The sequence below is a fragment of the Solanum stenotomum genome, chromosome 11, assembly GCF_019186545.1.
Source record: "Solanum stenotomum isolate F172 chromosome 11, ASM1918654v1, whole genome shotgun sequence".
Taxonomy (NCBI): Eukaryota; Viridiplantae; Streptophyta; class Magnoliopsida; order Solanales; family Solanaceae; genus Solanum; species Solanum stenotomum.
Window position 1 is genome coordinate 3947485 of NC_064292.1, and position 67920 is coordinate 4015404.

A 67920-nucleotide genomic window follows, 5' to 3' on the forward strand; every position below is an offset into this window, starting at 1 on the left:
ACTAAACCAAACCAAACCCAAATAAAATCGGTTTTATTTTATCGGTTTGGTTTGGTTTTTCGGTTTGGATCGGTTTTTATCCAAACCGTGAAAACCCCTAGTCTTGAGCATCATAAAACCAAATCGTGACAATTCTCTAACTCTTGAGAAGTTTAATAATTTTGGAAAAAGATATTCAATAGCATATATCTACATCACAAGAGAAATTGTTAATAAAAACAAATAAATTTAGACTACATCATGTTAACTTCATATATTGGAACATTACATGCTAATGCATATATTAAGCAAAAACAAAAATTATTATATCATCAAAATTATTTTCCTCGAGTACTCGAGCTTATGGAATATACCCTCTTAGGATAGAACGATTTACTTCATCAGAATAGTGGTACCTCATATTCCGCTAAACTTCGAACTCACTCAATGACAATAAATCACACGAAATTTTTTAAAATGCAAGAAGAAGAAGAGTAGAAAGTTAAACAAATTGTGGTTGAAAAATGAGAGGAAGTCCCTCTATTTATAATCAACAATGAGTAGTATGAACAAGTGTTTTTTTGTGTCTTATCTGAAAAGTCATGACCTTTTCGAGAAGTCACAACCCTTTGAAAAAGTCACAATTTATTGAAAAAGCCACAACTCTTTGGAAAAGTCACAACTCATCGAAAAATCACAACCCTTTAAAAAAAGTCACAACTTATTGGAAAAGTTACAACTCATCGAAAAAGTCACAATCTAAGTTAGGGATATTATAGTAATTTAACATTCAAGTTAGGAGTACATGCTTTTAAGGTAACTAGACTTACCGCACGTGGTTGCTTCATCTTAAGATTGATACATGTATGATAATCTATTGGTACTATATTTGGCACAATCAGCTTCGGGGTTCGCCATAGGGCGTCAGCCCGAGATGTTGAGTTTTAGTCGCATGCTTTTAAGGTAAGATGGTTTTTTCTAAAGTTAAGGGATGCATGTGCACCCCCCACCTATACATGTGGGTTCGGCTCTACTTGAGACCTGATGGCTTTTCTCCAATAGGCCATGCCCTTGGGAGCTAGTAGCTATCCTTGCCTTCGAGTACCAAAGGCGAAAACTATGAAAATGTAAAACCTCTTTTGTAGCAAGCTCTTTACATTTCCTAGTAGATCTATTCGGCGTGAATTTGAATTGATTAGACCAGTAAATTTTGACTATGGAATGTCTAAATAGCTTGAGATTGCATAAGTGTATAAAACGATGGTTGATTTAATTTGAATCTTTCTTGATCACATGAGAAACTAGAATAGGAGTTCAAATTTATCAATCTTGCAAATGCATAGCAATTTTTTCTACACTTTTCTTTTCTTTGCACACTGGAAATTCACAAGAATTACCAAATACCATATATATAAAGCCATGCTGCTTACATTCTTCATAGAAAAAGGTTGCCTCGAAGCCTTCATAAAAATGCACTACTTGGAAGGATCAGACACACACCCAATGACAAATTTAAAGAGTCTGAACGATCTAGTCTAGCCTAGCACGTAAAAGAAGAGTTCAAAAGAGGCGGGCGATGGAAAAGAGACACCAAACTTGGCACATAAGGGATAAAACTTGCAGAGCCATACAGAATACGTGCACTCAACAGCATTCCAGTTGCTACATCAATAAAGATTTCACTCTCACTCATAATTTGAATCACCAACATGTCATCAGTAACAATTGAGACGAACCACGAGTTCATGATGCTTATATTGTAAGCCATATTAGGAACAGTCACATTGAACTCATTCTTCCAAGAATTGAAGCTACTCAAATCAGTACTAGTGTCCGCAATATATACCTTGATCAAGAGGGAGCAAATAGGACCATAACTTATGTTTACCAAACAAAGGTTTCTTCCCTTTTCTGCTATCCTAGATACATACCGACCTCCTTCTAGGCTATCGAGTTCAGCTGGAACCATAGTCGTAACAACTTCTTCTTTAGATACATCAAAACATATGAGGCTTTTAATGATCTTACTCCGACAACGTGGCAGAGTACAACTCTCCATGTACCAATATAATACCCCCTTCACATGTACACCCTTCTCATGTCTCGTATAAAATTTTGTATCAGGAATTGCTTTCAGAGACCTCCACGAACGGTCAGTTCCAACAGTAAAAACTAATGGTTTAATCTCAACAGATTCAAATCCTTCACCGTCTTCATGAAGAACAACCACCTTGTATTCATATGAAAGCTGGCAAAACCCGAAGCCAACTGCAGCAAGACAGAGTGGAACAAAACGATTTTCATATGTATATGGTGGAGTAGTGAAATACTCGTCAGTCAGAGGATTGCAGACATGGAGACGAGCATTGCAACTCCAGAAACAGACAAAACCATTCACAGAATTTACTGTTATCACTTGTGGTGGAAATTCCAATACATCATCTAATGTATACATGTATTTAGTCTCCCAAATGTCATCAGGAGGATAGTTTGGAAAACTACTGTGCCATTCCAATGCAGAAACTGTAACAGAACGTGTACCATTAATACTGACAATAACAACGGCTTCCAATTGTGAGAACGATGATGATGATTTTAATATTCTGCATTCAACGTGTGAGTAGGCAAAACTCCCACTATAGATAATCGAACACCACTGCATACATACTTTCTTTAAAGTTTCAAACAAATCTTTGCAAGGTACTCTTTGTAATATCTCAACAACAACTTCTTTGGGAATAGAAATGTTGACATGTTGCTTTTTCGTTGTGTTTGAGACCTGCATTCTTTCTTTCTATCCAAAGTGCCCCTACTAATCAAGGAAACAAAGTATTTTAACGAAATATTGAAATCAATATTCATAATAGTAGCCTACATAGAATGAATTTTGAAGATGTTTTCATGTTACATTTCTTTTGAGTTACACATTACCGGTGGATGCTATAGACGCTATCACTATGGCTGCAGAGTGGGAATGAAGGTCGAATGGGGGCGTGTGCAATAGTATTCTTACTTTCTCTCGATCACTTCAATGCCTATAGTTTGAGAGATAAGAGAAAAGCCCTCTCTCGTATTCGAATATGGGTGAGAAATGGTTCCATCTTGCCAATAAACTTTCCCTAGCCTTCGATTAACCTTATACTCATAAAGGGTCTTACGGTCGGGAGAACTACCTAAGTAAAGAAAAATAGTGTTCTTTCTAAGAGTCGGCAAGTGACTTTTACTTCTACTTTAAACTACTGTGTGGCTATTTGGAGCTTTTCACAGCCAAAGTCAAAGGTTTGTTGATGGCAAGATCGGCATGCCTTCTAGTCGGTGTTGACTTTAACCGCACCTGAACTACCCAGAAACAATCTCTCTATCACGCAAATATTACTTATTTTTTATAATAAAGAGACATATATGATCCTTGCCATCTTGCCTTAACGTTTCTTTTGAGTTGAGGATCTACCAGAAACAACCTCTCTACCGATTAGATACACCAGCACACAAAGGACATAATAACCACCAGCCCATCCGATTAATTTGGTATAGGATGATTCTACAATTTTTCTTTCTAATTGAAGATATGATATAATTAAAACATGTATCATAGTAAAAGGGTAGTATAAAATAACGAGACCACGACGACGACGACAACAACAACAACTTACATAGTGTAATTCCTGGGATCTGGGGATGGTGGTGTACTGTACGTAGCCTTACCCCTACCTTATGAAGGTAAAGAGATTGTTTCATAATAGACCCTCGATCGACTTAAATAAACATATAAAAAGATCAAGATGGCATGTAAAGAAAATACAAAAGAAAGAAGTTATGCTGTAAACAACTAAGAAGAGAGCTTGTAGCAACAACAACAAAATAATGTGAATTGAAGCAAAGAAAACAACGGATATTGATAAGTGAACTAGACAACATTCGGCTACCTACTAATTACCTTCTACCCTTGTCATCGACCTCCAAGGATATTGCAGTAAAGAAACAAGTGAGTGAGATCTTACTTTTAGTAGAGAAAATAAAGCTAGAATCTCTCAAATTTTGTTTTTTTTCAATTGACTAGTTCTTTTCATTTGATTTTTTCTGTTTTAATTGGGGTTTAATTAAAATATATACCCCACATTTCAAGTGTAATATTTGGAGAGAGGAGAAAATATCATCAAAATGGTTTAGTTACGGTATATTTAGCAAAATCGAAATAATCCCAAAAATATAGTAATATTTTTTTAGAGTACTGACATGTTTAAAATCACGAGATTAAAGAGCAATTTGATGTATTTAACATATTTTTACTTTTAAACCACAAGATTCAATTTTTTATTTTTTATTTTAAAAAAAATTGTGTCAAATCAAAACAGACCAAATAAATTAAAACTAATGAAGTAATGTATAAATGGGGCCCTCAAGCATGGGCTTCAGTGGCTTCACATTGAAGTCGGCCCTGCTAATAGCACTTTCTTTTGTAATAATTTTGATTGATTATTTCTAATATTTCTTCTTTAATTGAAAAACGATGTGTGTCGCATGTATGTCACATATCAACTTTTATAAATTTGTAGAACGATTTTTATGAAAGTATGTGCGTAATAAATACTAAAATGCAACAATTTCAAATAAATTTTTAAAAGTCTGACAACAAACACCAAATAAGAAGTGTATCTCATGTCTTAATTTAATTTTCTTTTAAACAATCAATTATAATTTTTAATTTTGGTTAATAGTTAGCAAATTTCCAATAAAGTCATAAATGACTAATTTGTACCCCAATAGAAGTACACAGTTACAACAATAAGTTAAATAAAAAGAATTAGTTGGCACCCGTATATTTGTATAGAAAAACATATATTAAAATTAGATATTTAGTCTTCAAGATTATATTTGAAATCCTTCTTTTCTTTTGGATGCAAAAGTAAGCTCTTTGTAAAAACAAATTAATCTATACGAGGTTTATCATTTTCAATAACAATCAACGGATAATGTAGCATTCGATTGATCACTAATGACTCAAACATGAGCACAAAGCTAAACTTAAAATAAAAATGTGAAATAGGACTCTAGCTGGATTCAGACCCTGGTCTCGTCGGTGGTTACTTTGGCTTGTACTAGCGGCGCACAAGGGCACTCATATGCTCCTAATGGGTGTACTATTAATTATATCATAGTTTCTGTCAGTTTCTTAAGATATACATATATACACATGATTTTTTCTAAAAGTTAATGGATGCACGTGCATCCCCACCTATACATGTGGCTCTTCCTTTGTATAGGGATCTGACTCCTCTCTGGAAAAGAGAATTTTTTTTATATAATATATTTATGGACAAGATGATATATTGCTATGATTATGACATTGCTAATCTTTTATGAAATATTAAATATCTAAATCATAGTTAGAATCTTATTCTAATCAATTAAATCTAACTATTAATATCTGCTTATTCCATTTGTCTCCGATCCAAATAAGAACTTGAGGAAAAAAGGAGAGAAGGGAAATGGAAAGGATCCGGATTCGGATTCGGATCCATTAAGTATTATTTCGATTAGGTGATATATGCAAAAATACCATTTTGATCATTTTCTCCCCTCTTCAAAAATACACTTAGAATAATGTGGGGTATATATTTTACTTAAACCCCAATTAAAACAGAAAACAGTACGAATTGAAATGAACTAGTCAATTAAATAAAAAACAAAATAAGAAAGAGTCTAGCTTAATTTTCTCTACTTAGATCTCATTCACTTGTTTGTTTCTTAACTTCCATCAGATCAGTTTCTTGATAATACTACACTTGATGATTACAAATCTTGGGGTATTGATGATGATTAAGGTGAGTTGCTTCCTTTACTGGAATCTCTTTGGAGGTCGAGGATTAGGGTAGAATGTAATTAGTAGGTAGTCGAACGTTGTCTAGTTCACTTATTATCATATTTGTTGTTTCGTTTGCTTCAATTCACATATTATTTTGTTGTTGTTGTTGCTACCTGATCTCCTATTAATTAGTTGTTTTCAGCATGGCTTCTTGCTTTTGTATTTTCTTTACATGCCAATTGCCATCTTGATCTTTTTATATGTTTACTTGAGCCGAGAGTCTATTGGAAACAGTCTCTCTACTTTCATAAAGGTAGGGGTAAGGCTACGTACACACCACCATCCTCAGATCCCACTGGTGAGATTACACTACGTATGTTATTGCTTTTTGACTTTGATGCATGTTTTAAACATAGCATATCTTCAATTAGAAAGAAAGAAAAATACTTTCTTCAATGTAATAGGAGAACATCTTCTTCAACATTTATTCTATGTAGGCTACTATTATGAATAATATTGATTTTAATATTTCGTTAAAATACTTCATTTTCTTGATTAGTAGGGGCATTTTATATAGATAGAAAGAAAGAATGCTGATCTCAAAGACAACGAAAAAGCAACATGTCAATATTTTTATACCCAAAGAAGTTGTTGTTGAGATATTACAAAGAGTACCTTGCAAAGATTTGTGTGAAACTTTAAAGAAAGTATGTATGCAGTGGTGTTCGATTATCTATAGTGGGAGTTTTGCCTACTCACACGTTGAATGCGGAATATTGAAATCATCATCGTTCTCACAATTGGAAGCCGTTGTTATTAAAATGACAAATGATGGACGTTCCATCACAGTTTCTGCCTTGGAATGGCACAGTAGTTCTGATGAAAATTGGGAGACTAAATTCATGTATACATTAGATGATGTATTCGACCACCCAAGAATTATGATAACGGTGAATTCTGTGAATGGTTTTGTTTGTTTTTGGAGTTGCAATGCTCGTCTCCATGTGTGCAATCCTCTGACTGAAGAGTATTTCACTACTCCATCATATACATATGAAAATAATATTTCTGTTCCACTCCGTCTTGTTGCAGTTGGCTTCGGGTTTTGCCAGCTTTCATATGAATACAAGGTGATTGTTCTTCATGAATATATTGATGCAGGGACTAAACCATTAGTTTTTACTGTTGGAACTGACCGTTCGTGGAGGTCTCTGAAAGCAATTCGTGATAGAAAATTTCATTCAAGACATGAGAAGGGTGCAAATGTGAAGGGGGTAATATATTGGTATATGGAAAGTCATACTCTGCCACTTTGTGGGAGTAAGAGCATTAAAAGCCTCCTATGTTTTGATGTATGTAAAGAAGAAGTTTTTACGACTATGGTTCCAGCTGAACTCGATAACCTAGAAGAAGGAGACCGGTATGTAACTAGGATAGTAGAAAAGGGAGGAAACCTTTGTTTGGTAAACATAAGTTATGGTCCCATTTTCTCCCTCTTGATCAAGGTATATATTGCGGACACTAGAAATGATTTGAGTAGCTTCAATTCTTGGAAGAACGAGCTCAATGTGACTGTTCCTAATATGGCTTACAATATAAATATGACAGAGTGGTTCATATCATATGTTACTGATGACATTTTGGTGATTCAAATTAGATGTGAGAGTGTAATCTTTATTGATGTACCAACTGGAATGCTGTTGAGTGTATTTTCTCTGTCTAGCTCTGTAATTGTTATCCCTTATGTACCAAGTTTGGTGTCTATTTTCCATCGTCCCCGCCACTTTTAAACTTTTCTTTTACGTGCTAGACTACTAGTCCTAGACTAGATTGTTCAGACTCTTCAAATTTGTCATTAGGTGTGTGTCTGATCCTTCCAAGTAGTGCATTTTTGAACGCTCCGAGGCAACCTTTTTTTGTTGATGAATGTAAGCAACATGGCTTTATATATTGTATTTGGCAATTCTTGTGAATTTCCTGTGCAAAGATAAGATTCAAATTATACACTTATGCTATCTACAAGCTTTTTAGTATGTAAAATTTGAAAAAAAAAATGGTATGCATCTCACTAAAGCAAAAAACAATATATATACTAATAAGTAATGAAAGCAATAATATTCAGATGACCAGTTTATTGACCTAGTTTCGGAAAGATGAGACTTTCCGTGTAAACAATACCATCCTTTGCATCATGATCTAGAGGCCATATTTGATTGTCTAATCCAAATGATCCAACAGATATGATCCTATATACGAATCTTGACCTTGTTGTCGAATCTAATTGAAAACAAAGTAACATTTGATAATCTGAAAACGTATATGTTGGTATGACTTTGTAAATTCCGTAGCTTGGTATAGTGAATAATTTCATCCAAAAAGAGCCATGCTTGTCTTCCATTACCCATAAATTAAAAAAATTGTCATCTTTATAATAAAGACCAAGCATTCCAGCCAACACTGTTAGGCCCACATCAACTTCAATTTTAACATCATACTCGAACCTAGATAGAGTGAGGTAACACACAATCTCTGGCAATGGTATGTCTCTGTACACCTCGAATGAAATATTAAATGAAACCGCACTCAACTTTGATGAGATACCAAGCCAATGAAATGCTCCATCTACAAATGGCAAAAATTCCCCACCAGAATACATAGAACAATCTGTCCAATCTAATGAAGACGTTTCTTCAATAATTCTCCATGAATTATTTTTCAATGCGAAAATTTCGTTTTTGTTTTGGCCATCTTTAGTCATGACCAACCTAAAGACTTTATAGTCATCACTAATAGAGTCATAACCCAATCCATAAGTAGATCGGAATTCATCACCGTCATCATCATCATTATTGAATTTGGAATGGGGAAGTACTATAGATTCTCTTGTAGACGGATTCCATATCATTAATAACGAAGGTTGTGCAACATGAGGTTCAGTCCATATTCCGATGAGAAACAAGCCATCACAACTACAATAGACTTCTGTACCTTCTGCATTTGAATTTGAAGGGCAATCAACTACGCGGATATCTTTAACAAGTTGAACCAAGGATAAAGAATATGAATAGAAGTGAAGACAATTATTATCATCTGCATTATTAAGGCAATCGAGAGAAAGTAATTTTTGGGATCTGGCGTGATTTTTGGCATGATTGAGATGTTTCTTCCTAAAATAAGGGTGAGAGATTAATATATTCCAAAATTTTGAGACGCAATTGAAACGAACAACTGACTTCACAGGTAGTCTGCTCAGAATGTTCACAAGTATTTCCTCCATGAAACAAGACAGATATGCCAAGAAACAAAGAGCAAATTAAGATGGAACAAAAAAGCTTATAATTAAAAAAAACATACATCAAGTGATTTTATTTATAACTACTGTATTAGAATCTCCTAGTTGAAACAAAATTTATTTCCTAATAGGATTGGACTATTTTTTTTTGGTTTTGTAGTTGTAAAACGATTTCTTTCAACATTCAATTTTTTTTAAATACAGTAAAACCTTTGTTTGGTAAACATAAGTTAGGGGTGTGAAAAACCGAACTGATCGATAAATCGAACCGAAAAAATGATATTGGGTTATTGGGTTATTGGGTTTTTAATGGGTTTATAAAAAAAAGTTATTGGGTTATTGGTACGGTATTGGTATTTACTATTAGGTTATTGGGAAAACTGATAACCCAATAAGACGGTAATAATTTACTATTTTACCCTTCCTAATTATTAAATATTAATAATTTAATATATATATATATAACTAGACACTATAACTATATCAAATTATTAGTACTCTACCCACTTCACACTAGGCCGCTTTACTAGTTTTTACTGTTTACTCAAAACCTAAAGATTAAAGTAATGGTTCGCAATTATTGTAGCTATTTGATTTTAATTTTAGTTTTAGTCTTGTTGGATTATTTGATTTTAGTTGTAATTGTAATCGTAGGTTGTAGCATTTGCAAGTTTGTAAATGTCCGTAATTTGATTAACATCAAAATTTTCATATTATGTTTTGGCGGTGACATATAATTATAGCCTTCGTACTATATTTTCTCTTATTGATGCAATTTCTCATTATCTTTCTTGTTTCACTATATCAAATTAAAGCATTTAGAGAAGTGAGAATCAGATAATATTTTACGGACATTTTCTTATTGGGCAAACCGATAACGATCAAAAACCAATAAACCAAACTGATAATACATAAAATCGAACCGAACCGACCGATTTACACCCTGAGTGGTTTCAATTCTTGGAAGAACGAGTTCAATGTGACAAGCGTATTTATACGTATGAACACAAAAAGTAGATTCTATCTGTACACTTGTACATATCCTAGAATTAGCCAATAAATCAAGTTATCACCTTGTACTTGTATTGATAAAGATAACAAGAATATAAGGTGAAAAAAAAAAGATGAGTGTAAGTTGATCTGACAATAAACAAAAAAGATAACGCAGGGATTAGTAACGGAGGAATTAGTAAAGCAGGGTTTTTTTTTATCAAGTGTTTGGTTCATTATTTCTCACCTCATCTTGTGTTTGGTTTAAAACTCTACAAAAGTCTTCTTTCCAATTATACCCTTGAATTATTAGGTAATTGGGTCAAGGTAGATAATTGTCGGACAAAATTATTTTTTATGGCCTTCTAACTAGCTATGAGAAGAACAATTTTGTTATCATGTTTGCTATTTGTTCACTTGAATTATTTGAGGATAAATAATTGTCATCTTAATAAATTGATCACTCACAAAATGCCATTTTTCAATTTAAAATAGATAAACCATCTACTTTTAAAATTGAATAAACTATCTACATTTACACATAAAAATTGTAAGTTGTAGTTTTAATATGTATGTATATTTTAAACTCTTCAAAATACGAATAATTAGAAAACCACACAAATAAATAAATATATATATATATATATATACACACATTCAATTAAGATCACAAACGTCATATACAAATAAACAACTCACATTTCAAATTTATATTGAATTTATTTAGTAACAAACAACTCTCTCTAAATAATTTGTAAGCTAATTTATTTAAATAAATTTACTAGTACAAATATAAATCATAAAATCAAAAAAATAAACAAAATAATTAAAATGATTTGAGGGATATTTTTGTCTTTACATAGGCTTATCACATGGTATTATATCCTAATGTATTACTAATACCTCCAAATGGAAGGTATTAATAATACATCCTATAATACCATGTAGGAGGTATAACTAATCCATGGATTAGTTATACATATGCCCAAATTTCTACCAAACATATAATAAATAATACCCTACCTAATACATGGACTATTTCTTCTAATGCGGTCTACCAAACGACCCTGACAATAACAAAGATATATGTGATAACATGTAACACCATATTATGATCAAGTGTCCATTAAATAGCATGAGTATCTCAGTCTTAGCACTTGCCATACTAGAAGATGTAGCAGAACTTTGATTATAATTTAATGCAATATATGACATAAGGTTCATGAACCTGGTTTTATTTTTCACTTGTGAATAGAGTAGAAGAAATGGAGAATTTGATCACCATATTTTAGGTTCCCAAAACAAGAAGAAAAATAAGGTCCGTCCAATTCGTGTCAGAAACTCTCATGTGAAAGTAAAATAAAAAGTTAATTTCATATTCAAAACTCAAAATCAAGTTATTTTAGTTAAAAATAAAAAAATATTTATTGTTTCACCACGACCCTTATCGATAAAGTAAATTGCATCATTTAATGTGTAGAAGGACTATGTCAGTAACAATGCAATCTTGATTTGATAGATATATGTAGGATAAATTGGTACATACCTTTGTCAAATTGACAAATTCAAAATCTTGTGAAATTATTTTGTTTCAGACTTTCAGTATGGTTACTAAATATTCGATTCGATTTTTATTGATTTAATTTCTTGATTTTCAATTGAGGTTCTTTGAACCAAAACAAATCAAAACTTTTTTTATGGGGTCAGATTTTGGCCGGTATAAACATATACAGCACATGGATTTTTGTAAAAACTATCGTCGAACACTATTTGTCCTGAAATTCAGAGGTTCATTCCATACCATCAGGGTCGTCTTAATCCCTAGGCCACTAAAGTCATCGCTTGGGCACCATATTTTTGGGGGACCCCATTTTTAAAAAAAATTGCTTTATATATGTTTTTTTTTTAAATAAAATAAAATTATATGAACTATGAATGCTATGATTTCTACTAAAGAAATTACATATGACATGAATATAAATATGATTTTCGTAAGAAACAATTTGATGAAAATATGGATAACGAATTGAAACAATTAGAGTTGATTACGTTATATATGTAGAGTAGACCAAACTATTTTTTCACTTTAAAATAGATTTGAACCAATTGAAGCATATAAAAATATTTTTGATTTCTTATTTAGTGGTAAAATATTGAGATTACTAGATGATGAAATTTTTTTAAAAATATTGTCTTAACCTTTGACTTTCTTTAACACATACTAGTTATTTTGAATTAAAAGTGTTAAAGATAATAATACAAGTAGAAGATAATGATGTAATGAAAATACTCAATCAAATAAAAATATTTGATTCTTTTCCAAATACACATATTGCTTATAAGATAATGTTAACAGTTCTTGTAATCGTTGCCTCAACCAAATTTTTTTTTGTTCGAAATTAAAATTGATTAAATCTTCTTTAAGATCAAAATGTCTCAAGATAGATTGAATGAGTTAGCTATATTTTCATTTGAAAAGAAATTATTAAAAAAAATTGATTATAAAACAGTACTTAATGACTTTGCATCTGAAATAGCTAGAAAAGTATATTTTAAATAAAAGTACATATGATGGAAAAAAAAAATTAGGGCTCCTCTCTTAAGTTTCGCTTTAGGAACCCAATGTTGTTGAGTCGGCCCTGCATACAATAACGACATTGTCGTGATTAAAATTGGTTTTTATTTTTATTTTTTCGTATTTTAATGTCCTAAAATGTGAATTCATGATTATAGGATTTCGATGTATATTAGCACATGAATTTTAATCTACACGTTATGTGAGGAAATAAAAGAGATTAATTGGGTGTATTCTCACAAAATAAGTTATATTTGCATTTTGTTATATTTTTAAAAAAAACATATTCATCTTTTTCATTGGACTTTAGGATCTTTTTTTTTTTGTTGTACTCTCAGAAATGTCGTATTTTTACTCCTGTTGTGTTAAATCTCTACTTTCCACCTTAATTTTCCTATGTAGCGCCTTTAATTAAAAGAAAAATTATCTAAATATACATCTTATTTTATCATAATTTCTAAAATTTTCTACCATTTATTTTTTTAAAAAAAAATTCCCTATACATCACTCCATCTTGCTGAAACATCTTTATCTTCCTCTCGGATACATCCCTCCCATACGTATCCAAATGTTTGTTGATGTATCCGAAAGTCTAGTGATGTACCTCCCCTCTCGAATACATCTCTCTTTTATGTATCCAGAAGTCCAGTGATGTATCCGAAATCCATAACCACTAATGATTTAAAACTCTCAAGTTTTATTATTTATGCATGATGGATAAAATTTCATCACTCAAATCTCGTCCAAATTAAAACCCAACTTGTTCCAACAATTTTTATTTATTACATTAATTTTCTAAATTGGGAAATTACAACCACCTAAATCTAAATCAAATAGTACCAAGTTGATCAAAAGTAAAACATTGATGAAATTAGAAACCAAAAAAATATAGAATATACTTTTTTTTTCCTCCCTAGGAGCTCCCACCCCTTTTGCTCCCTTGGTGACTCGAACTCGCAATCTTTAGGTTGAAAGTGAGGGGTGCTTACCATTCGAGCAACTCCCTCTCATAAAAAAAAATAAAAATAATAATAATAATTTAAAAAAAAATTAAAAAAAAATAAATATATATATATATACACCAAGTTGATCGAAAGTAGAAATTAATGAGGTCTACTAGAATCACCTAATTTAATTCTTCATGCATGGGGTCCCCCTCCTACCCAGCCCCCACCCCAAAAAAAATAAATTCCATTATAAATAAAAGTGTTATATTGTTTCTTGAATGAATTGGGAAAAAAAATATGGAAGGAAAAAAAAAGAAGAAGATGAAAAATGGAGAGGAAGTATTATATAGAGGTGTACGTATGAGAAATTGGGGAAAATGGGTATCCGAAATTCGCGAGCCTCGTAAAAAATCTCGTATTTGGCTTGGTACTTTTTCTTCGCCTGAAATGGCAGCTCGAGCTCATGATGTAGCGGCTTTATCCATCAAAGGTAATAACATCGTCTTTTTGTGTTTTAGTTTATGTGACGTTATTTTTTTAAGTATATATAGTCTGTTTAATTCATCTTAGGAATGGTATAATATGTTAAGATGAGACAATAATTAAGTTTCAAATTCAAATCGAGATTTTACTTTTGTCACATAGAATTAACAGAAATATTATAATTACCTTATTATTAAGGGAAAGTGTTATTTTTAGATTAACCTTGAGGATGATTTTAAATTATGGTCAAAAGTTCACTAATAAATTCAAAAAGTAAAATCTCAAAAGATTTAAGCATGTGTTATATATGTAGCGATTTCAAGCTTTGACCGTTGTTATAATGACAAGGAGAAACACACGATAATTTGCTAACAATAAAGATATGAAATTACGAGTGGACTAAAATATAACGAATATCAAAATAATATAGTGGAAAATTTGAACTTTCTCTTTACTTATTTATGTATTTTAATATGTCATCCACATTAAAGTTTGATTCTTTTTAATAAATCAAACACATGAAAATTATCTTTTTATAATGAATAGTCATGAATCTGAACTCGGAATATTTTGAAATGTATGATTATCTTATCTGAAAGCAGGTAATGCTGCAATCCTCAACTTTCCAAAACTTGCAAGTTATCTTCCAAGACCCGCTTCACTAAGCCCTCGCGATATTCAAGCAGCAGCAACAAAAGCAGCTTCTATGAAAAACTTCGATTCTTTATTATCATCGTCTTCTTCTTCTTCCTCTTCATTATCAGTAGCAACGACCAATTTGGGGACAACGTCAGAAGAATTGTCCCAAATCATCGAGCTACCACAACTTGAAACATGTATTGATGACTCGTTTGATCAACTAAAAAATGAGTTATTATATGTTGATGACTTGAATATGGGTGGATGGTTATATTCCGATAATAATGAAGAAATAATTTCAAGTTATTTTGAGCCGTTTAATTTATTGTAGAATTACTAAGTGGAAGTAATAAACATATGCAATATCATATAATATAATGTTAATAATTGTTATTATGGTTGTTGTTTGGTGTATCTTGTATGTACCGTACGTACATAAATTTTTAGTTTTTTTTCTTTGCAAATATAACCTTGTATTGTGTGTTGCGTAAGAATAGTCAAGATCTCGTCATTCTTAACAAAATGTAAGGTCTATTAAAAAGAAAAATGATCTCCTATTAGAATTTCTCAAGATGAACATCTTTTGGAGAGAGAGAAAGAACTTAGATGTAATACTTTTTTGTGATCGTGTTTGACTTATGATAAAATTTAAGAAAAACAAGACTTTTTTTATATAAATACTTGTCAAAAGCCCAAGTTATATGTATTTACCTGTCTAGTTTGAGAAGTTTGTTTGTTATATATATATATATATATATATATATATATATATGATATTTGTAGTTAGATTTGACAAAACCCTTTTAAACATACTGAATATCTGAAATTGTTATGAAAAAAGTAGACTATATTATACTATGTTTGTAGTTAGGTTTGACAAAACCCCTTCAAATATACTAAATATCTGAAATTGTTGCGAAAAAAAGTAAGCGTATAAAAAATAAGTAAAATTTAAATAGCCGTGTCCAAATAAAATACTCGTGAACATATTTATGAATATGGGCTTGTCAGACCCATATCAGTACAACTACAACATGACTTAAGGTAGAAGATCCTTGTGATATTTACTTTAATTTCTTTACCCAAATATTTGAATTTATTTTGCAGTTTTATATATATATATATATATGCGCACGCACATTCAATTTTCGATTTTAAAAAAGTGTGCACTGGTTTGATTCGATTTGATTTAATATTTCTAAAACGATTAGTCAAAAAGATTGGAAAATCAGTTTTTCGATTATTTGCTATCCAATAATAAAAAGAAGAAATACACAAATAATTATATAATTAGCACATAACCGATAAACACTAAGAAATCATAATTAAATTGAAAAAAAAAAAACTATAGTGCTCGAATTTTTCAAAAGTATCGCCTCACGATAGTTAGATCCTCCAAAAATGCATTACTTTTAGATAATTCAAATTTTCAACACATATCCTTAACGACATTTTTGAAAGGTCTGCATAACAAATAGAAAAAGATAAATCAATTTACAATCATTCTTGATTATATGCTTCTTCGAACTTCTGAACCCCTATATATTAATCTCTACAACGATGTTGATGATTTTCACCTATTTCATTTTCAACGTTACTAATAATATATGGCGATAAATTCAAATACTTATCTCCCTCTATTTCATTTCTCACATCTCTCCATCTTGCACGACAAAGCACACAACTAATTGATTTTCTTCTGCTATTACTTCTCTTCCATGCCATCAAACACTCTTCATGAATAGGGTTTCTACATGTAACACAAGCTGCTATTTTTTCTTCTTCATTCATCTCTTCCAAACACACCGGACACGTCGTCCCATTTTCGATCTGTCATAAAAAGGTTCGAGATGTGAAATTAGTTTTTTTTTAAAGAGATATATTGTCCGTATACATACAAAACATTTTAAGATACCGTGGAACAATATTTTTCTATAGTAACTTAATTATTTGTACACCATCTATATAAAATAAATTACATTACCAAGTCACAAATTAAGAATATTTATACATAAGCTTTCTTAAAATATGTGATTTGTAATCTTGTGTAAAGCCTAAAGGTGACATGATGATATACAAATTCTTTAAACTTTACGTAGAATTTAAGTTGAAGTCTTCAAATATATATAGTATATATTTAATTATATATAATCGTCATGGTATAAAAAACAAAATCAAACTAATCAAATGATCAAAATGATATATAATATATATATACATGCATGTTAGCCTCCACAAAAAAAATTGGATTCTCTTGAAAATAAGTCAGATTACCTATGTGTTACATCAACATGTAATTAAAAATAACTTATTACGTTGGTGCAAAATAAAATATTTATACCAACTGAATATATAACTTAAACCTCCACAAAACAAGATGACTATTATTAAAAATAAGTCAAGCGCTACGTACTCGATACAATCAGTAAAGATAATTTTATGATGTAAAAAAAAGTTATACCAATGATGTATATAACTCAAATTCTATATGTAATAATTCGATATTATTTATTTATAGTTAGAAACTATAGACTAACCTTTATTATTACAGGTGAACTCCTCTGCGGTTGTTGAGAAAACAATTGATGAAACATTTCACGTACTTTTGAAGTTGCTAATGCTTCTGTTGAAATTGGTAAATTAAGAAGACGTTGAAGATGACGTGGCCGTAGACTCCGTCGATAGAGACACGTGTCATCAATCGATACGCCCAATACCCTAAATAATTAAGCAATGTATCAACAACAACAAATTCGGTGTAACCACATTTATAAGATATACCCTAATAAATAAATCCACGTGTCATTAATCGATACGCCCAATACCTTAAATAATTAAGCACAAATAATATGTATAGGTATTAATCCTCTCTAAAAAAATTTCTTAATTATCGATATATATTCATGTTTAATTAACATACTATAAGAGATGGTGCGTTTCATTTTCATGTTAGTAATTATTGCGGGTTATTATCTTTTTAGGTTACCTGATATAGTTAAAATTCAATTTTTGAATTTTCATAAAAAAAAATTGGAAAATTTACCTAATGAGCACAAATAATATGTGTTTGCATGGGGTGGTACGATCAGGGCAACTGCATGAAGGGGTGGTGGAGATAGTCACAGTGTAGACGTTACACGTGGCACCTAACACGTAAAAAGTCGCATCGCGACGGTGGAGGAGGAGGAGGTGGTGGCTGAGTGCTCGGAATATTCGATCCGCAAGGGGTTGAGTTGGCGTTAAACGACGATGACGATGGTGATGATGGTTGGAAGAACTAGAGGGAAGGGATTCCATAATTTTTGGAAATTAGGATAAGGAAAGTATGATGACATATTGTTAATTATTATTATATATATGTATATGTATAGATAAAAAAAGAATGGAGGAGATACTTTGTAGAGTATGAAGGGATACGTGAGGGATAATTTAAGGTTTAACTAACATCAAATTAAAGGATACCTTTTAACTTGGTTTTTTCTTTGTATAATTAAAAAATAATACTAATTAGGTTAATTTAACCTTAAGGCACGTTATATGGAAGTCCAAAATTTGATTAATGGTCCCGTGGATAGAGTTGCTCCTTCCTTAATGAGAGATTATAGGTTTGAGTCTTAGGTGTGAAAAAATTCTTGATTTTTTTCGAATGGAGTTCCACGCAGCGGGATAATTGTGTGCTCCAATGTGGGTATCGGACACCAGATAAAAAACAAAAACAAAAGAAAGAAACAAATCCAAAATTTGACACAAAAAACATTTCTTTGTACCTAATTTCTTGCTAATTATATAAGGGAGGGATAAAGTCATGTAGGATTTAGGGGGTTCATACTAAACTTTCTTGGTGGAAAATACATTGTTTATATATTGTAGATGTTAAATCTCTATCGACTTTCGTGAGTTTATTTCTTCGTATTTGAATTCTCTTGATGAAAATTCTAACTCCACAACACACTCTTTTATTTCTTACACCCCTTATGGAGGATTTTCAAGACGGATCAACTATTTACCAAGAAACTTATTTTACAAGTACGACTTCATACCATATTCCTCTAATGTTTATTACTCGAGCCAAGAATTTTTCGAAAATAGGCTCTCTACCTTCTCAAGATAAGGCCTTCTATGCTCTTCACAACCCACATAGGATTAAACTGGATTTGTTGTTGTGGTTGTTAGCTTCATTTCATATTCCCTAATTGTCTTGCTGAATTACTTGCAAATCATATCGTGGCGAATCTTCGTGATTCAAAGATATACACCAAAAAAAGAGAAACAATACAAGTCGGTATGACTTCGTGATATAATCCAACTAGCTGCATTAGAATTTAGATGGAATAAAATTGTCATTCAGAGGTACCATTTTATTCAGAACACAAGTATTAACAAGAGAAATAATACAATTATTACACTTCATCAACCAATGGATACACAACACGTCACACAACGTTATCACTAATCAATAGTTGATCAACACATTCTCGTCTCAACTTATTATTTAACTATAGTAAATTAACGTAGTTTGGTGTAAACATCAAGTGCGTGTAAACATTTACCATCTCGACCACCATAGCTGCTGTATGGAGGAACTCCTTCCAATGGTGAAGCTCAAAGATGATCTTCATAGCAGTAGAAGATACTTTCCCAGAAGCTTTAGTTAACTTGGTACAATAATGAAAGCAACATAGCCACTAAAGTTTTATTTATATCGCGTGGAATATCAAGATTAATACTTTCAGTCTAAAGCGGAAACTTTAAGGTATTGATCTGCAAAAGGATATCTAACGAGGAAGTGGCGAGACACTGAGCTTTATGCTGAATATGGTATGCGCAACGCCATCCTCTGACACAGCCAAGGGCTTTGTTGATCAGGATCAATGAAGCCATGCATGATAAATTGTTCTGCTTCTTCATCCATCAATTCTCTGGCCCAGGTGACACGTTTTGACGGGCAGCTACCCGGTCCATGACATCTGAATAGTTTCAACAACAAGATAACTGCCTCAGAGATGATAGCTTAATGTTGGCTTCTTTTATAAATTGACTTACACACTTCTTATTGAGATTCGTCCCTAGGGAGGATTTAAGACAAATTGAAATTCCTACCTTAATCTATAGTATGCAGTATATGAGTAAAATGCTCTGTGAAATAGAAGTTAATATGATCATTTGAATCTTGTTGTAAATTAAGGGATTTCAGAAAACTAACCGATACTCATAGAAGCAAGCAGTTCTCTCATTTTCTGCTTTACCCCAGTTATTCCAGCCGACATGCTTAATACAGTGATCCATATAACAATAGGCAAAAACCACCCTCCCAAAAGGCCCCCATGGGCGTCCAAGATGTGTATATGAGGTTGCTCCGCTACCAGTGATCACACATCTGCATAGTCCCAGGAAAAATGTTTCAAAAGAATGACAAACTTTAACATGAAAAATGGAAATTGCAGAGAAAAAGGCTCTAAATATTAATCTGACATTGAATTCTTTAGTGAACCAGACACCAGTGTGAGGTACAAGTACAACCTCAATGTTCTGCAGCTGAGGTAAGCTCAATATCAGGCCTATCAACCAAGATGAAGCTCTATATTAAAAGTTTTATATTGATCTTTCACGATAAAGCTGATTGAAAGATGGGTTTAATTTAGACTGATCACTCACTAAGTGAAACTTCAACAAGATTGAGGATGTGGCGTCATCATCACCTAAAGTGAGTTTTTTTTTTTTTTTTGATGACAAGGGAAACCCGTAGCCGTTACCCTTTGGGTGCGCACAGGGTAAAACCCCCGCTCCTATGCAATAGCTCGCAAACCACATAGGAGAGGTAACCCGCACTAGGCAAGCCCGGTGCGACGAGCTCGACCCAGAAGGCAAATCCCTTGCTTTCGCTGGCAAGGGGTTTCAAACTTGAGACCTCCAACATGGAAGTCGCAAGCCCAAACCACTGGGCCACCCCGAAGGGTTAAAGTGAGTTTTTAATGGGAGAATTTCCAAGAATATTTACATTGAATGAACAATGGACAGAGATCTTAATGATGCTTTGACACAAGCACGAGTGATAAAATAAAGTTATATTTTCTATAACACCCCATACGGCCATACCTATAGCTACGATTTATCTAATTGAGGCATGGTGGAAAAGGGTAAACCTCTCTTAAACAGCAAGTCACCACAGTAATAAGATACATTTTGACTGAGAACACAGAACAGAAGAGCACTCCAGGTCAAATATCATCAAGACACAAAGCTCTTTCACCCTACACAAGAACAGAATTTTCCTCGACAGATAAGACAGAAAACTGTGTCAACCCTTCAAGTTCCAGGAAACATCACAGAAAACTCCCTTCTAATCGAAGTATGATTTTCAGAAGTTATGCTTGCAACATCCTTTATCCGGAAAAAGAAAGTTATGTTTGCAACACCTAAAATTTTATTCCACACCTGAAGTGTTAAAGCTATAAAAGCTTTGCCACTAAGGGTAAAATGAAAAGCTCATATTAAATAGTTCTCAAATTTAAAAAGTTGTCATTCTTTCTGGATCAAATTAAAAAGAAATGCTGCCACATAAACTGGATAGAGGGAGTTGTAGTTATACCTTTTTCTTGGGGACAGGTTGTACCGAATGACAGTACCTAACTAAGGTTACTAAGTAGTTCTGGACTTGTGTATGAGTAGCTTCTTACTTCAAATCAAGGAAGTTAATTGCTCAACTTATTTTGAAAAGAAAGACAATATACAAGAAAATATATTGTTCTGCACCTGTTGTAGATTAGCTAAAGAACCAAACATAGTTTCTGAAACTAATGCTCATCTTGCAAATGCTTATAAAGCTAAAACCAATCTACTAGATCAGCTAACTAAAGCACTTCGAGACATATATGAAATAGTTTTATCTCCTTTTTAGAGAATTCAACTCCAGTCTCTTTGTTGAAAAAAAAGTTCAGCCCCTTTACAGAGTCAAGGAAATGAAAAGCTGAAGCACCGCATGAGATGCTATACATTATCCTCAGATAGCGGAACTAGGTATTGCATTTCCAAGATCGGGGGTGCAAGAATCATTTCTGAGGCGAAAAGGGAATAAAAGACACAAATAATTTTGATGTTCATCAAGATCTGATTAAGAGCACTTCTTTAGATTCCATCATATTGACAATGTCACAACACACATGTGAGCGCACGCGCGTGCACACACACACACACCTATACATATGCATGTTTATGTTTGCATTGTCCTGTTTGGATATGCAACTTGATTTTGAAAACAGTATTTAGTAAAAAAAGCAATTACATCTTAGAAGTATCTGTTTCTTATTATTTCAAATGTAAATTGGTTTCGACTTTCGAGAAGAACTTATTCAACCTTTTATATAATCTGTTGAGGCATCCAAATGAGGCATCCCAGGATTTATGCATTCAGCCAGTTACTTTGTGCATCTCTTCCCATTATCAACTAAATCAATGTGACAGGAATGTTCATAGACAAACTAAGTACTATTACTATAGGCTACTAGCATAGAAAAATCTGAAATAAGGTGGGATTTATACATATGAAATCAAATGGAAGATCACCTTGAAATAATGTAATGAAACCAACAAGAAATCAAACAAGCATATCTTTTACAAAAAGTTCATGTATAATGTTCTTTTTCTCAAGGGTTTAGACAGATACAAACAACAACAACAACATACCTACTATAAATTAAAATTTTGGACCACATCTCGATTTGAGTGTGTCATCTTGCACATGGGAAGTTTAGGCGAGATAGTAAGACCATCAGATCAGAGAAAGGGCAATGTATCCATGAATTAGGAATTAAAACCAATATCCCATAAATTAGGTAATTCAATCGGCCAGAACTGGATTAATGTCAAGCAATTAAAATTTCTTAACAGAGCCGAGATTTTTAGATGTCAAGAAATTTATTATAGCCTATCCAATTTAATGAAAGCCTTGGATCTGCACAATTTTTACCAAGACGCCAAGAAATTTCTTATAGCCTATCAGTATAATGGTTTCGAATCTGCACAAAATTTACCAAAAGGGCAAAGAAAATATTGGGTGACAAACATAAGAACCAGCCTGACAACAAAAATAAAGTGGTTTATTTTCTAAATAATTGGACCTTTGAATGATAACCAAATCCAACTACTTACAAACCTCAGAAACACATAGCCGGTTGTCTCTTGAGAAGATTTCCTGCTTTGTGCAGTAATGAATCCAGCCGATTTGCAGTGTATGTGACAATGCTCTAAGAGAGCAGTGCTATTACCAAAAATAAAATCTACACTTCCTTCGATATAGCAATCTTTCAAATATTGCTTCCCGTAGTGCAAATACAGCGTATCCTGCAAAAATTAATTTATTTTCTTTAAAAGAACAGTTAAAACCCTCAAGGTAGACAATCATAGACACAACAAAAAGAGAGAGTATGTTAAGCAACAATATTCAAATGTGCTATACACATCTAGAAGGGAGACAAAAATTGGGGAATTAATTAAGGCAGTTGTAACTTTTGGAGCATGGAAGGAAAATTGAATGGAATTCAGAAATGATCCAAAAACATATGAAATCACTCTTGAGGGGAAATCAGAGCACATATATAAGCTACAAAGTTTCTTCTTTGACATGGAGTCCTTGACACTCACCGGAACTAGGAACTTACTAACAAGTTGGTTTCGCCACAAGGTATATACTGCTTCTACTATAGACATGAAGTTCGAAAGTTCTGGTAAATTGTAAAATTTGACAGAGCATAAAAAATTTAGTATTGCACCTGCCAACCAAGAAATCTGCAATTATAAAATGCACAACGATCAGCTGTAACTCTGATTGCCACTGCCTGTCCTGATCCCTATTGCAGAAGACCAAAAAGAAAGGAAGCAAGATGAATCTACATGCACCATTTGCAAAGAGCAAAAAGGAAAAAAAAAATATAGAGTACCTCAGGAGCAGAGTTTTCAAAGGTGATGTTCTCAGCAATAAAATCCTCTCCTTCCACTATTGTACTCCCACACCCAAATGTACCAGTACCAATTAACCTTGCAGCCTAATTATCAGATAAAATGAACATAAAGAACTTAATTACACAATGGTACACATATGGAGGAAAGATGACGTTGAAGAGTGTTTGAATGCTTCATCTAAAATCTTAAACCGTTAAAAATTAAACTTTGTACTTAATTATGTTTTACACCGTCTATCACCTATTTAACGGCCAATTCTTCTGTTTCATTTAAACCTACAACTTTATACTTACTTATGTCTTCAACACGTCCATCACATGTATAACATGCCCAGTTGGAATAACTCATTTCATCTAAAAGCTCAAATTAAAAAGATAGCCACTTCTCTTTATTTTTTGATAACCGTGGTGTCCGGACCGTACTATTTTGTCTTTGTTGGATTCGAACCTGAGACCCCATGATATTCAACCCGCTTCATTGACCACTAGACCACACCCTTGGGCGCCAGCCGCCAAGATAGACACTTATTTAACCTAGTTATGTCTAACATATCCGAGAGTTAAATTGTTCAATTCAACCAAAAGCTAAAACAGTTAAAGATTGACACTTTTATGAATTTCATTATGCATTTTAACATGACCCTGTATGCTATTAAAATTGATACTTCTACTACCTTAATTATGCCCTTTTTTGTTTCCCACTGTCCGGTACAATCAATTGATGCCCGGTTAAATCCGGATTCGTGCCATGAAGTCTAGCACTCCCTAACAAAGTGACTCCATAGCCAAGGCTCCAACCTCAGACTTCTAGCTATGAATGGAGAAGTATTTACCACTCCACTACTCCGCTACAACCCCTGTTGGTTCATTATGTACTCACTAGTCCCTACATCTATCACGAGTATTCCACCAAAAATGCCACAAAAAAAAAACATTTTTTTATGACATTGAGTCTTGAACCCAAACAATACAGTATAAATCTTCTTCTCTAAAAATTTAAAACATAAAAAGAAGCTAAAAAGGAAAAAAGATGTACCTGATGGTGATCAATTTTAGTGGCAGTATTATTCCAGGTGAGAATAGTAGCTTCAGGACTAACCCCAGCAAGTGTAATGTAATTTTTCGTTTTCGGAACATAAATTGGCTGCTTATAAACACCAGCCGCTACACGAATCACAGTGCGACACTTATTTGATAGTGGAACAGCGTCTATGGCTTCTTGCACTGTCCGGTAATCACCAGTTCCGTCCTGTGAAACTGTTACCGACACCCTTGATGACATTTTCGCTAGACTTTCCGGTAAAAATTCGCCTCGCCGGCGAGAATATTTTGTTTGCGGCGGTGTAAGGGCGGTGATGGTGGCGATTCCGCTCGGGTCGCGGCAGAGATGATTTTTTTTTTTTGAAAAAGGAAACAAGAGAATCTTATATAGTGTCACAATTTTCGAGGTGAATTTTATCTTTTAGAGAAATGAAAAAATAATTATATAGTAATATATTTGATTAAAAAGTAATTAGAAAATTAGTAATCACCATTAATTCTAACCATGTTTGGAGAATTAAATAGTACTCTTATACTTTTCAATTTCATACTTGATTAAATAATATGGACTAGACAAATATGTGTAAATTGTATATTACATTCCGTTACAAAATAATAATATTACTGATCAATTTCTAGATTAGTTTCCAAATAGACTTTAAGGTAGTTGGTAAGTATTTGTATAATATTTCTTTTATATTCTTTATCGTTACATAATATTATTACATATCAAATTTGAACAATAAATCTAACAAAAAGTAAAATATAAGATAGAGTTAATATAAAAAGATATGGTAAAAAATATTAGTAAGACAAAAAAGAAGAAGAAAATATACTAAGATAACAACACAATTATATCAGATGCGTCATTACGCAACCATCCAAACAATAATTTTACACTCAAATATAATCTTATAAGTAAAGTTTGAAAGAATATGGTATATACAAAATTTATCTCGACTTTGTGAGTATAATTATTTGATGGAAGCTCGTTACACTTGAGGCTGGGCACCGAATTAGAATGGAACCACCAGTACTGAATTGAAACCGAACAGTTTGATCGGGTTGTTGACCGATACCGAGATGAATCGGATCGAAATTATCAGGATGAAGGCTCGGTTTCGTCCCGTCCTCCTATATACCGGAATAGAATTGAGACAGACTGGAATGGACCAGAATGGAACTGGATGGGATAAACGGGACAACACATATAGTTATTTCAAAAAATAATTATTTTTTTTAGTTATTTTGAATTACGAAAATATGAATGTCTTTTTTTATTTTTCTAAGTTTAATAGTTTATAGTATTTAAGTTTTAAAATTTATAATGTAATTTTACTTAAGTTTATTTTAAAGATATTTTTTATATTTTTTTTTTACTTATATAAGTTTGTAAGTTAAGTTTAATAAAAAAAAAAAATTAAAAGTTTTTGAGCTTATGTTATAAGTTTTTTTGAGTATATGTTATAAGTTTTCAAGATTTGAATCTTTTGAAGTCTATAAGTTATTAAGTTATACTTATAACTTGTAATTTAAATAATTTAAGTATGTAATTTAAAAAAATTTATATAAACAAAAAAGAAATGCTAATAAAAGTATAAAACAATAACACAAATACTATTTTTAATTTTAATTAAAAATAATTTACCGTAACCGAATCGAAATGAATCGGGATGAACCGATACCAGTATATCGATATCAAATCATAATATAGCTCCGTTCCGAATAGTAATTCAATATATTCCATTTCGTCTCGAATACTATCAGATCGGACCGATACCTGTACAACCAATCCAGTGCCTAGTCTTAGTCACACCACATTACCAAAACAAGCAAGAAAATATTATTTCATATAACATTAACTTATACATTCATGATAGTAATATTGTACTACTTTTTATAGAAAATGTTTTAAATATTTTATATCGTCACTACATGATATAATTTTTAATATTGTATGAACACGTTTTTACCGTGGAGTTCAAGTTCATAAAATTAAGTGGAGTTTTTCATATTATTATTATTATTATATATAATTTTTCTTCCATATAATTATAACTAATCAACATTTTAACAAATAAATTAGTCTCTAAGAAGATACTGCTTTCATCTTTCTCCATTAGCTCCCTAGATTTGTAGCCATTTTTCACTTCCGTTTCCCTCCACAGATCTTCAACAATCCAAAACCCTAATTCATATATATATACAATATATATAGACACACATTTTCCGGCTAACAGGTTCTCCGATTTCATAAATTCTCACTTTTGAACGGCCGGTGGAGGATTCTAGAAAATTCGATTTTTTTGTGGTTTTTCAAAGTTGATGGATGATCGATATGCGTCAACTGCGAAGTTCTGTGCGTAAAGGCCGTGAACCGATTGTTCCGAACGTACAACACGCGCCGTCACCGGGAAAAGACGAACCGGACGCGCCGACGACAAGGTTGAGGAGGAGAGGTACAGGGAATAAAGCGGGAGGAGGGAGGAAGAAGAAAAACGACGTTGTGAATGGTGATGATGCTGTGAAGGAAATCACGTTGCCGCGGAGAACTGGTGAAGAGGTAAAGGTGGAGGAGGTGGAAAAGATGGATGAGCATGAGAGTGGTGGAGGAAGTGGTAATAAAGGCTTAGCAGCGGCAGATGATGAAGGAAGCACTCCTCCATTGCCTGAAAGGGTAAGAGTATTCTGATAATTCGAGCTAGTTATGGTTTGTTATATGAATTATTAGTATTCATTTTTTGCTCAATATAGGTCTATTTGATTATGATACTATGTGTTGTTTGTTTGAGTTTTTGCAAAATGGATTTTGAGAAAAGTTGAGTTTGAAAATCTTGGAAAAAAAGTTCTTTTGGGGGGCAAAAGCTTCTCAAACATACTTTTGAGTATCAAAGGTTTCATTTTTGACTTTTTAAGGCAAATAGAGTGTTGAATTTTGTGCGTAAATTAGAGTTTGAAGTTGGAAAACTCAGTTTTTTAGGTGTTTTTAGTACACAAAGCTACATTTACATAGACCAGAAACTTCTATCCTCTTTTATTTGTGACTGTTTTGTTTTCTTCACCTGATTTCTTGAGTGATAAGTTTGTTTTTCTTTTATCGTTTTGAGGCCCTTTTAAAGGGACTGATGAAAGGATGAGTGAATGATATGCTGAAGTTGTTGGTTTTTTAACCTGCCTTCTTATCTCTAATATATTAGGCATTTGTTCAGTTTCACTTGTCAATAAACAAGTGACTGATTTCCATATCGCTGTCGGCGTAGAGAAATTTGATGTTGCTAATCTTGCTTTTTATTTCAAATAATTGAAGGATTCAGATTGAGTTGTTGAATTACTAGTTTCCTTGTGTGGTTAACAGGTCCAGGTTGGTGGATCTCCAGCTTATACGATTGAGAAGAAGCTAGGTAAAGGGGGATTTGGTCAAGTGTATGTAGGTCGTCGGGTAAATACAACAAATCCTCTTGAACGAACTGGCCCTGGAGCTGTAGAGGTGGAACTTTACTTTTTGCATTCATTTGCCTTTTCTGCTGAATATGTCAGAGAGGTGTCTCTTTGATATGCAAATTGATCCTACTGTTATTTCTGATTCTAGGTTGCCTTAAAATTTGAGCATAGAAGTAGCAAAGGTTGTAACTATGGACCACCTTATGAGTGGCAGGTCTACAAGTAAGTCTCCATTTTTTTTCCATTATATCTGTAGGTCCTTTATTCTGACTTTGATTACCTGGTAATAACATTATCTTACACTTCATGTCATTTTCTTGTATTCCCTAGTGTCCTTGGTGGTAGTCATGGTGTACCGCGTGTTCATTATAAAGGACGGCAAGGTGATTACTATATTATGGTACGTGATCTCTTTATGTAGTTGAGTTACTTGGATTTGATTTCCAATTTCCACTACTATTACTGATATCCTATACTATTGCAGGTCATGGATATGCTTGGTCCTAGTTTATGGGATGTTTGGAACAACAATTCCCATATGTAAGATCTATTTTCTATTATTTGTACTCTGGAGCATATCTTTTGATATCATATGCTGTTTTCTTGAACTCAAATGTGTTGGATCTTTAATGTTGTCAAATTCAGGATGTCTACTGAAATGGTAGCATGCATTGCTATTGAAGCTATCTCAATATTAGAGAAGTTGCACTCTAGAGGGTAAGTTTTATATAAATGAATGTTATGTTACTTCATGTGGATAGCTGTGTTCTATTTTAGAGATTATAAGTTCTGTGTAATCGGCATATAGTCCACATCAATCGAGTTTGGATTTGTACAGAGGAAAATTGTTATTTGATGTTATAGAAGGGAGTTATAAAGTTGTCTTGTTGCAACAAGCGGATGTTAATAACTACTTATCATAAGAATGGTAGATTTAACTTACTACATCTATTTATGTGTTGAAGTCTATGAATCCACAAAATGCTAAACTACTTTACCATAATTGACATGATCTTGTTGAGTGTTGACAATGGTGCAAAAATTTCAGTATTTCAAGGAAACACTGTATATTGGTTCTGAAGTAAGTCTTATTGTTCTGGCTGCTGTTTTTCCCAGGTATGTGCATGGGGATGTAAAACCTGAGAACTTTCTTCTTGGACCACCTGGAACTCCTGACGAGAAAAAATTGTTTCTAGTTGATCTTGGATTAGGTATAATATTTTGGAACTTATCTAGAAAGAAAACATAGATGTGTGTTTATCTTTCTTAATATTTACATTTGATATCTTCATCATGCTTCATTAATGCAATGTCTCTTCTGTTACCTGTTTGAATACTTCAGCGACAAAGTGGCGTGATACTTCAACTGGTCTACATGTTGAGTATGATCAGCGGCCTGATGTCTTTAGGTACAATGATCAACAGTTTACCTTATCTTTTCTTTATGTTCTGTGTCCTCTATCTGCGTTTAGACGTGCATTCAATAAATAGTGAGAAAACCATTGCTTCAGAGGAACTGTAAGGTATGCTAGTGTGCATGCTCACCTTGGACGGACTGGAAGCAGGAGGGATGATCTAGAATCTCTGGCTTACACACTCATTTTCCTTCTCCGAGCCAAGTTGCCGTGGCAGGGTTATCAGGTCTGCTCCTTTCTCTACTCAATAGCAGTATTAGTTACTACAGAATCTCCTTTTTTCTGATAATGATTTTTTTAATCTAGGGTGAGAATAAAGGTTTCCTTGTCTGTAAGAAAAAGATGGCAACTTCTCCGGAAACTCTTTGCTTACTCTGCCCTGTTCCATTCAGACACTTTGTGGAGTATGTTGTGAACTTGAAATTTGATGAAGAGCCTAACTACGCTAAATATATCTCCTTATTTGATGGGATAGTAGGTCCAAATCCAGACAATAGGCCAATTAACACTGATGGTGCACAGAAGGTATTTTGCATGTTTCATCAGTTCCAGGTTACTCCTTGAATTGAGTCACTGAGAGAAGCTGAATTTCGTTGTTGATCTATATAGCTTATATATCAAGTCGGACAGAAGAGAGGTAGACTGACAGTGCTAGACGACGATGATGAACAGCCAAAGAAGAAGGTGCGAATGGGAATGCCCGCAACACAGTGGATCAGTGTTTACAATGGTCGTCGCCCAATGAAGCAACGGTATATACTCTTTTGGCCATAATTTGATTATTTAAGGCTTTCGAAAAATAAAGCAACTACAACATCGGGTTGCAGGTATCACTATAACGTTGCTGATGATAGGCTAGCTCAGCATATTGATAAAGGAAATGAGGATGGACTATTTATCAGCAGTGTAGCCTGCTGTTCGAGCTTGTGGGCCCTAATCATGGATGCAGGGACTGGATTTAGTGATCAAGTTTACAAATTGTCACCTTGTTTTCTTCACAAGGTCTCTTATCTATTATTGAATGTGATCAATCTTGAAGCATAACTGATAAATCTATGTTGCGGATATCCACATTTATTATGCTATGTCTGTTTAACTGGTTCAGATATGGGTCAACTACTACTGATAAGGAGTTTGGTTAATCCTCTGTCTTCTGTTTGGGTACAGGAATGGATTATGGAGCAATGGGAGACGAATTATTATATTAGTGCTTTGGCAGGATCCAGCAACGGGAGCTCTTTAGTTGTCATGTCAAAGGGTTAGAGGAACATTGCTGACTTTCTATGTATGTGTTTATTATGTGATTCCGCGAATTAGAGGGTACTAAATTTAGTTCTGCGGTGAATATCAGGTACCCAGTATCTGCAGCAGTCTTACAAAGTCAGCGAGTCCTTTCCATTTAAGTGGATAAACAAAAAATGGAAGGAGGGTTTCTATGTCACTGCCATGGCAACTTCAGGAAATAAATGGGCAATTGTTATGTCTCGTGGGTCTGGGTTTTCTGATCAGGTTTAAACCTTTTCTTTATTATTCTTTTGGGTCATGTCCATGATGTTTTCCAATTCCTAATTTTAGTATTCATGTGCTTCTGTGAATTTTCAGACAGTGGAATTGGATTTTCTGTATCCTAGTGAAGGGATCCATAAGAGGTGGGATGCTGGTTATCGTATCACAGCGACTGCAGCTACATGGGATCAAGCTGCATTTGTTCTAAGTATACCAAGAAGGAAACCTCCTGATGAAACGCAAGAGACACTTCGTACCTCTGCCTTTCCCAGCACTCATGTCAAGGTTGATGTTGCATCAGTTATTGCCTAGTTTTTTTTATTGTAAACCACATCTGTGTGTGTGCGCGCCTACTATTTTCTAAGCTAACTGTGTATATTTCTGTCTGCAGGAGAAATGGGCAAAGAATCTTTACATTGCATCTGTCTGTTATGGGCGAACTGTTTCTTGAGACAAAAAGTGTTCCTACAAGTACTTTCATTGGTGCCATGAGATTCTCTATTGTAGTGCTTGAACAAGTGCCTGCTATCTTTGGTCTACTTGAGAGAAATGGATGGAAATATTTAATCCTTGTCAAATCTGAGTTTTCTTTTTCCTCTGAAGATGATTTTTGCAAAGTACCCTGGCCATTAGTGTATGTGATTGTTCCTGATGTCCAGGATGGTATTTTTGTCAGTCAGTTCATGAGTGTAATTTTTTAGGGGTGGGGTGGTGGTGGTTACTATTGGTCAAAGTTTGTATAGGTCAAATAGATCCCCGTTTTTAGGGATTAAGCCAAACAGGCTTTCTTTGTAGTTTTATGAACCATGCAAGGTAAGATTTTGCTAAGGAGTTGAAACATTGGCAATCAATCTTCTCTTTATTTCTTCTTGCCCTTTTTCCTGGTTTGGACTTTTGTCCTCTGCCTTTATGCTAATCAATTCTTTTATGCTGGTTCAGCATCTAAATGATAAGCTTCCTGCCTAGATTGTGAAATATTCTCTTTGATTGTCTCTACTGCTCTGTGTACTCATTGATCAACTTCGGCAGTTCTTGTGATTGGACAGGAGAAATTTCAGCACAAATATCTCTCTCCCTCATTTGTACACACAAATAGGTGCTGTAGTTGGTTTTTGTCTTGGATATTTTAATTAGTATGTTTTTTCCTTATCAGAATACATCTGGCCAGTTAATTATGGCTGTTTTCGAAACAATAGCCCTGGAAAAGGGCTGTTACTACTGATGTTAACAAAATTTAACTATGAAATATTTTGATTCCTGAATTAGTATTTGAGGTCTCATTATAAAAAGCTATATGCAATCATTCATAAATCTAAATAAGTTACATCCTTGCTACATGACTGCAGATTTTGAGCCCAAGGTATTGAGTATTATACGAGGTTTGAGCCACTTTAGATACGGAAGTTACTAATCTGCTTATTCTGTTCTTAAACTCTAGATGATACATATCTTTGACACATATTTACTATGCATGTGAACTCTGATGCATATTTTTGACACAGATTTATCAAGTATGTAATCTCTTTACAGGATAATTTGAGTTGCCGGCTGAAGAATGAGCTTGTTACTCCTAAGGTGGTTCCTTGGGGATGTAAGTTCCTATAGCTTATTGCTTTTGTCATTTCATTGTTTCTTATCACCCTGTGCACAATCTAGAAGTTAATTTGGAATATTTTGCCTTTAGTCAAGGTCAAATTTCTTGACTACCTGTTTGGATTGGCGTCTAATGGTATGGGTCAGAATCCTTAGAGAAGAAAGAAGATGACCTATGGTCAGGTGGAAGTCATCAATTCATTCTCCTTGCCCTCTTCTCGGTGGTTTATGCATGATTGTAAGATCTGGACAAAACTTGAGTAGGGTCCTAAATTGGATGAACCATAACAGTCTTCCTATTAATTCTAGCTAAGCCCATTCTTAACTTTAAAGAAACTGCTTCTCCCTGCCTGTTACAGCAACTGTATTTTCTCATAGAGGATCCTCCCAGTTGTGCTGTTTCTTCTTGGAATCCTCTTTTGCAGTTCCTTAACTATAGTCCTCCGTGCAAGCTGTGTAATGTGCAGTCATGTTATGTTCGTTTGGTACTTTCTTTTGATTCTTGCATTCACATGGATAATTTTGGATTCTGCAAAGATGTGTTTTATCAGCTGTGAACTCCATTCTTTGCCCTCTGACTTCAGAAAAATATTAGAGCCGAACAAACATAGGAAACCTATTAGCATAACTTTTGCCTCATCTACTATAGTAGTAGTAGTACTCGCGCATTTGGTTTTAATACCAGGTGGTGCAAAATTGCTGTAGCAGTGTGATGTGGCATTTCCTCCAGGTGTTCATTCTTTCTGCAGGTTGCCCTCAACTTACAAATTTTCTGCTGATGTTGAGTTATATCAATGACGTGAGATCTTCCAGTGGCGAATCAAGTCGGAAGCTTTGCAGTTTTGAACATCTACACTAATGAAACAAGCAATGTAAAGGCTTTGTCCTCTTTCTCTACCTGATCTGCGTTCAGTAGCTTTCATTGTTGATGAACACCTGCGCAATGGAGAGCAGGTGTGCGTTGCATCACCCTGGTACTACATGGTGCTTCCAGGAGCTAAGCTTAGTGTCTGTTTGCCTTTTCTGGTGTTGAACAAGTTGCTGTGCTGCATTATACCCTTATCGGAACTTTGAACTGACGAACAACTAAGGGCCTGCTTAACTACAGACGACTTCAATTGTGAAATATATTTGAATTAAATTGGAACCTTTTTGCCACTATGTATGCAGTTACCAAAATTGATGATAGTGGCATTTATAGTGATTGTTAATCTGTTAAATAGATGCAAAGGAACTGGACCGCGAACAAGAAAATTGATACATTGTCCTTAATAGGAGTAACAATAAAAACATGTTTGTAAGTTAATTTTTGGAACAACATTTCTTCAGTTTTGAAATATTGGGAGTGGTAACATCTATTTATGACTGGAAACAAAATCCATCCATACATCTTTGTGTGTCGATTGCTAGCTAATTTTTATACATGTTTAACAACTTATTCAGATAATAGTCACTACAACCTAAAACTACAAAATAAATCACATCAAAATATATCCTAATGGTCATATCTGCAAATTATGCATCCATGATATTGGTAATTTAGACATTTTTTTTGGATAAGTCCATATGGAAATTTTTAAAAAAGGGAACAGAACACTCTTCAAAAAAGGAAATTATTTACCAAGGGCTGCCCTTTACTTTCATATCTCCTGTTTTTAACTTGTAATGCAAGTTTATTGTTTGATATCATCAAATATATGTACTCTGATGGTATCAAAGAGGAAGAAGCAGTGCTTAAGAGAAAGTTACTCCTTCATACCATTAGAGTATATATGTACTCTGATGGCATCAAGCGGAACATGAAAAAGCAATGGTTCAATGAATATAACAAGAGAGCAGTCGGGTAAATAGTTTGGGCCATGAGTCCAATCAGGGTAAATATATTGGATTGAGTCCAATTTGGATAAATACTTGGCCTAATAGGTCCAACTTGTGTAGTTTTCCCATAAAAAAGTATAGTTTAATCCTTTCTTTTAACACTACAATTTCAAACCCATAGAGTCTAAAGGAAGTTGACATAACAATAGTTTCCACCACTATGACAATCAGTGACATAGTTGGCAAGTAAAAGCTAAACTAAACATACTCCTATTTAACAGTCTATACGCCAGGGCAACAATTCACAAATTTCTTTTGCATCTATAAAATAAGAGCACAACAACTATGCCTTGGTCCCAAACAAGTTTGGATCCACTATCTCAATAGAGTAAAGATAATACGATCATCTGACTTCTTTCTTCTTCATTGGAGACATTTCTATGATTGAACATTTGAGCAGCATATGCTGACGACGTCTTACTATATTCAAAGTTCAAACTGTATCAAGGACGCCCTAATATGCTTGGTCGAACACACATTCGCCTCAAACGAATTGTTTCCTGAGCAGGAAGAAGTGAAATCTGGTTCGTTTAGTCCATCTCCAAAATGTTAACTCGTTAATATAACCAATACCTACCTCAGTGTCATCACCAGTGTATCGAATCACAAAGAGACATCTGCAGCCCCTTATATCATGCAATTTCTTTTGGATCTCTATAACTTGAGCTTCGAGATATTTTTCCTCGTCCTTTCCCTCCTAGTTGAGACAAAAATGAAAAGAACATAAAATAAGAAGTTATGCGCACTGTGACAAACTAATATATGCCAGGGCCTGAGGCAACGAGGAGAGAAAATACATTTGTACTTGTTTTATGATCTTATTTGTACTACCTATCTATCAACACCCCAACCAATCCTCTAAAGAGAATCCTTTGTTCTTGGCAATCATGAATTGGAAACAAAAAATTTCAACTTTTTATTTTCAATAACATTGTGAATAAGAATTTTGAATAAAGAAGTACCTGGAAGCACAAAATAATATCCCCAACCTGTACTTTGTTACATTCTGAATTCTCAAGAGCAACGGAACGCTCACGGACTGCCTTCCTTACATTTACCCATTCATCCTCCCCTAACCCAAAGCCCACAAATCTCACAAGAGCCTCCTGCAATACATTTACATTTTCTTAGAAGAAGTACAATTGTATTAGTTATGTTTACATAACGAATTTCATATGAGAAATATGATTAGGAACTACTTTAGCTCTTTGCTAAATATTTATTACGAATAGTTTGGCCTATCCCACAATGTCTTGTTGGGTTATATGGTGTTAGTTCTAAAATAAATATAATTGGCCAAGTTCAATGGCTTACAGGTTCTTCAGAGTTGAGAAACCGGTGAGTGATAAATGTATCAATGTCGTACCTGTAAAATCCAGAAGAAAACACTATTAATCATGTCGCCAGAAAATACTAATCTTTTGACTTCATAACACCACGAGGAATATGTAGATTGAAGTGTCATACAATTTTGGGGAAAAAACAACCCTCCTTGACAAACAAGTTGTGATTTTTTTGTTTAAACTAAGCAAAGATGATTGAAGAAGCCTATAGTCATTGCTCTAAGGACCTCTCACCAGTTCCAAACATTCAGGAAGCACATAGGAGAAAGTAGTCACTTGCAGTACTTATTTCTTTCTACTAGTTATTTGTAGTTTCTCATTCTAGTAGTAGTTATTTCTTTGTATTAGTTTGTAGTTTCTCATTCCACTAACGTTAGGAAGTTATGTCCTAGTTTCTAGGGGTATTTATCTTGTAAGTACTGTATTTAAAACTCAGTTTATTGCAGGAAATCTAAGCAAAAAATTATCCCATTCTTGAGTACTTTAACTCAAGAGATTGCAGGTTCTCTCAACAAACCAACACCATAGGTCGAAAAAGAAAACCTCATTCCAGACTCCTAGTTCACTCTACATTAACTCTGATTTGTCTTGCAGTGTCCCATGACTAGATTCATTACACGAGACCATAACATATATCATGTCATGTCTAATCACCTCTACCCAATACTTCTTCGGTTTACTTTTACCTCTCCTCAAACCCACCATAGCTAACCTCACACACCTCCTCACTGGAGCATTTGTGTTCATTCTCTTCACATGTCCGAACCATCTCAGTCTTGCTTCCCTCATCTTGTCCACCATAGGGGCCACTCCAACCTTGTCCCAACTATCTTTGTTCCTAATCATATCTGTCCTAGTATGCACACATCTATCTCAACGTCCTCATTTCCATTACTTTCACATCTTTTGTACATGCGAGTTCTTGACCAGCCAACATTCCACAACATTCGAACATAGATGGTCTAACAACCACTCTATAAACATACCTTTAAGTCTTGGTGGCACATTATTATCTGTTGGCTGATGGAGGATTTCCAAGAAGATATTCTTGTCATCAAAGATGTGATCCTCTAAGATGAGAAGATATTCTTCATATCAAGATATGATCCTCTAAGATCTTAGTATAATTGTGGTAATCTAGAATATCATATCTCTGATTCTTTCTCTTAATGTAAAGATTTAGGTGATTCTATTCCACAATCTTTTATGTATATATAAAGCCATGTACATGACATTGAAAGAAATGAATGAAATTATTCAATAATCTTATTCCACATGGTATCAGAGCTTTAGGCTTATTCCTGGCCAATTTTATTCATCCTATCTTGAAAAATCCCATTTTGCTATCTTTACCTGCCCAAACCATGTCTGAAAATGGTACTGCCGCAAATATTCCAGTCTCTGAAAATGTTTCTGCAACCGTAGAGAATAACTCTACAGTTTCAATTGGAGATTTGCAACATTTAGCTTCAACGGGTAGTTGGTCATTGGCCTTCACAGGTATTTCTTACTCTTTTATTACTAATGTCTCAGACAAACTTTCTCCAACGTGGGTGGTTGATTCTGGGGCAACTGATCACATGACCAGTCTCTTTTATCTCTTCATATCATATTCCCCTTGTCCTAGCTATAAAAAAATAACTATAGCTGATGGTTCAGTTATTACTGTAGCTGGGCAAGGAGACATACCACTTGGAAAATCCTTGATACTTAAAGATGTCCTTCATATCCCAAAGTTATTTGCAAATCTCATTTCTATCCAGAAACTCACCAAAGATTCCAAATGCCAAGTAACTTTCTTCCCTTCATATTGCTTATTTCAAGAACAGAACACGAAGGAGATGATTGGGCGTGCTAGTGAGAAAGGTGGTCTTTATTGTTTGGATTTCCACAATGGTGAATATATATCTAAGAATTCCTTGTCTAGTTCATTCTTGTCCGAATCTATCATGTCCAATAAAGAGAAAGTATGGCTTTATCATCGTCAGTTAGGTCACCCTTCCTTTTATGTAATCAAAAGAATGTTCCCATCTTTGTTCAAAGATTTGATTGTTGAGTCTTTTCATTGTGATGATTGTGAAATTGCAAAACACAAACGTACTTCCTTTCCAATTAGTCACAAAAGATGTCAAACTCCATTCTCTCTTATTCATAGTGATATTTGGGGACTCTCTCCCATTCATAATATTTCTGGTGCTAGATGGTTTGTGTCATTCATTGATGATTGTACAAGAGTTACGTGGATCTATTTGCTAAAGCAAAAATCAGATGTCAGTCAAATTCTTCCTACTTTTTTTAATATGATCAAAACCCAATATGATGTGCCAATTAAAAGATTTCGATCCAATAATGCCAAGGACTACTTCAATCAAAACCTCTCTGTTTTCTTCCAAAAAGAGGGAATTATTCATGAATCTTCATGTGTCAATACTCCTCAAAAAAATGGGATAGTAGAGAGAAGAAATGGTCTGTTACTTGACATTACCAGATCATTATTGTTTCACAAAAAGGTGCCAAAACAGTATTGGGGGGAAGCTGTCCTAACTGCTACACATCTTAGTAACAGAATGCCATCAAGAATTCTGAACTTTCAAAGTCCGCTTGATACTCTTAGGAATTTCTTTCCAAATTTTGAAATTTCCAATAAATTGGTTCCTAGAATCTTCGGAAGTGTTGCCTATGTTCATATTCATTCTCAAAATAAAGGCAAATTAGACCCACGTGCTCTTAAGTGTGTTTTCATAGGATATTCTCCTACTCAAAAAGGTTACAAGTGTTATCAACCATCATCAAAGAAATTCTTTGTTTCTGCAGATGTCACATTTGATGAGAGTGAATACTTTTTTAATCATTCTTACAATCAGGGGGAGTCACTGAAGGGAGAGGAACCTCTAGACTTGTCACTATTTGATTGTCCATTTCTAGTCGTGCCAAATCCTTGCCTGAGTCACCATTTCTATAGTCACCTGGGTCTCTAAATCCAAATGAACCCATTGAGTCTCCTAATCCAAATATAGATAATGGAATTCTAGAAAATAATCTACCATTGCAGGTATATTCCAGAAGAAAGAGACAAACTGATCAAATTACTCGGTTGCAATCATCTCCTCAGGTTACTGCTCCTGATACTACCCATCCTGAACCTATTGAACCGTCAGAAACACCAAACCAAACTGACCATGAAGAAGAATTTAACCAACCTAATGTCCTTGACCTTCCCATTGCACTCAGAAAAGGAACCAGAACTTGCACACAACACCCTTTGAGCCTCTCCATGACATATCAAAATCTATCCCCAAGTCATAAAGCTTTTCTCTGTAACCTCCACACAATTCCTATCCCCAGAAATTTGTCTGAAGCATTAGGAAATAAAGAATGGGAGAAAGCTATGAAGGTAGAAATAGAAGCGTTGGAGAAAAACAAAACTTGGGATATTGTGGAATTACCAAAAGGAAAAAGGTTGGTCGGGTGCAGATGGGTGTTTACTGTGAAATATAATTCAGATGGGTCCATAGAAAGATATAAAGCACGTTTGGTAGCAAAGGGTTATACACAGACCTATGGAATTGATTATTTGGAGACTTTTGCCCCAGTGGCAAAAATGTACAGTGAGAATTTTATTATCATTGGCTGCAGTTTTTAATTGGAACCTATAACAATTTGATGTAAAAAATGCCTTTTTACATGGAGACTTAGATAAGGAGATCTATATGGAGGTGCCACCTGCTTTTGAAAGCAAGAAGGGAATGGCGTGTAGACTGAAGAAGGCACTATATGGATTAAAGCAATGACCTTGTGCATGGTTTGGAAGATTTACAAAGGTTATGATCAAGCTAGGGTATCGACAAAGTCAAGGAGACCACACCTTGTTCATACGACACTCACAAACAGGAAAAGTGACGGCATTGTTGGTTTATGTGGATGACATCATAGTAACAGGTGATGATTCAGAGGAGATACAAAATTTGAAAAACTGTTTACTTAAGGAATTTGACATCAAAGAGCTTGGGAAATTAAAGTATTTTTTGGGAATCAAGTGGCACACTCAAAACAAGGAATCTTTATTTCCCAACAAAAATATGTGCTTGATTTGCTGAAAGAAACAGGAAAATTAGGGTGTAAACCAGTGGCTACACCAATTGAATACAATCATAGATTGTGCAATGCTCCAGAAGATTCAGTGGTAGATAAAGGCTTGTATCAAATGCTTGTAGGGAAATTGATTTACTTGTCCCATACAAGGCCGGACATTGCGTTTGCTGTAAGTGTTGTTAGCCAATTTATGCATGATCCTAGAGAAATGCATCTTCAAGCTGTCAACCGGATTCTACAATATCTTAAAGGAAGTCTAGGAAAAGGAATATTATTCAAAAGAGGAGGAGACATGGTTTTAGAGGCTTATACAGATGCGGACTATGCTGGTTCATTAGTGGATTGAAGGTCAAATTCTGGATATTGCACTTTCTTACGAGGAAATCTGGTGACTTGGAGGAGTAAAAAACAAAATGTAGTAGCTAGATCAAGTGCAGAATCTGAGTTTAGATCCATGGCGATGGGAGTTTGTGAGTTGTTATGGCTAAAGATAATCCTTGATGATTTGAAGATAAGATGGGAAGGACCTTGTTAGAATATGAATAGGTTTATACAATCCTATTAGAATAGGAATAGGTTTAGAAATAGAAATAGGAATACTAAATAGTATCCTACTTGGTAAAGGATTGTATTCTAGGGTCTATAAATAGGGTCTCAATGTAATAATGTAGACACAGCAACAATTCAATAATATTCTTCTCATATATTTCTCACAGACCTATAAGGCTATATTGTGACAATAAATCAGCAATAAGTATAGCTCATAATCTTGTACAACATGATCGCACTAAGCATATTGAGGTAGACAGACATTTCATTAAGGAGAAATTAGATAACGGACTCATTTGTACGCCATTTGTATCTACAAAAGATCAGGTGGCTGATGTTTTAACTAAAGGATTGCCAAACAATATGTTTCAAGATCTAATAAGCAAGCTAGGAATGGAAGATATCCATTCACCCGCTTGAGGGGGAGTGTTGGCTGATGGAGGATTTCCAAGAAGATATTCTTGTCATCAAAGATGTGATCCTCTAACATGAGAAGATATTCTTCATATCAAGATATGATCCTCTAAGATCTTAGGATAATTGTGGTAATCTAGAATATCATATCTCTGATTCTTTCTCTTAATGAAAAATATATGATTCTGTATAATCTCAGATTTCATGGGATTTAGGTGATTCTATTCCACAATCTTTTATGTATATATAAAGCCATGTACATGACATAGAAAGAAATGAATGAAATTATTCAATAATCTTATTCCACATTATCACCCAAGATACTGGATACGGATCTCTCCAATTTCTTGGATTATTGACTCGAGATACTTGAAACTTCCTCTCTTAGGGGCGACTAGAGTATCAATCCTCAGCTCCACATCTGCCTCATGAATTACATCACTAAACTTACACTTCAAATACTTTGTCTTAGTCCTTCTCAACATGAACCCTTTAGACTTATTGAAAATATTTGGACAATGTTACTTATTGAACCAATTGAACACTTGAACTCACTAACCACACAGAAGAAGTCGAGAGTTTTTCTGGTTCTCCATTTTTACACGGATGGGGTCTAATATTGCTCAAATTTCAAAACAAGTTAACATAAAGACATTCTCCAACCAGCAGTCATTGACCATCCATCAAAATGGAAAAGACCGAAAGAGAAAACAGATAAAACTTTCCGAAAAGAAAGATAGAAAAATACGATAATGTTGATGACACAGATGTCATATTCAAGCAACTAACGTCATTTTATGGAACCTCTTCAGCTATGGGCTTCACAAACAAATAGAAGCACTGACATAAGTTTAAATGCATCAAAAGTAGTGGTCCAACGACAGGAAAATATAAACAAGATCACAAGAATATGCATCTCAAAGTTAACACCAATACAGCTGACAACGTATCTAACACAAAATGCTGATAAATCTGATTTATGCATCTAGAAGAAAATGCTGAAATTTGTAGTGTAGCCAGTAAATAATTTTAGTCTGTTAAAAAAAAATTGACTGAAAGACCAAAACCTTCTTGCTTGCTAATGAAATATTACCATGCCCCATCTTTTGAAGACCTAGCCTCAAATTCCAAGTCTGACAGCGCTGGATCTTTCTGGCCTGTGAAAAGTTTGTCAGGACTATATTTGTACATTTCTGATACCAAAAAGAAATGCAACTCTTAACTTTAGAGGAAGGAGAAGCAACTATTCAGCATGAAGATAGTTGCAACTATCTACTGTAGAAAATAGAATTAAGAAAAAGAAAGGGCTAGGCGATTCCATATCTCAACGACTACTTACTTTCTCCATGAAGTACCAGATAACCTCAACATGATTTCTCTATCTCTGCATCTCATTCTATGTCAGTTGGATGTAACTTTAAGTGGATATTAAGCTTTCAGTTGGCCCAACAACAGTCATATGAAAAATTTCTCTGTAAACTTAAATTATTGGAGTTGTCCTATGTGTTTCGGATATTATTTTCAAATTTAGAGAAGATATGAACTTGGAGATAAATGCCTTGAGGATAATGTATCGTTGAGAATTTAATGATAGGCAAATCAGTGGACTAGTAGTCCACCAATAGACACTCTCGGGGGACATAACATTGCTGAATGCAGTTTGCACAACATTAAGTAGTAATGAATAGTTTAATTCAATAAATAGTGCAGGATAACTGCATGATGTCAAACAAATGCATTGCTGTGACGGACGTAGTAATGAATAGTTTAATTCAATAAATAGATGATTGGGCGGAGTTTGTAGAGAATCATGTCCTTTTGTAGATTTTTCACCTTGTGGTATACCACTTGTATACTGCCAGTTTGGCCATGTTTATGAATGAATTACGCTTACTTGAACAAAATTAAATTTCTCCAGAGAAAGCAGCTGTTGTAGTCAGTTCAGCAGCCAAACTTCTCGAATTTAAACATTAGTACTTTTTTAACTTTCACTGTTAATGGGCCAGTAATGAAGTAACAGAATAATGCTGTAATCAGCCACATCAGTCTCATATAACCATTCAGATGTTAAGAACATAGAGAAGATATGTTGCAAAAGACCTTTTGGAATATGAGAGCTTTCATTTGCTTTATTCAAAGTGCATCCTTCTGTATAATCAGGCAGTTTTTGGTTGGCCTCAGCTGAATTATCCTTTGACGGATAGCATACCAACCTATTCTGGAACCAAGCTTGGACCTACTCAAGTACAATAGTTCATGCCATGTGAAACTTCAAGCTAGAAGATCAGGTCCTAGAGGAAGGTTGTTGAAGCACTGACCTCAGTCCACTTAGCAATTGGTTTCCCAGCACGTCCTTTAGAGCGCCTAAAAACACAAGACAATGAATTAAAGATCATGCATGTACAGATCGGTTTGGTTTATATTAAAAAGAATTGGTACTTTGTCCAAAGTACAAACTCACGTGAACGTCTTTGCCAATTTCTTGCAGACTTCTGAGTCACAAACTTGTTCTCTTGATTCAATTAGTAAGTTCTCCATTTTCTCAACCTGCTTGAATGAAAGAGTTGTGAAGGCGATGAAAAATTGCAAGTCACAAGAAAATAACTGAAACTAGAGTTGACAATTCCAATACATTTGTTTGTGGATTGACTTCATTATGTAATGCGAACTTCAACTAAAATGTAGCAAATTGGGAATGTGCAAAAAACTCAAACAGATCTTTCCTCAAAGAGAAAATTCTAGCCAGTCTCACAGATCAACAAAATAAGATACAAACGAAATAACTATTTTGTAAGAGCCAGAGCTTCTGAATCTGAGAATGATCCCAGTATAGTTCAAGAAGCTCTTTTCTACCTTTCTTCATCATTTTGATGTAGAGCATTTTTCTCTTTTCTTTTTGGAATTCCACCACCCTTGCAATATCATGAATCAAGATACTAACACTCAGTGTCCAGCAAGCAGGGTTTGCCAGACAATTGCACAAAGACCACCCAAACCAAGACAACTATGAGCTAATGCATGAGTTCCCAAAAGAAGCAACTCGAGAATTATTCAATGCTAGAAAGGATGAATTACTCCTACATCTGCATACTCAGAGAAGCAAGCAGGTGTGATCACCACAGCTCAATCATGGCGAGGGAAAAACGATAGGGCTGGCAGTGGTGATGGAATGCACTATCAATGAAACATGACAAAGATCTTTTAAAATAAAACACTAAGACTACCATTTCTACAAAATTATGCAGAAAAGATATAATTTCATAGGATATAGCTTCAATAGTATGCTAAAACAGCCAGTATTACTATGTCATTCAAATACTTGGACTGGGATAAGAGGAACTGGGCTCCATTCAAAGCAAGAACCTTATTCACTAGTCACTCTAGCTCTGATATATAGAATTCAAACTAAACCAAACCCACTAGTTTGACCAATTCCAAGAGTTGAGACATGCTAACCTTTTGCAATAACTGTCGTCCAATTGTTTTCAACTTTTCATCCTTTCTGCATTGTTGCAGACCCTTTGTAACTGCTTGAACTTTTATATTACGTGGTTTATATGATTTAAGATGATTCAGAACATATAGTGGTTCTAAGTTTAAGTCTAACGGTCACATATCAACAAGATATATCTCCATCCTTGGGTGAGGAAAAAAATAAAGAGAATCAATAACATGTGTAAGGTGTGTTTCACGAACTTGAGCAAAATAAAATGAATAATGAAATAATAAATTTCCTCTCTAACAATTTACGCTTTTATGTGATGCGATTCACAAAATTGAACAATATTTAACCCAATGAGCTCATCAGGCTTTTGCCCATTGAGGAAAAAATCCCCCTCTACTGCCTCCCATGTGAGTTTCGGCCATGTCTCAGATCCACTGTGGACAATGAAAGAGCACAATGACAACAAATTCCAACTCTGTAACTAAATATAATCCAGCTAAGGGTATTGGGGAAAAAGAGAAAATCAATCTCAACAAGCACAAATTTAAGCTCTTGGTAGGAAGGGTTCGTAATGACAATTCCAAGATAAATCAATCAATTACACCTAAATTGGAAACAAATCAGTCACCAATATAAATTCTCTGCATCCACAGAACATTCATCATAGTTTGACTATTATTATACTGAACCTTAACCAACTGCAACCCCAACCATTCTTTCCACACAGGCAGAGTGACAATGCATATCTCATATTTACAACATATACATAGATCATATTAATGCAATTTTTGAATACCCCAAATTCCGAAATTTGAAAATAATCTTAGTTTTCACATGCCTAAACAATCTCAGTCTTGCTTCCCTTATCTTGTCTACCACGGAAGTCACTCCCACCTTGCCTCGTATAACTTGAATCCTTATCATATTTCTCCTAATATGTCCACACATCCATCTGAGCATCCTCATCTCTACTACCTTCATCTTCTATGCGTGGGCCTTTTTGACTCACCAGCACTCTAACTCATACAACAATGTTGATCTAATCACCATTCTGTAGAACTTACTTTTAACCCTTGGAAACACGTTCTTATCGCACAGTACCTCGGAGGCAAGCCTCCATTTCACCCACCCCACTCCAATACGATGTGCGACATCATCTTCAATCTCTCCATCTCCTTGGATTATGGACGCAAGATACTTGAAATTTTCTCTCTTGGGTATGACTTGTGCATCAATCTTCATTCCCACCTACGCCTCACGTGTTACATCACTGAACTTGCACTTTAGGTACTCTGTTTTAGTCCTACTTAACTTAAAATCTTTAGACTCTAGGGACTATCTCCAAACTTATAACCTATCATTAACTCCACGACGCGTCTCGTCAATCAATGCAATATATGAATATCTTATTTGAATATAATTTTGAACGAACCGAATCATCACATTTTATTGATTCAACTATTTTTGATAAGCACAAAAGGCTTGGACCAGCTATTTGGCACTCTAGGATATTAAGTTTGTTATACAGTGCAACCAGTTTCTTTTGTTCAAGATTAAGCTAATCAAGTTGAGTTAATAATAGATAATTCATCTCAACCCAATTGAATAATAGACTGACTGATCATCAAACGTTCATCAACTCGGCTTGTATTGACCTGTTCAACTCAGACTCAACTTGCTCACTTGACCCGTTGAATCAAAGATAGCCTTCTTGTGTATGCTATAGTTATTATCTCTCATGAATATAACTATTTGAGCGTCAAAGTAGATCCTCTTTTGTTAAATAAATAAACCCTCTCTATAACAACTTAAGCTTTTATGTAATGTGATGCAATGGAAAAATTCAACAATATTTGACCCAATGAGCTCGTCAAGCTTTCGACCTAGCAGAAAAAAATCGCACTACTGCCTACCATATGAGTCTGGTCCATGTGGACAATGAAAGGGCACACTGACAACAGAATTCACTCTGTAACTAGATGCACTGCAGCTAAGGGTATTTGGGGTGGGGGGGAGGGGACCGATTATAATAAGCACAAATTTAAGCTCTTGGTAGGAAGGGTTCATAATGCATATTTCAAAATCAATCAATAAACTACACCTCAGTTCCAAACAAGTAGGAGTCACCTATATAAATACTATGTATCCCTTCACAGATCATTCATCATAGTTTGACTATTTTCACACTGAACCTTAACCTACTGCAGACCCAACTATTCTTTGCACACAGCCAGAATGATAATGCATATCTCATTTTATTACAAATACATGTATCATGTTGATGCAATTTCCAACAACCCCTAAGGCCAAAACTTGTAAACATTAGAAACAAATCTTTTAAAAAAGAACAATTAATAAATACATCAACTTAATGCACATTCCACATACAAATATCCTAAGTTGCTCGGACTCTTCACTTTCACCTTTCGGTGCTGCACCCGTGTCGACACGACGTGGGTGTGGGATCCGTACTCGATCTGGTCAATCGGTTTTGGGTACTTTGACCAAATTCGAGGAAGAAATTCTAGACAGATTCAATGATTTCTTTAATAATAACAAAAACTAAGGTGAAATTGAAGAAATGAGATACCTTGTATATATAAATTTCTATTGTCACTCCCTTTCCTTTTATCTCCTTCTAGGGTTCTACTCTTGATCAATATTTTCTCCTCAAGTTTTCCACATAATAGCTCATTATTTAGGTTTTATAACTCTATTTATAGATATTTGAATTATTTGAAGTCGAATGCCCACACCCGTATCCATTTATGGATCCGTATCCCCGAATCTCAAAATTTAAATCATAGAGGATCCGACCTCTAGATTCGCACCCATATTAGACACCCGCACCCGAGTCCAAGCAACTTAGCAAATATCCTCCATCTTAAAGCAAATTTCAAAGACACCAAAAGGTCAAAACTTAAAAACAATATTTAAATAGAAATCAAATAGGTAAGAAATATATCAACTTAATTCACATTCCACATACAAATATCTACCATCTTAAAGCAAATTCCAAAGACCTCAAAGGGACAAAACTTACAACAACACCATACCCAGTGTAATCCACAAAGTCGGGTATAGGAAGGGTAGAGTGTACGCATACCGCTACCTCAGAGGTAGAGAAGTTGTTTTCAACAAACCATCGGGTCAAGAAAAAACAGTCCTAAACAGTCTAGTAACAGAAGTACAAGAAACAACAACTAATAATAAAAAAACAGCAAATAGTAACAAAACAGAAAATACAACAAAACAATACGATAATCAAGGTACAAGGAATCAACATATAGTAACAAAAATCAAAGGACAAGAAACTACACGAGCAATATTACAACTACTAATATGGAGAGACAACAAGGCAACATATTTCTACCTACTAACCTTCTATCCTAATCTGTATCCTTCACACCCTCCCTTCCTATCTAAAGGCCAAAACTTGAAAACAATTAAAAAAATAAATAGAGATCAAATCTATCAACTTAATTCACATTCCACATACAAATATACACACCATCTTAATCCAATTTTTCAACAACCCTTCAAAGACCAAACTTTGAAAACATGATTTCATTATACAAAATTGAAAACCAATAAAAGAAATTGAAGGTACCTCAGCTTGTGTGAAGCCAGTAATAGACTGTATTTGTCGTTTTCTGGGACGAAGATCCATTTTAACAGTAAATTCGAACGAAACCCAGAATTCTTTAGCTGAAAAAATTCTCCAGAAAATGAGTGTAAAGAGAAAAATTATAGGATCAAATGCTCATTGGAAAAGCTCTTTGTATGAGTTTTGTTGGGCGCCCTTTTCAAAAGAAAGTAAAAACTAACGGGTCGGGTATTTAGTTTTGGGTCTAGTTAAATGGGTGGGCTTCTTTATGGGTAATTTACATTGTATAACCGACCACCAAATAATAGACAGTATATATATATATATATGAAAAATTACGCGGTTAAGCAAATATATACTAGTTAATTAGCTAACATAGCTACAGTATGCATTAATTGCAATTTGGAATTTACTTCTAGCTATAATTACACTCCCCTCTCTGTCTCTCTCTCTTTTATACCCTCTCTCTGGAATCTCATTTGTATCTCTCCTCTTTTTCAGTCATCTCTCCCTCGTCTCTCTCCTCTCCCTGCTCAATCTCTCTCTTGATTCTCTTCTGCTAGTCTCTCTCTCACTTTATACAAACACAATGTATAATTTGTGTTTGTATATAGTGAGAGAGACGAGATATACAAATTCATATCTCGCCGCCCTATACAATTATAATTATACAAATACGAATATTTGCCTGCTCAGTTCTCTTTTACCTCTCTCTCTCGCTTTATACAAACACAAAATATACAAATACAAATATATAATTTGTGTGTTGTATAAAACGAGAGAGAGACTGAATATTCAAATACAAATGTTTGAACTCGATTCAATTGTATATGGATACAAATTGTATGCAGATACACAAATACAATCATTGATACATATACATACTAGTTACATATATACAATTATCTAACCGATATACATATACAACTTGCCTCTCTCCACTCTCTAACCCTCTCTCGCTCGCCTCTCTCCTCCCTCTAACATGTAGTTACGAATCGTAATTAGCAAACTATAGCTATAGAGCATAATTAAAATTGTTTAGCAAACTATAGCTATAGAGCAACTCAAGTCTTAACATATGAAATAATAATGTAAAGACAACTGACTACTAATTGTCTATGAAGCCTCTAAAACAAAGACGGATGTCGAGACAGGACCCCCGATCATCCTAACAACTGAAAGCTAAACAATTATGAAAAAGATCCTCCGGAAAGAAAAAAGGCTCACCAACTGACTCTGAGTGCTCAACTTGATCAATAAGGCGCTGAATGCTGATCTTGGTTACATGCGTCTACATCATAATACGATGCAGGCCAACTTGCATCAGTGCATTGAATGTACGAGTATGCGAGTTGGAATGGTAAACACAACTTAAGCTTAAAAAAGATCTCAAAGGAACACTTACCTTGGCTTTACTCAACTCATGAATAACTCAACTCAAAATGCAGTGTAAAACAACAATAATAGTGCAATTTATACAAAGCATTTAGAATAGTAAATAACAACTCAATTTGTTAAAGATATGCAATAACAAACTCAACTTTACTCATATATCAAAGTAGTATAGTTTCTGTGGGAGTTTCTCTAACCGACAACCACCACTATGAGCCTAAATGGTGATACATCTCTTGCCCACGCTACCAGAACTGTCATATGCTTTGCCGTCATATAGAACACCTTAACTAAGTGGATCCACTAGTTAAGGAAATCGGTGTTTCCCTTTCTTGTTCAAATCTGAAAACATTTTAAACTCTTGGGAATACTTAGTTCCTTTATAACTTTTGGAGAAATGGACTCACCTATTTACTCTTTGCTTAACTTAAAACTTAAGTCTTAGAACAAAGTTAAAACGTTTGTGAAAGATTTTAATGAATTTCTCTTGACTTGCTTCTTAACTTCTAAACTTGACTCTTAACTTTCCTTGAATTGAATTATGGATTCAAGGATTGTGACTTGTGATAGGAAAAATCTCATGATGTTTAGGAGTGTTTTTAGATAGCTAAACATGATAAAAGATAAAAAAAAAATCACTATTTGAGAGCAGGTCCGCGACGCAGAGATGTATTTAAATTTTTGGTCGCGAAAATACTTTTTGAGGCAGAACAGTCCATGACCGCTCTGCGACGCGAAAGAATTTTTCCCAAATCTGGGGAGCAGGTCCGCAACGCAGAACTAGTGCCTAGATTTGCCCGACTAATTTCCTTTTTCGTTTTTCAGCCCCAATTCGCCCAAACTCGATTCTTTCTCCCAAATTCTTTTTAGATACAAATACCCAGCAAATGTACCTAAGAACCTAACTCCAACCAACTCAATAATTTGACGTAATGATCTCATAAACTACTCAATCTCAGCCCAATTCAAGAATGACATCAAATTCAAGAATACATATCAAGAACATCAATTTTCAAATTCTTTTAGGACGAATTCATGCTAAAATAAACATGTTTGGCACGTGGGTGAACGAAGCCAACGTTATGATAGCCTCACATACCTCGTAGGGATTAACCCTTGGCAAAATCCACATGAAAATCTCCAAGAACTCGATGAACTATGAACTTCTCTTCTCCTTTCTCCTCTTTTCTCCAAGCCCTAGCGTATTTTGGTAAAAGCGTAAGCTGATCTAATTTTGATTAGACCCTAACTTAATTACCAAAAACAAAATAAAACAATTGGGCAAGGAAAAGACCAAACTACCTTCAAAAATCCGGATTAGACTTTCCTTATTTGAACAACCCAACTTCAAATGGGTATATCTCACTCATACGAACTCGGAATCGCGTAAACTTGGCGACGTTGAAAAGATTATTCCAACATCTTTCCTACGGTATCCGGAAGAACACCTAAATCATTCTGAGCTAGGAGTTATGGTCATTTGAAGTTGACCAAAAACCATACTTCACATAACTTAACCAAATTTCCAGATTTTTCCATTCTTTCCTAAAATGACTATTTCCAATTTTTAACCCTTCGTAGTTCTTTCAAATAGCAAAATGTTACAATAGCGAGGGAGACGATATAGACAAATACAAATATATATCTCTCCACCCTATATACACTTATAATTATACAATACAAATATTTTCCTGCTCAGTTCTCTTTTGCCTCTCTCTCTCTTTCGCTTTATACAAACACAGAATATACAAATACAAATGTATAATTTGTGTGTTGTATAAAATGAGAGAGACTGAATATTCAAATACAAATGTTTGAACTCGATTCAATTGTATACGGATAAAAATTGTATGCAGCTATACAAATACAATCATTGATACATATACATACTAGTTACATATATACAATTATCTAATCGATATACATATACAACTCGTCTCTCTCCACTCTTTGCCCCTCTCTCACTCGCCTCTCTCCTCCCTCTAACATGTAGCTACGAATCTTAATCAACAAACTATAATTATGAAGCATAATTAAAATTGTTTTAGTGGCTAAAAAGTCCCTCTATATATGAAAAATTACGATGTTAAGTAAATATATACTAGTTAATTAGCTAACATAGCTACAATTTGCATTAATTACAATTCAGAATTTACTTCTAGCTATAATTACACTCCTCTCTCTCTTTTATCCCATCTCTTTGGAATCTCACTTGTATCTCTCCTTTTTTTCAGTCATCTCTCTCTCTCATCTCTCTCCTCTCCCTGCTCAATCTCCCTCTCGATTATCTTCTGTTAGTCTCTCTCTCACTTTATACAAGCACAATGTATAATTTGTGTTTGTATATAGCGAGGGAGACGAGATATACAAATACAAATATATATCTCTCTGCCCTATACACTTATAATTATACAAATACGAATATTTTCCTGTCCAATTCTCTTTTCTCTCTCTCTCTCTCTATCTTTCTCTGTATACAAACACAAAATATACAAATACAAATGTATAATTTGTGTTTGTATAAAGCGAGAGAAAGACTGAATATTCAAATACAAATGTTTGAACTCGATTCAATTGTATATGGATACAAATTGTATGTAGTTATATAAATACAATCATTGATACATATACATACTAGTTACATATATACAATTATCTAACCGATATACATATACAATTCGCCTCTCTCCACTCTCTGCCCCTCTCTAGCTCGCCTCTCTCCTCCCTCTAACATGTAGCTACGAATCTTAATCAGCAAACTATAATTATGAAGCATAATTAAAATTGTTTTAGTGGCTATTTGTGAAGTTCTCCATATATAAAATTAATGTACGTTGACTAATGATCAAGTCAAATGTGTGAAAAGCTTTATATATATATTAAAGTGAGATGAGTGATTTTGGCAACGATAAAATATTGACACGTTATTTTAAGTGGTTGAAAAATAACACGTTAACGTAGTAAATGACTTTTGTTGAAATGAGAAAAACAAAGTTTTTAGCTAATATGTATAACAATAAAAGTATCAGCAGCACATGCTTTTTTTTTCCTTCAAGAGCTTTCGTAATAATTATAAAGAATGAATCTTTTTATATTGAGATCGATCTCTTCAACTCTTTTTTATGGCAAAAATGTTATGTACATTTTATATTTATTTATGATGTAATTGTACTAGTTAACAATCTTATATACATAATATCATTTGAAGTGTAATGTATCTACTACTAAAAATTTGCCAAAAAGAGACGAAAAAAGCGACGGACGACGCTTTTCCAAAAGCGACGGACTGTGTTGCTTTTGTTTTTTTTAAAAATATTTTTTTTGAANAAAAAGCGACGGAAAAGCGACGCAGTCAATCTCGTCGCTTTTTGGCTCGACGCTTTTCCAAAAGCGACGGACTGTGTTGCTTTTGTTTTTTTTTTAAAATATTTTTTTTGAAGAATGTGACGCCGTCCATTGCTTTTTTTATTTTTAATTTAAAAAAAGAGACGAAGTCCGTCGCTTTAATTAATTTTTAATTTTTTTAGAATCTTGAAAAGCGACGGACAATGAGACGCCGTCCGTCGCTTTTTTGGAAATAAAAATTTGAAAAATCCATAAAAGCGACGAACAAAAGGACCTGTCCGTCGCTTTTTTGGGTTTTTAAAAAAAAATAATTTAAAAGCGACGGACTAAAGGATCCTGTCCGTCACTTTTTCAATTTTTTTGACAGCAGAAACTGCCAATTTCTGTTGCCCGCCTGCAAAAACAATTCAATTTAATTCAATTAAGTTCAGCCCCAATCAAACACAAAACATTATAAAGAAGCTACACAAAATATAAAACAACAAACTTAAATTAACATTTAAAAATATTTAAATCACAATTTAAAGACTTATAAAGTCTTTCAAAATTCGTTTCAAAATTACAAATAGTTCATAAAGACTATATTTTATCAAGATTTCTAAAGTTCAACCTAATAATTAGTTCAGAAATTCTATAAATCAAGATTTCTAAAGTTCACAACCTAAAATTTAAAATCCTACAATAATTCAAAATTTCTAAAGTTCACAACTTAAAGTTCTAAAATCCCACAATAATTCAAGATTTCTAAAGTTCACAACCTAAAGTTCTAAAATCCTAAAATAACTCAAGATTTCTAAAGTTCACAACCTAAAGTTCTAAAATCCCACAATAATTCAAGTTCTCTAAAGTTCACAACTTAAAGTTCTAAAATCCTACAAAAATTCAAGTTTTCTAAAATTCATAACTTAAAGTTCTAAAATCCTACAAAAATTCAAGTTCTCTAAAGTTCACAATTTAAAGTTCTAAAATCCTACAATAATTCAAGATTTCTAACGTTCTCAATCTTATAAAGTTCTAAAATCCTACAAAAAATTTAAATTCTCTAAAGTTCACAACGTTAAGTTCTAAAATCCTACAATAATTCAAGATTTCTAAAGTTCACAACCTAAAGTTCTAAAATCCTACAATAATTCAAGATTGTTAACGCTTACAATCTTATAAAGTTCTAAAATCCTACAATAATTCAAGATTTCTAAAGTTCACAACCTAATTAAAGTTCTAAAATCCTACAAAAATTCAAGTTCACATCTAATTTCTAGAATTTCTAAGTTCAAGAATTTCCAAGTTCAAGAATTTCTAAGTTCAAGAATATAGTTTAAGTAACCCAATTTTCACAACAATATAATACATATAAGCACAATTACAATGAAAAATTGAAAAATTCAACTAATCTCTAACTTCTAGCTTCTAATTATTTGTTAGTTCTAACTTCTAATACTTAATTTACAATCATATTTAAAAATCCCCAATTTTTCTAACTTACGAAATTCAAGAACTTCTAAGTTGAAAAATTCAACTAATCTAATTTCAGCATTCAGATACTATCCAATATTTTTCTAACTTCAAAGTAATCTAACTTTCATATACAATTCAATGTTTTTCTAACTTCAACCATCAAACATACTAAATTCAAGAATTTCAAAGTTGGAAAATGCAACTAATCTAACTTCTAATTATTTGTTAGTTCTATCTTCTAATACTCAATTCACAATCATATTAAAAAAAAAAAAAAACCCCAATTTAGAAGAAATCCCTAAAATAAAAAATCTCCAATTCTCTACCTAACTAACAATAATCAAATATACAAATTAACAAATGAATAACACAATTCATCAAACTAAAACAATATACTAGTTTATAACAAATCAAATATTACTAGAATTGAAAAAAACTAAAATTAAGCCCTAACCTTAACAAGCTAAGGAAAAGAGGCCGTGGGGACGACGGGTGGCGGCGCCGACTAGGCAAGGCAGCGATGGGACTAATGCTCAAGGAGAGAAGGGTGACGGCGGCGTGGGGCAGTGGCAGCGGTGGCGCAACAAATTTGATTTTAGAGAGATGGGAAAATGGGGGGAAAACCCGCTTTTTGGTTCAACATAATTTTAAAAAAGTGACGGACAGTGTCTGTTTGTCCGTCGCTTTTTTAAAAATATTTGACCAAAATTTTGACTAAAAAGCGACGGACTAAGAGACGCTGTCCGTCGCTTTTTAAAAATGTTTGACTAGATATTTTGACCAAAAAGCAACGGACTAAGAGATGTCATCCGTCGCTTTGTAAAAAAACTAATTAATAAAACAAAATAAATTTAAAATGACGGATAGCGTGGTTATTATTTAATTTATAAATAATTATTTTTATTAAAAAGCGACGAACGACGTTTCTATATATATTAAATAAATAATTATTAATTATATATATATTTAGCGCAAAAATTCGCGAAAAAAAGCGACAGACTAAGAGATGCCGTCTTTCGCTTTTTATAAAATAATTTTTTAAAAATATATTTTTATTAAAAAGCGACGGATAGTGTGGCAAATGGCGTCGCTTTTCTGTCCATTGTTTTTTGGCACTTTTTTAGTAGTGATCTTTATATTTGATTTTAATATATGCTACTCTATCAATCGATCAACTCAAATATTTTTGGAATCAACATCTTCAACTCTTTTTCATTAACTTGATGTTTGGACCTTTGTGACATTGGGAGAATCAAAATTTTCAATGAAAGAAATTTAGAGCGAACCAAGTACACAAATAAATTCAAAAGATCCAACATCTACAATTAAAACATGATTCTTTTTATTCCTTCAGAAAAAGACATGCTTTTTTTTTCTTTCTAGTGGGGTTTATCCTGCTTTGTATGAAATTTTTAAGGAAATAATGTCTTGTGCAATAGAAATTCCGTCTATTATTTTGGTGGTCGATTATACAATGTATATTATCCATAAAAAACCCACCCATCAATAGCGTGTATCCACTAAGCAATAGGATTCTCTAATTGATGATGAGGATGAAAGCCAAATGGTATATATCTGTGAACCTTTAAAGATAACTTATGGACGATCCATATTTCCCTTTACATCTTTCTTCTTTAATTGATTTTTCAATATTATAGACGAATATACAAACATGGTAAGACAAATGACACGATATTTAAATTTTTTTAATTTTTTATTCGGTGTTTAATAATCATATTAGAGTTCGATTAATTTGAATTTCAATCAGATATGCCCTATTTGGAAGTAATGCTCCTTGTCAAGAATTTTTTCATACCAAAAACTCAAAATTGAGATATCTAATTAAAGAAGAAGTTGTATACATTGTGTCAAATCCTTTGATGATGACCATTGAGTTAAAACATTGCATGTCTGATTTCTTAGAGCCCAACTTATGTTTTGTATTAAAAGTACTAAATTTAGATCAATATGATGTTAGTACGATATGTCCCCTTTGCACAAAAATAGAACTATGCCAAGATTTAAATTTTATATGTTCACGATTCTAGAGCAGTAGCCTGTGACTGTACACTGCATACCCGGACTAGAAGGTAGTGTTGTTGTTATCCAAATTAGATGCTTAGAAATAGTTAGAACTGAATGCACAAAATATGAAAAAACATCTTGTGATGTATTTAACTAGAAATAGATTATGTTCTTAGAGAAGTATCTACTCGTTAAAAAATCTCATGTGTTAAAGTGTGAATTTTATATAGCAAAATTTTTTAAAAAAAACATATCATATCCAAAATATACTTAAAAGTGTTGCAAATCAGATTGTACGGCTACTTAAAGTAGCGCGTTGTGTTATAATCAGACACCTCCGCGTGCCCACAAAGAAATAGATGTGCGTGGCCGTGGCGCCATTTCGCAGCATATGCAAAAAGTTGTTTTGCCTTTTGCAATCCCATACAATTGCAATGGAATAAACCAAAACAATAGCTTTATTATTAATATGCCTATGATATATTTCAGGGCAGAGCTAGGTAACGTCGAGAGGGTTCATTTAAATCTTTTTCGATAGAAAATTAAACTGTTTAATTATGTATGATTAATTTTTTACGTATATATATAGTAGATGTTGAATTTCATTTAACTTTTTTCATACATTTAATTTTTCATATTTTAATCTTATTTAGTGAAAAAATTGACTCAATTCCGGTATATATCTACTAGTAGGTAGATTATCTATTAGACAACAACTTCTTGTTGTTAGGCACTCATCATAAGTAAACAAACAATTTTCTAAAGTGGTTTTAGGTATGTATATATATCGAGATAAAGATAGACTCAAAATTTTGAAGTTTATTAAAAAAAAAATTACAATAATTTCAAGATATTGTATAATATGTTAAGTTCACGATTAAATATTTTTGGATAGTTATAAAACCAAAAATCTCACTTAGAACATTCAAGATTTAATATATATAATATGTATAAAAGTAAATTTTGACCTATATACATTATATAATATTTATCTAACAACGAAACAACTTTAGATTAAAGTAAACAATAAAATATATAGTAAAAAAATGTTTCTACACCTATTATAACTATACCAATTCTAATAAATATATATCAATTCTTGAAAATTCTTAATTAGCAATATATATTTCTTCTTATTAGTACTTCATTATTGTGAGGCGTATATAGAAGATATATACCCAAAAGAGGATCGCATATATCCTGAGATGTATTCCTTATCCCCAGCATATACAATATATAAATATATATACTACTGATATATAAGAGGGAATAAGCATATACGTCTCAGTCTCGGTTGACGTGTGTGCTTTCCGAAAATAAAATTTGAGTTCGAGGATAATTTAGTTATTTTTAGGTTTATTGTGACTGTTTACAAATTAGAACTCTCAAAATATCACATGTGTCACATATATTATTTTAAAAGTACATTTAAAATATTATAAAAATAATTAACAATAAAATTAAAATAAATAAAATAATATTAGGCCTGGACTTGTCCGGACTTTTGTATCTAGTATATATAATTTGCCAGACTAGAAGATAGTGAGAGCTGGTCAAAGGGTTCCATAAATTTGTTTTTTTTTACCATCTCCTTCAATTTGGTGGAAGAAGAATATAATAAAGGGCATGTCATGTTTTTTTCTCATATTTTGGACTTTTAGTTGGCATGCTAATAACTCTATTCTTGTATTCAAGTACAGTACTAATTATTAGTACAAAAAAAAAAACTATGCAAAAGCATTTTAAAGGAATAAATGAGATGCAAAATCATTTTATTATAAATATATTTCAAACTCTTCCGTCTTACTGATTATTATTGATGATTTTTCAAATTTAAACATGAATTTCAGAAATAAAAACTTTCTCTTTTTTTATAATGGATCAAATTAATAAACGTTATTACATTCAATGTGAAATGACTCCCTGTTCTTCATTATATTATACTGATTTCTCCAAAATATCTATTACATGTGTATGTTGAATCATGTAATAAATAGTTTATAAAATAATATTAATAATATCAAAATAAAATTTTGAGTAAAATATTTCTTCTAAGAATTTTCATCAAAATATTTTTGCATATGAGACTCATCCCAATTTAGTAAGCTAAATTTGGATACTTAAAGATGTAATATATTCTATTTATGGAAAATGAGTCAAGAATCAGTATCTAATAAATCAAAAAAATTAAACAGGACCACATACATAATAAATATAAACCCAATAAGAAGTTATCTGATCAAATCAAATGATAATTTGATGCATATCTTTTGTATAATTCTTTTTCAATTTGAAAAATAAATAAATCTGGACAGAGAGAGGGGAATAAAAATAATGAATAAGAGAAAGTGGAGTTGAAGGAGAGTGAAAATTGTGGTTGAAGGGGAGTGAAAATAGGATTTATTTTAAGAGGATAATTATAAACATATAATTTGCTATATATGAGAGAGATAAAAATTAAATTGAAAAAATATGAGAGAGAATATGATGGATACACATTATTTGCTAAAATATTGACATATTGACATTTTAAATAATTATTTTAAAGTGTAGATATTTTTAATAATTATGTTAGAAATTTTGACTAGTTAGCTAATTTTCCCTAAAAGAGGGATACTTAACTTATAATTGAAAGATTTTTTTTAAAGAAGATAGATAATAATAATACTTAGACAAATATTAACTTATTCAACACACACACAAAAAAAACACCTAAAAATTAAAGGAATATCAAGAAATTCAAAAAACACACAAACATAATTATTAATTGATGAATACAAACAAAGATACATATAAATTGAATATTCATATTAAAACTCATATGACGTCATGGTTGACATATATTATTTGTGTGGCCACACCTTATCAATCATTCCAAAAATATTCGCCTATACTTTTTCTTTATTTTTTTAATTTCCTTCAAATAATTTTGTTGATATTAGATAAAATTATTTTTATTCGTTTACTGGAAAAAGATTCGTCAACTTGTTTTTGATGTCCCATTACTTCTTGTCTAAATCACAGAATATGTGAAGGTGTATAAAGAGGAAGACTAGAAAATGGAAGTTTGAAAATATTGAGAACTAAGCTTTTTAAACAAAAAAAAACCCGTCATATTCAGTGTGATTCCATAAATGAGGTTTGAGGATGACATAATGTACACAAACATATAAAGGGGTTGTTTCATATATATCGTTGGCTTAAAAAATTAAAAGCATTTAAAAATAAATTTGAAATATTCAAGAGCGAAATAAGCTCTTATATAAATATTATTTCATTGTCTCAATTTATATGATACTTTTTCCTTTTTAGTTTGTTTAAAAAAAATGCCTCATTATTTTATTTGACAAAAAGTTAATGACTCTATCCAACATTTTACTTATGTTCAACTCTACTTATTTGGCAAAAAATCAACAAAGGTGTTAGGTGTACTCTTTTAAGGATAGTTTTGAAACACTGCAAAGTCTTCTCATATTTATCATATTTATTGCCCAGTCAAATTATATCACATAAATTGAGATGCAGGAAGTAAAAAAAAAAAAGGGATCAGAACAGATAAAATATTCCAAGCTAGAGTCCTGCTCTCCTACATGAAAGAGAGAGAACATTTGACTAGCTTTGTTACGCAGTGATGGACCTAGGATTTTGTTTAAGTGAGTCCATTGAAATCCAATTAATCCGAATTCACGCCAAAAGTACCACATTAACGGGTAAAACGTGTTAGGGTTTTGCCCTGATTTTCTTACCATAATTTAAGATTTATTTTTCCTTAAGGAAAAAACAAAACATTACCATAAATGTTTTTACTTTTCTTGAAAGGAAAATATAATATTATTTTATATTTGGTTTATTCTCTCATTTTATGACTCTTTTTCTAATAAGAAAAGGTTTTAGAACTCTATAAATATATGTTTGTTTCTTCTAACACAAAAACAATAACATCCACAATGTAGTCGTTTAAGACTTTTGTTTATGGGGAGATTTATTCTCTCTAATGTTTCAATGTTTTTCTTTATATTAGTTTTAATTTGATATAATAATATTTTGATTTTTAGTATAAGTTTTTGTTATCTGATTTATCAACTATATGATTTGCAAATTGTAAACTTCTGCATGACGCCCTAATCACCTTCATAACCCAACAAAACGCTCCCTAATTAACAAGGACGACTCACTTAAAAAATGAGAGAACTCTAACTCCAAAGACGGCCCAAGAAGTTTATTACTCTAAATAGTCTAGTAAAAATTCTTAAAGTATCAACGAGCCAAAATGATGTTCAATTGTTTAAAAGACATTAAAACTAACTATTGTTGAAGTTAAGATTATGTAGTTAAGATTATGTAGTTACTTCAAATTGTAATAACGAAGACTTTAATTGTGGCATATATGATATATCACCGAGGAATAAGAGTTGATTGTTGGCGATGACATAGTACAAAAAAAATTGAGAAGGTTTCCGAACTTGGTTACAGACAAATAGAGAGTGCAACTAACAATGAGTTCAGTCGAAGATTTATTGAAAACAATCTCTTGTTGTACCTCACTTTCGTTTGCATCTCCATGAGGTAAAGATAAAATCCGCATACGTACATTTTATCATTTGCATATCCCACTTTAACTCGGATTATGTTGTTGTTGTTTGATTTTAGTAAAGTAATAGTAGGAATTTTGGTCCAAGAAAAGAAAGAAAAAAGTTCTTGTGATTTGGACCATTTTGTCTATCTTTTTTCTTCTTTGAATTTACTCACTTTCCCCCTATATATACAGACAATTCTAGCCTCTAGAAATAGTAAACCCTTTGTATTTTTCAAAGAAATTATATTTGTTTACAATATTCAATTTTTCATTCCCTGTTAAGTTAAAAAAAATGGAGAACCAAAAGAAACGCCAAGCTGCTTACATGAAGAGAAGCCTCTTGGATCAGGTCATATTTTTATTAAATTTATTTGGTCACATGTAATAATTATATATATCTCTTAAAATAGAAAATTCACAAATTATTCTATAGGAAATCCAATTGTTAAAGTATTATCTGTTTTGGTTCTAGACTGACATTGATTCGTTTTTTGGTTTTAAGTCAAAAGACATTCGTATAAGGTCCCTAACTTTTTTTTTTCATTCACATCTTGTCCATTTCAAAGTGAGATTCGCCTAAGGGGTAATATGCACCACTTTAGAGGTTTGCCATCCTTCATAAACATCACATACACACTCCCCTAGAGAGTCAATGTCCTCGTTGAATTTGCTCCACTACTGTACTAAGGAGTAAGGAAGAGTCCTACTTTGATACCATCTATAACGATTTTGGTCCAACTATTAAAGTATTGTCTACTTTGGCCTTAGGCCCACATAGATTTATCCCTAAATTTTAACTCAAAAGACGCCTCAACAACTGATTCTGAACTCAGATCCCTAACTTTCTTCTCTCATTCTAATATGAAATTCGCGTAAGGTGTAATGCGCATTCCTAGAAATAATGTTTGATTATTTTGTGCAGGGATACCTTGATGAACAATTTATTCATCTTGAAGAATTGCAAGATGATGCAAACCCTAACTTTGTTGAAGAAGTTGTCAAGTTGTATTACACAGATTCAGCTAGATATGTTCGAAATATTGAACTTGCATTGTAAGAATTAAGTTTTTTTTTTGTTACAAAATTATATATGAATATCATAAACAGTATTAATTCAACATTCTATCAAGTATAGTCACCCCCTTATATATCATTGGGATGACAATCGCCACAAAAAATAATATTTTTTCTACAAAAGTTATTCACCTACCACATGTATAAAATTGTCATATATATAAACAAATATATACGAGACATGTTAGGAACTCACCTTATATAATACCAATATAACATCATATAAAAAATAACAAAAAACTCATTTTCTCACACAATATATATACCCCATTTCTTCCGCTAAATCATTTCTCTACATGATTTACAAATGTATACATCATGCAATTAGAAAAATTTAATTAATACTTGATAAATTTAATATTGTTTCAGGGAAAATGGACCCTATGATTTTGCTAGACTGGATAATATGATGTACCAATTCAAGGGTAGCAGCTCAAGGTATCATCTCCAACTTCACAAGAGCACATCTATTGACGATGCAAAAAATATTTACATGATCATATAACCTAAAACGTAATTACACATTATTTAGTAATATTGATTAATAATCTGAAATAAGTGATAAGTAACATGTTATAACATGTTAAATTACACTATACAATAGCAATAACAATAGCATACCCAATGCAATTTTATGAGTGAAATTTGAGAAAGATCGAGTGTATGCGACCTTACTTTTAACTTGGAAAGATAAAAGAAGGTTTTCGATAGACGGCATTATAAAGATATTCATATATATATATATATATATATATATATTGTACTAACATTTTGAGTCACCTTTTCAAAGAACAACAAAAAAGAGATAGAAAAGTACTCATAATGAATCTATTTGGGTCCACATTTGGAAATCTCCTTGAATATAGTTTGACTACAAAAGTGAATAATGATAAAGCTAATTATTGAGTAGGTTGAATAATTAAATTTCTTTATCCTCATATGCCTTTCAGATTTTTTCTAGACATTCCCCCTCCCCCTCCCCCCCCGCCCCCAAAAAAAACCCAAACATTTTAATTGTTTTATTACAGTAATAAAAATAATGACTTCACAATACAAAGATATAATCTCATTGGTCCAAGTGTCTAAAATCAGGTATTTCCAACTCTAAAACACTATTATTCCTCCAGAAAAAGTGTATTTCTCTTTACTGCATCCAACAACAACCACAACATAATGAATATACTCTCATGGATAGGGTTTGGTGAGGGTTGAGTAAAACACAAACCTTATTTTTATACTGTGAGGATAGAAAGGTTGTTTCTAATAAATCCCCGACTCAAGAATAGAAGAAAATGAAGCAGTAACAACAACAAGATAATAAGATAAACAACGTGAAAGAAACAATATTTACGGCATGAATTACAATATTAATATTAGAACTTTTGTTGGCAGCATTGGTGCCAGAAGATTAAAAAGACAATGTTCTCAGTTTCAGGAATACTGTAATGCAAAAAATATAGAGGGGTAATTGTCTTCTTCTCTAAACCAATGGATATTTGAAAATTAAATGTTCAATTTTTCATGTATGAGCAATTTTGCAGGTGCAGAAACACTTTCCAAGAAGTGAAGCAAGAGTATGCTACTCTAAAGACTATGCTTGAGACTTACTTTCAGGTCTCTCTCTCCAACTCTCTAAAACATATAAAGTCAATCTCTCCGTAACAACATTGTTTGTTCAAATGTTTTCTAGTTGCTACAACGAAAATGCTACTATAGAGAACATATGATATAATACAACGTGAAAAGTTGGTTCAAAAAAGACTAGACCATTATAAAATATTGTTATAAAAAGGTCAGTAGTACAATCTCTAATCCATATTATCTATATCATTTAGAAATAATTCACCTCAATAAACATATCTAACTGCCTTAATTTTTTTTTAAAAAAAACAAACACCTAAACTACCTTTTATCTCTTTTAAATGTCGCATTTGGAGGCTCAAGGCTGAAAAGCCCTAGTGTGCTAGTGCTAGCAAGTTATTAGTGCAACAACTTAGTGTCTTTTAATCAACACTCCACTAATAGACCGGTAAAAGAAAATTTGAAAAAAAAAAAAGAAGGTAATACATACTTTTTATTTTTTTGAAACGACAACTAGGTTATAACAATTCAATTTACCAAAACGAGAAATCATATAGCACCCACTTGATGAATCCAGTGGTATTTTGCAAATAATATTTTCAAATCTTGAATTTGTTTCTATATATGTAGTATGTGATGTTTATGGCTTCTTTTTTACCATTTGAACTCTGTAGATGGAAAGATAGCTTCACTGATGTTGAAAGCAAGCATCAGATTCGATGTGAACAAGCCCATCATCATGACCTTCCTTCAAGTAGCTGATACATATATCCAATAAAGGATAATTGGATATTGCAGCATATATACAATATTCTTATCTTGAAATAATAACAACTATATGGCATTGAAAAAATGTATTTGCCATTCTGTTGTATAAAACCTGTCAAAGCTTATTAATGCAAAGTTCATGTTTCCAATAGAACAGCTCTTTTTGTCTTCTATTTCCAGAAAAATAAATAAAAATTGACACCCAAAGGCCTCCATGACAGTGTCGTAAATACTTGTCCAGCCACATTCAGTGTTTACATCAAATCAAACAATTAAACCTTAGCAGTTGAAAACTAAAGAATAAATGTCACTTAACCAAGGTCAAGTGATAATTGTTGGTATGAAAAACACATGTTTGCATCAATTGAGTTGGTGTAAACATGTTTCTCTTAGTTAAACCTATGAAAATGGCAATTTAAATCAATTTCAATTTTCATATTTACAACAATACCATACTACTATAGTTGCACAAGTGGGATCCGGGAAGGGTAAGATGTACGCAGATTTTAACCCTACCTTTTCAGGGTACAGAGGCGGTTCTGACAGACTCTCGGCAGAAAATACACTAATTCTTATGTTTAGTTTTAGTTCCAACTTCCAAGTTTATAAACGAAAGGAAAAATAGAGATGAAGAGATAAGACACACAATCATCTAATTACAATTCATGGGGAACAAAATAGCACGAGCTAATTGCTCTGATCAACTAGTTTTGCCTTCCACGATTTTCCTATCAAAATAGCAGAAGTTCTTGGAGAGTCCTGAATATTGAGAGGTCAGTCTCTCTATTGTCAGACCAAGAAAAAAATTTCATAACTTGGTAAACCTGAACTGTAGCCTGCATTCCTCCAGGAATAGTAATCATGTATAACTGACCATGCGAATCATCATCTCGTTCTTCAATTCCAGTATCAAGCTACGCAAAAAATTTGAAACGCACAGCAATCCAATCATGACCAGTAATTCAGTAAGTCCTTGCAGAAGTATGAATTCTAATGAACCTAAGATAGAAACAAAACTATTAACACATATTGTGATGGAGAAGCTGGAACAAGAGATATCTATGAATGCTGTGTTAAGATCACCCAGTAGTTAACATACCAAATTTGTGTTCACATTGTTGATGAAGATGCAAAGAGTCATGGAACACAGCCAATATCCTTGAAATACTCATGTTCAAGGGCACTCCTGGCAGTGATTCTCTTGCTGGGGTCCAAGCAGAGCATTTTCTGAAAGTAATGAGGCCATGGATTTTAAGACAAGATTGAAACCCCTATGCTTATAATTGTATTAACACCTATTTGTTGTGCACATATTAAGCAGAAAGGCACTAAATCTTTCATATAATCTGCTAAACAGAAAACACAATGATTTGCATATAAGCAACTGCAACCAAACAGTCCTAGCCCCCAATAGGTGATATCCAAATATAATAAATACAAAGAGAAGAAGGGAACAAAAAGACCTAGGCTAAAGTGACTGAAACAAGAATATGAATGAGCACTGCAATTTTTATTTTAATTTTTGATAAAGGAATGAGCACTGCAATTTGGAACTTCCCTTTCCCTTGAGAACATTTATTTACTCAAATCTCTTTTCCCTACCAATGTCACAAACGTCATTCAGAATAGTTATAATATTCTAGCTGTGAGTACCTATAACTATTTCACCAGATTTTCTCAGAGAAAACCAGGCAAAAAGGTTGGAGTTTCATTCAGAATACAAGAAAACTTTATTACTCACAAGATGTATATATCATTTAGAAAAGCAAACTTACACCAAGGAGATCAAATCCTGCTGTATCAAGATTCGGGACTACAGTTGCCAGATCCTGCAATGTGAAGGACTTGAATTCAGCATTCTTTAGAAATGCGATAATATTGGCAGTAGAATCAGACTTGTCCCAAAGGTGAAAAAAAGGAGAGAAATAATTAAACTCTAGATTACCTTAGGAGGCCATTTTGGAAATGTAGATTTATAATCAGGCAAAGAAGTCACTCCAGGCCATGTATCCTCATTTGGAGTACCCACCACTCTTCATACAGAAATAGTAGGGAATCATGACATGAATAAGGAAAAGATTTAATAACAGAGAGGCAAAGAGTCATAAACTGTACTACAAACTCAATCTTTAAACCTTCTCACAACCTAACCACCCCATAGAGAGAGAGTTGATTATAAATATTAGTAATTGATTGACTAGTATGTCTTTCAGCATGAAGAATTCAGAACTGACAAGCCTTTAACGTTTATGCTCTTCTATTTCAGTTATCCAATTGCTCCGAAACCTCTTTTTTTATTCTAATTTTGGTCTGTGTCATAACATCGGCCACTCAACCCATCCATGAACAACCATTCAATAAAAATGGCTTTCTTTCAAATGGAATTGGAATGATCGACAAGGAGGACAGGGCATAAGGAGATAATAAAATTACTTCCTACAAAAAGTAAAAATAAATAGTGAGTATGTTCACTTTTTGAAGTAACAAAGCATTCACTAAAGGACTGGCAATGCATGTTAACACCTGAAAATGTTGAAAAGTTCATCAATCTCTGAGTCACCAGGAAAAAGGGGTTGCTGGTTAACCATCTCGGCAAATATGCAACCAGCTGACCACACATCAACCGGAGTAGAGTAGTGCCTTGATCCAAGCAGTATTTCTGGTGCCCTGTACCATAATGTCACTACCTGAAACAATGAAGTCTACTGTTGGAAGTCAAAAGAAACAAGCTCAAAAGGGTTGACGATATGCTAGAAAACATAAATGAACAGAGTATCTGTTTTTAAAATCAATGAGACTCAGACATGATAATCCAATCATTTTATTCTTCAGTCAAACAAAAAAACTTAAGCAGGAAAAAGGTTGTTCATTTAGACAGGATGCCAGATATTAAAGAGAGGCATCAGAAGTGACAACAGTTTCTGCTCATAGTAACTACTTTCTGGTCGAGTTTGAAATGGAACAACATGAGACAATGGTAATACAGGCTGGTTTGGTAATTTTGTTTCATAGAGCTGAAACCATGTACATACCTCATGAGTAAAAGTTCTAACAGGAATACCAAATGCTCTACCCAATCCAAAATCTGCAAGCTTTAACACATTGGTGCGTGGATCTATCAGCAAATTCTGAGGCTTTAGATCTCGGTGGAGAACTCTACGAGAATGACAATAAGCAATACCACGGAGCATTTGATACACAAACGACTGCAAAATTGAAGATATTACTTCATTAACCAAGAACAAGAAACCTCTCAACCCGACAACTTTTTACTATTAGGTGGTGATACTTTCTCACATTACATTCTCTGATAATCATATATTTTAACTACTGTGTAAGGGTGCATCGCCTTCCTCTTCAACTAAGACTGCTAAACAGAGGCATGGCAAACTTCATAAAGAAGTAATGCAACAGATCAGGCAGCTAAATATAACAATAATTGCAACCTCCAATGGAATATAGATCTTAATCTTACTCACTTTTACAACACCGGTATCCTTAGAGAATTCAGGACATGAATCCATGTGCTTCTTCAAATCCAAGTCAAGATATTCAAAGACTAGATATAATCGCTTCTCACTGTGAACCACATCCAGCAACCTGTTTCCAAATAATAGGAACTTTTTTTCGCTATTAGAGAAGTTAACTTCAAAATAGCTTTTCCAACATTAAAAAGAAAAACTTAGTACTGCAACCCAAATTACTGTTATAT

General features: G+C 33.3%; 9 protein-coding genes across 11 annotated transcripts in view; 3 read left to right on the plus strand and 6 right to left on the minus strand.

Annotated features, from left to right (window-relative positions):
* Positions 1–1519: 1519 nt before the first annotated feature.
* Positions 1520–2764, minus strand: LOC125844547 (putative F-box protein At3g21120). The gene has a single exon (XM_049523856.1). The coding sequence runs from the start codon at positions 2762–2764 to the stop codon at positions 1520–1522; it is 1245 nt and encodes a 414-aa protein (XP_049379813.1).
* Positions 2765–7916: 5152 nt separating this feature from the next.
* On the minus strand, positions 7917–9062 carry LOC125844548 (F-box protein CPR1-like). Its single transcript, XM_049523857.1, has one exon. The coding sequence runs from the start codon at positions 9060–9062 to the stop codon at positions 7917–7919; it is 1146 nt and encodes a 381-aa protein (XP_049379814.1).
* Positions 9063–13883: 4821 nt separating this feature from the next.
* Positions 13884–15059, plus strand: LOC125844919 (ethylene-responsive transcription factor TINY). The gene is made up of 2 exons (XM_049524284.1): positions 13884–14079; positions 14675–15059. Exons 1-2 carry the CDS (start codon positions 13887–13889, stop codon positions 15040–15042), a joined length of 561 nt encoding a protein of 186 aa, XP_049380241.1. The 5' UTR covers positions 13884–13886; the 3' UTR covers positions 15043–15059.
* Positions 15060–16172: 1113 nt separating this feature from the next.
* Positions 16173–18008, minus strand: LOC125844815 (uncharacterized). The gene is made up of 3 exons (XM_049524155.1): positions 17755–18008; positions 17249–17429; positions 16173–16541 (listed from the first exon to the last, which is right to left on the minus strand). Exons 1-3 carry the CDS (start codon positions 18006–18008, stop codon positions 16257–16259), a joined length of 720 nt encoding a protein of 239 aa, XP_049380112.1. The 3' UTR covers positions 16173–16256.
* Positions 18009–19032: 1024 nt separating this feature from the next.
* On the minus strand, positions 19033–25064 carry LOC125844763 (pectinesterase 31). The gene is made up of 6 exons (XM_049524094.1): positions 24705–25064; positions 23648–23752; positions 23480–23557; positions 22864–23051; positions 19915–20088; positions 19033–19678 (listed from the first exon to the last, which is right to left on the minus strand). The coding sequence occupies exons 1-6, from the start codon at positions 24948–24950 to the stop codon at positions 19516–19518; spliced, it is 954 nt and encodes a 317-aa protein (XP_049380051.1). The 5' UTR covers positions 24951–25064; the 3' UTR covers positions 19033–19515.
* Positions 25065–26805: 1741 nt separating this feature from the next.
* Positions 26806–31936, plus strand: LOC125844224 (casein kinase 1-like protein HD16). The gene is made up of 16 exons (XM_049523498.1): positions 26806–27386; positions 28065–28196; positions 28299–28372; positions 28481–28550; positions 28635–28690; positions 28796–28867; positions 29267–29361; positions 29493–29559; positions 29662–29791; positions 29872–30090; positions 30175–30317; positions 30393–30567; positions 30733–30823; positions 30917–31074; positions 31168–31356; positions 31463–31936. Exons 1-16 carry the CDS (start codon positions 27039–27041, stop codon positions 31520–31522), a joined length of 2079 nt encoding a protein of 692 aa, XP_049379455.1. The 5' UTR covers positions 26806–27038; the 3' UTR covers positions 31523–31936.
* Positions 31937–34726: 2790 nt separating this feature from the next.
* On the minus strand, positions 34727–48163 carry LOC125845482 (protein SAWADEE HOMEODOMAIN HOMOLOG 1-like). Its single transcript, XM_049524995.1, has 9 exons — positions 47996–48163; positions 43402–43487; positions 43259–43304; positions 43041–43176; positions 42034–42097; positions 35857–35908; positions 35505–35648; positions 35120–35239; positions 34727–35042 (listed from the first exon to the last, which is right to left on the minus strand). Exons 1-9 carry the CDS (start codon positions 48053–48055, stop codon positions 34986–34988), a joined length of 765 nt encoding a protein of 254 aa, XP_049380952.1. The 5' UTR covers positions 48056–48163; the 3' UTR covers positions 34727–34985.
* Positions 48164–61008: 12845 nt separating this feature from the next.
* LOC125844680 (histidine-containing phosphotransfer protein 4-like) lies at positions 61009–64419 on the plus strand. The gene is made up of 6 exons (XM_049523998.1): positions 61009–61134; positions 61708–61838; positions 62229–62297; positions 63252–63323; positions 63401–63473; positions 64115–64419. The coding sequence occupies exons 1-6, from the start codon at positions 61078–61080 to the stop codon at positions 64124–64126; spliced, it is 414 nt and encodes a 137-aa protein (XP_049379955.1). The 5' UTR covers positions 61009–61077; the 3' UTR covers positions 64127–64419.
* Positions 64420–64745: 326 nt separating this feature from the next.
* Positions 64746–67920, minus strand: part of LOC125844293 (cell division control protein 2 homolog A-like) — a 9349-nt gene continuing 6174 nt past the window's right edge. For 2 of the 3 annotated variants that reach the window (XM_049523578.1, XM_049523576.1), the window contains exons 4-10: positions 67688–67808; positions 67241–67414; positions 66732–66895; positions 66154–66241; positions 65984–66037; positions 65308–65435; positions 64746–65207 (exon numbers count right to left, since the gene is read on the minus strand). In XM_049523578.1, the coding sequence (XP_049379535.1) occupies positions 65346–65435; positions 65984–66037; positions 66154–66241; positions 66732–66895; positions 67241–67414; positions 67688–67808 (691 nt within the window). In that variant the 3' untranslated portion in view covers positions 64746–65207; positions 65308–65345. The remainder of the gene's footprint in view (positions 65208–65307; positions 65436–65983; positions 66038–66153; positions 66242–66731; positions 66896–67240; positions 67415–67687; positions 67809–67920) is intronic. The other variant, XM_049523577.1, reaches the window with a different exon arrangement.

What these genes read in the sequence shown, in the direction of transcription:
- LOC125844224 (XM_049523498.1), top strand. Translation starts at nt 27,039, where the DNA reads ATGATCGATATGCGTCAACTGCGAAGTTCTGTGCGTAAAGGCCGTGAA. An exon ending in CTGGCCCTGGAGCTGTAGAG is followed by an intron (nt 28,197 to 28,298) that starts GTGGAACTTTAC and finishes TTCTGATTCTAG; the next exon opens with GTTGCCTTAAAATTTGAGCA. An exon ending in TTTAGTTGTCATGTCAAAGG is followed by an intron (nt 30,824 to 30,916) that starts GTTAGAGGAACA and finishes GGTGAATATCAG; the next exon opens with GTACCCAGTATCTGCAGCAG.
- LOC125844815 (XM_049524155.1), bottom strand. Translation starts at nt 18,008, where the DNA reads ATGGAATCCCTTCCCTCTAGTTCTTCCAACCATCATCACCATCGTCAT. An exon ending in ATATTATTTGTGCTCATTAG is followed by an intron (nt 17,430 to 17,754) that starts GTAAATTTTCCA and finishes TTAATTATTTAG; the next exon opens with GGTATTGGGCGTATCGATTG. An exon ending in GTTCACCTGTAATAATAAAG is followed by an intron (nt 16,542 to 17,248) that starts GTTAGTCTATAG and finishes TTTTTATGACAG; the next exon opens with ATCGAAAATGGGACGACGTG.
- LOC125844548 (XM_049523857.1), bottom strand. Translation starts at nt 9,062, where the DNA reads ATGGAGGAAATACTTGTGAACATTCTGAGCAGACTACCTGTGAAGTCA.
- LOC125844680 (XM_049523998.1), top strand. Translation starts at nt 61,078, where the DNA reads ATGGAGAACCAAAAGAAACGCCAAGCTGCTTACATGAAGAGAAGCCTC. An exon ending in AGAGAAGCCTCTTGGATCAG is followed by an intron (nt 61,135 to 61,707) that starts GTCATATTTTTA and finishes TATTTTGTGCAG; the next exon opens with GGATACCTTGATGAACAATT. An exon ending in AATGCAAAAAATATAGAGGG is followed by an intron (nt 63,324 to 63,400) that starts GTAATTGTCTTC and finishes GCAATTTTGCAG; the next exon opens with GTGCAGAAACACTTTCCAAG.
- LOC125844547 (XM_049523856.1), bottom strand. Translation starts at nt 2,764, where the DNA reads ATGCAGGTCTCAAACACAACGAAAAAGCAACATGTCAACATTTCTATT.
- LOC125844763 (XM_049524094.1), bottom strand. Translation starts at nt 24,950, where the DNA reads ATGTCATCAAGGGTGTCGGTAACAGTTTCACAGGACGGAACTGGTGAT. An exon ending in CTAAAATTGATCACCATCAG is followed by an intron (nt 23,753 to 24,704) that starts GTACATCTTTTT and finishes TCTGATAATTAG; the next exon opens with GCTGCAAGGTTAATTGGTAC. An exon ending in ACCGGCTATGTGTTTCTGAG is followed by an intron (nt 20,089 to 22,863) that starts GTTTGTAAGTAG and finishes GGGACTATGCAG; the next exon opens with ATGTGTGATCACTGGTAGCG.
- LOC125845482 (XM_049524995.1), bottom strand. Translation starts at nt 48,055, where the DNA reads ATGGATCTTCGTCCCAGAAAACGACAAATACAGTCTATTACTGGCTTC. An exon ending in AAATTGGCAAAGACGTTCAC is followed by an intron (nt 43,305 to 43,401) that starts GTGAGTTTGTAC and finishes TTGTGTTTTTAG; the next exon opens with GCGCTCTAAAGGACGTGCTG. An exon ending in AAGCTCTCATATTCCAAAAG is followed by an intron (nt 42,098 to 43,040) that starts GTCTTTTGCAAC and finishes AACTTTTCACAG; the next exon opens with GCCAGAAAGATCCAGCGCTG.
- LOC125844919 (XM_049524284.1), top strand. Translation starts at nt 13,887, where the DNA reads ATGGAAGGAAAAAAAAAGAAGAAGATGAAAAATGGAGAGGAAGTATTA. An exon ending in AGCGGCTTTATCCATCAAAG is followed by an intron (nt 14,080 to 14,674) that starts GTAATAACATCG and finishes ATCTGAAAGCAG; the next exon opens with GTAATGCTGCAATCCTCAAC.